This window comes from Quercus robur, chromosome 8 (assembly GCF_932294415.1).
Source record: "Quercus robur chromosome 8, dhQueRobu3.1, whole genome shotgun sequence".
In the NCBI taxonomy this organism is placed as follows: domain Eukaryota; kingdom Viridiplantae; phylum Streptophyta; class Magnoliopsida; order Fagales; family Fagaceae; genus Quercus; species Quercus robur.
Window position 1 is genome coordinate 33,567,317 of NC_065541.1, and position 72,089 is coordinate 33,639,405.

The 72,089-nt window shown below is 31.7% G+C and overlaps 2 protein-coding genes and 1 long non-coding RNA gene across 3 annotated transcripts; 1 reads left to right on the forward strand and 2 right to left on the reverse strand.

Moving 5' to 3' along the window:
- Positions 1–19,365: 19,365 nt before the first annotated feature.
- LOC126695268 (1-aminocyclopropane-1-carboxylate oxidase 1) lies at positions 19,366–21,361 on the reverse strand. The gene is made up of 4 exons (XM_050391948.1): positions 21,139–21,361; positions 20,804–21,030; positions 20,079–20,412; positions 19,366–19,915 (listed from the first exon to the last, which is right to left on the reverse strand). The coding sequence occupies exons 1-4, from the start codon at positions 21,241–21,243 to the stop codon at positions 19,622–19,624; spliced, it is 960 nt and encodes a 319-aa protein (XP_050247905.1). The 5' UTR covers positions 21,244–21,361; the 3' UTR covers positions 19,366–19,621.
- On the forward strand, positions 20,983–55,541 carry LOC126695272 (uncharacterized). The gene is made up of 2 exons (XR_007646006.1): positions 20,983–21,118; positions 55,381–55,541. It is a non-coding gene; the product is annotated as an uncharacterized LOC126695272 (long non-coding RNA).
- Positions 53,620–55,618, reverse strand: LOC126695269 (1-aminocyclopropane-1-carboxylate oxidase 1-like). Its single transcript, XM_050391949.1, has 4 exons — positions 55,401–55,618; positions 55,067–55,293; positions 54,347–54,680; positions 53,620–54,171 (listed from the first exon to the last, which is right to left on the reverse strand). Exons 1-4 carry the CDS (start codon positions 55,503–55,505, stop codon positions 53,878–53,880), a joined length of 960 nt encoding a protein of 319 aa, XP_050247906.1. The 5' UTR covers positions 55,506–55,618; the 3' UTR covers positions 53,620–53,877.
- Positions 55,619–72,089: the final 16,471 nt, after the last annotated feature.

Sequence of the window (72,089 nt, forward strand, 5' to 3'; positions counted from 1 at the left end):
ACACAATTGCTATTCAAGGTACCACCTCACCTCCTATGATACGGGGACTACTAAGAAAGGAAGTGTGAATGCCCCTACATCATTGTCAAAAAGAAGAGGAAGAAAGAAAAAGAAAAGTATTTGTTTATTTAAATTTCTTATTTGGTGGAATACTCTTTGCAACCCAAGAAAAGCGAGACATAAAGGGCAACTGCTGAGTAAATTCCAGCTAAAGGTTTACCATTCCCCTAAAATATTATTCATATTCATTCCCTTTCCATTTTGGATCAATTGATTTGACCTTAGCCTAAAATTTAATTAAAAATTTTAAAAAAATCATAACCATTCATATGCTCCTAATAATAATAATTAAAAAAAAGGAGGAAGCTGAAAGTGGAATGGGCCACTTAACCTTTTAGTTGGTGATATTCTGGCTTCAAAATTGACATTCACATTGAAGCTAACCTCTCATCCTCCTCCGCATGAATGTTTAATTTCCATTAGATCTTAGTGGGAGACAGTTTGATCCTTTTAACAATGATCCTTACTCACATCACAATCCATTCCACTATTATATGATAGCAATTTTATCCATTATCATAAAAAAAATATTTTTTATTTTTATTGGAAAATGAAAGCAGATCAACATGCAAGATCAGTGAATGAAAATATAGACAAACCAACTTCTTTTTTTTTTTTTTTTTTTTTTTTTTTCTCATTTTTCTAATAAATTTTTTTTTGGGGGGCAAACAACTTTTAGTTAGGTTAGGTAAGTATTGCGCACTCCTTGTATAATTGCTAGCAGGTTCCCATTAGTTGATGATTTAAATGTGGCTCCTACATTAATTCTCTCATTCTTTGAGAGTTTGATTGCAGGATATATCCACTGCAAAAAAACAGATCACATTGCGGATGGAATGTAGGTCCCTTGATGTTAAAGGTGGGCATATATGTTCAAGCCCAGCCTTTACGAAATTAGATTTCTTTTTATTTATTTATTTATTTTTAGCAAGAGGGCTAGCCCAGTCGCTACCCCTCTTGCTAGGAAATCCTCCCAGAGCAACACCAATAGACGCACTCCTAAATATAAGAAAATTCCATTCTTTGATGGAGAGATGTGTAAGTTGGATTTTATTGATTGACTTCTTAATTTGAAAGAGTATTTTGATTATCTAGAAATTTGTGATGAAGAAAGAGTATGGCTTACATTCAATAAATTGGATGGTGAAGCAAAGGAATGGTGGGAAGACATAAAAATTGATAGCAAGCATTTTTTCATCCTTGGCCATGAACGAATTTTGTCTTTACCTCGTCTAATTTTATCAAACTGTATTTGTTCCCACCAACTTAAGGCATACTCAATAAATTTATACAAAGCAAGTCTAACTTTTCTCTCATAATAAATATTCTCCAAAGTCAAATAAATCCTCAAGATCAAGTAACCAATCAAGAAAATCTTCTTTATAAAAATAACCATTAAGCCCTCATTTGGGAGGAGTGAATGAAATGAAAATGAATGAAAAGAATAATTTTAGAATATTTTTCCATTTCCTTATTTGGGAGTTTTAATGAAGGGAATAAAAAGTTCATTTATTTGTTTAAGAGGAGGGAATGGAATGGAAATGAATAATTTTAGAATATTCTTCCCTTCCCTTGTTTGGGAGTTTTAATGGAGGGAATGAAAAGTTCATTCCTTGTTTGGGAGTTTAAGTGGGAGAGAATGAAACGGGTAGGAGGGAACACTCATTCCTCTCTATTAACTTAAAATCTCAAATTTTCATTCCCCCCGAAATTGGGAGGGAATGAAATTAGATTTAATGTTTGTTTTTACTAAAATTGCCAAAATACTCGTATATATTCAACCCTTTATTTTAAAATATGAGTCTAATAGTAATATTGTCATAAAATAATTTCATTCTATTCCCTCCATATTGCTCTCAAACAAGATTACTTACATTCCATTCATTTTCATTCATTTCCATTTCTTTATTTTAAAACATCCAATTAAGGTTACTTAATTCCATTTCCTTCCATTCTTTTCCCTTCCTTAAATACAATTCATTCCATTCCATTCTTTTCCATTCTCTTATGATTATTCAATTCCATTCCCTTATGAACTCCCAAATGAAGTCTAAGTGGGAGAGAATGAAATGGATAGGAGGGAACATTCATTCTTCTCTATTTCCTTAAAACCTCAAATTTTCATTCCCCTTGAAATTGGATGGAATTGGAGAGAATGAAATTAGATTTAATGAATTTTTTTACTAAAACTCCTAAAATACACCTATATATACAACCATTTATTTTAAAATATGGGTCTAATAGTAATATTTTTATAAAATGATTCCATTCCTTTCCCTCTATGTTACTCCTAAATAAGGCTACTTACATTCCATTCGTTTCATTCCTTTCCATTCCTTTATTTTAAAATATCCAAACAAGATTACTTAATTCCATCTCATTTCTTTCTTTTCCATTCTTTTCCCTTACTTAAATATATATCATTTCATTCCATTACTTTATGATCATTCCATTCCATTCCCTTTCCTTATGAACTCCCAAACGAAGCCTAAAACTTGCAATTCTTTTATAAAGCCTATATGAAATTTGCTTACCAATAGGTTGCCCGTGAGTTATATCTCTGCAATACCCATCCCTATAGTTTTCATGCTCCAACGACAACATCCTAGTAAAGATATTTGTGAGTGCTAACTGTATGTCACGTAATACTCGCTAAGTTTTCTATCATCGGAATTGCTACCATCTCATACATTAGCCACCAAACCAGGATAAGTCAAGGCTCTGATACCAACTGATGCAGGATGCGGAAGCGTAAGCGTCAAAAAGCAGAACACGCCTACTTCTAGAAAACAAGAAACAAAACACATTTACTTCTGAAAATAAACTTGAATCCACAAGAGTTCCTTGAATCCATAAGAGTCCTTGAATCTATAAGAAGAAAGGGGTCTAGAATCCACCAGAAAATATGAAGACAAAAAGTCTTAATTTTATTGATTTCAATAATACTGAAAAGCGTTTACAGACTTTGGAGTCTATTTAAGGGCTCTGTAAAACTTGACAAACAATAAAATATATTCTAAAATAAGTCCTAATTAATACCTAATCATAACAGGAACCAATTTTGACATAAAAAACATTAAAAACACCTAAAAATAAGTAAATAAATGCCCTAAACCTAACATAAAAATATCAAAATTAATAAATTACAAAACTTAAAAGTAGATTCTATCTTACATTAAAAACACTTTTTTGTTGTTGTTGTTGTTGTTGTTGTAGAACATGAGGTAACAACTGGTTGAAGAGAAGAAGTGGTCATCTGTTTATTCTTAATTGAGGTAGTGTTTGTATTCTTACTCCCCTCCAAATCTCGGTAATCAGGGGGTAGTCCCTTAAAATATGTAAAAAAAATTATTGGTATCCTTACAAAAAGGTCAATCATATTTATTTAATATTTATTGTCAAACCAACTCTTTTATTTTATTTTATTTTTTTTGTTTTCATGTGGACGTGGACTCAGTAAAGTTAGGACTCAGTAAAGTTAGGGTATGTTTGAATATCACTTATTGCTAAAAATTAAAAATTGAAAACTAAAAACATTATAGTAAAATAATTTTTAAATGTGTGAATAATGCCGTAAGACCCAGTTTAGAAGTTATATTTGCTGAAAGAGGTATTTGTAGGTCTTGTGAACAGTGTATGGGACCCACCTACGGAAATGCAGACTTGGATAGCAACGTGTTTCCAAACCCAGCCTTACTGTATGTTTGGATAGGAATTTCCTGCGTCTGCGTTTTGAGTTTTCACGTTTCTTCTTCTTCTTCTTTTTTTTTACTAGAAGTTGGTTTCACGTGGGACACAGACCTACCAGTGGGTCCCGTACACTATGCACGAGACCCACTAGTACTTTGAATGTTCACAGATTGGTCGAAGATAGCATTGTCAGTGGGTCCTGTGTACTGTTCACGGGACCCACAAACATCATTTTTCACCAAACCTTTAATTAAAAATGGGTTTCACAGCACCATTCACACATTTAAAAATTATTTTGTTACAGTATTTTCAGTTTTTAGCTTTAAGCAAAATAAGCTGTATCCAAATGGACCCATAATCGGTGATAATCTTCCCAGGAGTTAGAACTTCTTTTGTTATTTTAGTAAAAAAAAAAAAAAAAAAAAAGAACTTCTTTTGTTACCATGTTATCATGGCCGGCTAGTCATAGAAAGGTGAGGACTCATGGGATTTTATTAATTTTCTAAAACTATTTTCAGCTATGTTATTTTAGGTATTAGCGATCCAAGTGAAGGGCAATTCATTAGGCCAAGTCTGTTTCACATTGTTCATTTTGAGATTAAGAAAATACAAACAATCCTCCTGATTGGGGTAGAAGAGTTTTGGCACAACTCTAAAGTCTATTTGGTTGGAGTAGTGGAAAAGTGAGAGAATAAAAAATAAGAAAGAGATAAAAAAGTAGGAGGATAAAAGAAATTTTGTTTTCTCTCATATGTGTTTAGTTGGGAGGATGTGGAAAAGTGAAGAGATAGAAAACTCATTTGTTTGGTTGCTAACAAAAATGAGAGGATAGAAAATAAATTTGGTATACATTTACAATTATGTCTTATTAAATAAAATAAAAGGTAACAAAATTTTTTATTAAAAATTGTGTATGGACACTTCAAAATTCTTTTAAGAGCACAAGTCAAAGGATATAAAACATATGAGCACAAAAAAGAAAAAAAAAAAAAAGAATGAATGAGAAGTACAGAAAAAGACAAAAAAAAAACCTAAAGAAGAAGAAGAAGAAAAAAAAAACATATGGTATAACAGAAAAAAAAAGAAAAAAAAAAAGTACTCAAAGAAGAAACTAAGAGGCTATTTAGTTAGTCGAAAAAAGTGCAATATTATGTATTTATTTTCAATTTTTTGTAGGACCCATCACTAATAAACTTGTTTGGTTTTAGCAGTTATACTCAGTTTTTATTTTTAATATCCTAAAAGTTGGATTTGAATACAAAAAATGAAAATAATTTTTTAGGGTTTTTGTTTTCTATGAATACGAATACAGTGGCATATTCATAAATATTATGAAAACACAAAATTACTTTTTTCTTAGTGATGTGATGTGTGTAAGTAAGAAAATTTACTGTTTTTTTTTAATAGAAAACAATGACCAGACCTGAGTATGATGTATTCTATACTCAAATTATATATCCAATACAACTTACCGAACACTACCAAATGTGAAAATGAGGTTTTTTTTTTCCTATATTCATATTCAAGGTTTGAATATAAAATAAAAAAATGAAAAGTGAATACACTACTTTTTGAAACCATACTGGCCTTAACAAATTCATGTGCACATTGCACATGGGTTTTTTGATCCATTTATTCCTATTGGTTTTCCTCTTCAGTTTTCTCCCCAATTTGGGGAGAAACCATTTTGGTTGGCCTGGGGAGAAAATATCCTGACCCCACTAGTTTTCCTTCCACAAATCCACCCAACTAAACATGTTAATAAATTTCTTTCTCTCCCCATTTTATCTCCATTTTTTTTTCCATCCTTCCTAAAATTCACTTAACCAAACATACCCTAAATGTTCTTCATAAGGGTTAGTGTTGGGAGCCTTCAATTTGAGTGATTAATATAACATATAAGGATACCACTTAATCTAAAAAACCTAATCCTAATGGGTATGAGTTCAACTATATTATATAAACCCCTCATTTTTCTTATTATTATTTAATGTAGAATTCCACTCACACGTGTATACCAAACAAGTAGAGGGACAAAAGGAAAAACTCCTGCAAGCACCAAACAAATCTTAATTAAATATAAATAATTTTTTAAAAATGTATACCTATTTATATATGAAGCTAAAGTAGTTAGGCTTATCACAACTTAATTCCTAATTAAAAAATATATTTTTATATTTGAAAATATAACGTATTTTAACCAATTAAAAATGAGTTATATTTTTATTAGTGATTTTGTACCTTTTTAGTATCTAAATAATTGTTGATTGAAGATAATTTTAAAAAATCATTTTTTTTTGGGTGAATAATAGAACTATTGGTCAAATTTAATAAATATACTTTTTGTAGTACACATATTGGGTTATAAATTATTTAATACTTTTTTTTTAGAAACCGCTAAATTAAATTATTTAATACAGTATTTGATTACAGTACTCTTTTAAACTATTACACATAATACAGTATATATAGGATTATAAAAAATAAAAAAAAAATAAAAAAACTTATTAATCATCCTATTTTATGTCCCCTCCCCCATCACAACAAAAAATTTCTTACTCTGCCACCGATGATAAAAGCAATACATGAGGACCTCATAAGCAATTTAGTATTACAAGTAAACATCAACCCTAATCATGTCATGAGGAAGGAATATGCTTCTTTGATTACATGTTTGACTTATAAATTTTTATGAAAAATAAATAGGATTTTCTCCCTTTCACAATTAAAATTTTATTTTCAAAATTTTACAGGGTATAAAGCGCAAGTCATTTAAGTAGTTTATTCATCTTTAAATTTGTAATGTTTAATTTTAACCATAAAACAGATCCATTTTTCAATAGAGATGATCTTTTTCCACGAATCTACGGCAGAACCGATTTGTCAATGATGATAGCATTTTTCATGGTTTTTCCGCATTGAAATTCCTAGAGGTCAAATTAGCTTAATTAGGAACTTGTCCGCCAGCTAGTTAATCAAATGATGACTACTACTCTCTGCTTTTACTTTTGAATTTTGATTCCTAGGATGCTAATTTTCCTCTTAACAGTCTTACTAATTTTTTTTCTTATTTCACCAAACACCCGTTAGGCGGAGAGAAATTAAAACGTGCGGAGAAAGAAAAAGAACGGTCGAAAATTAGTAGATTTGAAAAAGAAAAAAAAAAATTTATAAGTTCCATAAGGATGAAAATAGGAGAGAGGGACCCTAAAAAATTAATTAAAAAGTAGAGAGAGGACTGCCGGTTCTGGCTCACCAATTTTATTCTTCCAAAATAGAAAAAAGGGATCTTGTCAAATAAAATTAAAATAAGCAAAAGAAGATTGAAATTGTTAAGGTAAATTATCAACCGTAGGTTTTTTAATTTTTTTTAAGTGGCATTCTAGTATTAGTATATCGTTCCCAGAATTTATCATGATTTTTGAGCAATAACCTATTCATGAATCACCGATCATCACTATTGTTGACAAAACACATCCGGATAGTATATCGTTCCTAGGTTTTTAAATTTTTTTTTTTTTATGGCATTCTAGTATTAGTATATTGTTCCTAGAATTTATCATGATTTTTGAGCAATAACCTATTAATTTCTCAAGTTATTTATTTTTCCTCTATACGAGACTCTCAGTTTCACTCACAAATCATATATGATCTATTAAAGTGGAAGCTCAACTAAGAATCAAAATTAGATTCTAATTTTATTCCAATTATCTTTACATGAAAATTTATGCATCTAAATTTAGAAAATATAAATAAAAAATTTTAATTTTAATTTAGTATTTTTACTATATAATGAATGTGTACGATGTTAGATAAAAGATATATATATATATATATATATATGTGTGTGTGTGTGTGTGTGTGTGTATTTTAATAGGAAAAATTCAGAGAAAGTTCAATTAGAATTTGAAATTATAATCCAATTTTGTGTCATGTGTCTAAATTTATGTGGAGATCACACTATAATTATCCACTTAAATTTGTGTTATGGGTCTATTTAAGTTTTTTAATATTTGTGCCAAATGAGTTAATGAGTGCAAAATACTAACTACTAAGAATTCAATATTAATAAACTATAAAATAAAATATAAGAAATTAATCATATATACTCAATAAAAATCACCACACAACAAAGATCACCACACATTCTATCTTATTAAAAATTGAAAAAAAAATGATCATAGTATTAAATTTGGGTAAGAATTTTAATATGTGACTAATTACATTTACTTAAAAAAATATCATTTGACTAATTATTTATATTTTTATGATAAAAATTGTGTTTAATTTTAAATCCGTCCATACATATACATGTGTTACATGCTATTTTTTAAAATAATTTGACTAAATATTTATATTTTTATAATAAAAATTGTGTTTAATTTTATGTGCATCCATAAATTTGCATAGGTTACATGCTAATACTATTAATAAGAGGATTTCCTATTGGAGTTTCATCATTTTGTGTACTAAAATATCCTTACACAAATTCTTTAACTCTCTAATATACCCCTATCTTTTAGTTAGATAATTTTAAATCCAAAAACACAAACTAGTTAAAAGAGTAATTTACTTTTTTTTTTTTTTTTTTTTTTTTTTTTTTTTTTTTTTTAAGTTACTAAGTTTTATGCCTTCAAATTTTTATCAACTCTTACGTAAATAGAAATCCTAAAAATTAGGACACTATCTCTATCTCACTTTTAAACATTGTTTCACTAAGTGCTTGTAGGGTGTCGGGAGCTGATATGCTGAAATCGTCAATGAGTTGTTGTAAGCTCCAAATCACGCTAATGGGTACATGTGAAATAAGAACAGAAGGACCAAACAGAAGGCACCAGTGTGGTACCGGCAAAAAAAAAACCTCCTAAAGTCAAGTCAGTAAATGAAAAATCTCTAAAAACTCTATAGTGAGAGAGTTAGAGATTTTCAGTATACCTGAGAAAAGAGAAGGTTCGGTGCCTATATATTTATGTACTATCCTATGTGTGATATTAATGACCTCATATATCCTCAAGTTTGCTAATCTAATGGTAATTCTTCCAATTAACAGTACTCTTTTTTTGTTGGTATTGCATGGGATGGGACGGTGGTTTAGGGATTATAGGGGTAGGGACGCCAATGGAAGAGTCATTGCAGGTAAGACTTAAGACTCAAGATTTAAAGAGTATGAGATATTATGGAATTGAACCTGCAGGCTCAATTTGCTCGAATATTGACAACATTAATTCAAATGTGGTTTGGAGAATGTCCAGCAAATATCCAGCGACAAGTTAGTTGGTATCGATGCTGAGTATGTTTTGCCTGCTCCCTTATGTTCATCTTTATTGCGTTTTGTAATTGCCTTATGCTTCATTTGTGGTTATCCCTTTTTTTGGAGCGGATTTTTGGTTATCTAATTAAACTTTTTCTGATTTTAAATTAAAAAAAAAAAAAAAAAACCTGTAAGATACTTTAGAATTTCTCCAAACCCCTCCCCTCCTCCCTTAAAAGTTAAAATACATTCAAACAGTATTCATTAAACCTTTTTTATTCTTTCCCTCTACTCTCCCTCCATCCAATAATACTGTAAGGGATCAATATGAAGATAATGTCAATTTTTAAATGTCAAAAGTTTAATTTAATATATAAAAAAATTCCCAACTTTTATTGTCAAGACTCGACCGGCATATTAAGATTTAATTGAGGTAAATTTTCATGCATTGGTCACCTTTTTTTTTTTTTTTTTTGATCTAAAAAATGGGTAAGGGGTGACCTAAGTTGGGTTTTTTTCCACCTAGGCGTGACAATAGTGACACTCTACCCGCTAGGCCAGGGCCCGTTAAAACAGTGGATCTGAATGAGCCATAGCTGTATACCCAGCTCTGTCGAAGACGCTAATGAGCATGAACCAAAAGTATGAAGTTATTTCTTCAGACGTTTTTTATTGCGGGATTCAAACTTGGGATCTCCACCTCCCAAGCCCTTAGGAGTGAGCCCTTAACCAATAGGCTAACCACCCTTGATTATAAAATAATTGAGTTTGTTTAAAATTTCAATAAGTCTAGAATTACAAAAAAGTTTATTAAAATTTCATGGTAAAATAACTTAGTTGGTATAAAATTTCAACGAGTCTAGAATTACAAAAAAGTTCATAAAAAGATTCACAAATGACGACATAAAAAGTTATTATATATAGGTAAAAAAGAAAAAAAGTCAACTACGAATTCAAATAAAGCAGAAAAACTGATAAAAATTTACCAATTCAACAACTATGAAGACTTTAAAAAAAAAAACATGTTTTATTACATTTCTCATAAAATTTAGGCACGGATGGAGACAAGCAGGACAAAGAAGGCTGACCTATGTGATTAGGCAACTTTTGTCATGGCGGCTAGTGGAATCATTTTATAACGTGGTGACGTTAAAGAGGTCAGCTTACAAAGAGAGGAAAATCTTGGGCTTCAGGTGAACGACTTCTTTCTAATCACAAAGATGTGGTTGATATTTGTTTTGTTTGACCAGACCTGTCTACCTTATAAAAAGAAAAAAAGAAAAAAAAAAAGGCAATTAAATCTAGGCAGTTGCCTGGAAACTTCATTGTTATTAATTAACTTAACGATATTCTTTATTTCCATTGTTCTTGACCTATCACATTGTGCCATCTTGGAATGTTTAAATAATTAATGATCTTATGCAAAATACAAGTTTTAAACTAATACTAGTTCGGGTCAAATTTGACTATTTTAGTCTTTCGGTCAAGATTTTGAAATAAATTTTGACGGGCCCATAATAAATAGTTCATTATCAAGTTATAAATTTTGGAGTCAAATTAGGATTCAAAAATGGGGGCCATTCTTCTTTCGAGGAAAATTTTGAATGAAGATCATTTAAAAAATGATAATTTTGACGTTTTTTTTTTTTTTTTTTTTTCGCTGAATATGGTTATTTTGATGTTAGAGGCTTAGGTTAGAGCTTCCTCTAGATTACTATTTACTAGTGAAGGAATATCATCGAAGCTACTTGGTAGCTTTTGCTTTCCTTGTTAATGTTAGGGATGTACGTGGTGCGGTGCGGTGCGATTTTAGGCCATTTTTTACACCCTACTCTGCGGTGCGGTTTATCTAAAACAATAACTGCACCATATCTTATTTTTGCGGTCACATGTGCGGTGCGATGTGGTGTGGTTTAGAGTTTAACCAAAACCATAACCACACCGCACCTCATTTTTATGGTCACATGTGCAATACTATGTATAAGATGCAGTTTGAAGTCGGTATATTTTTCAAATTTTGGGCTTTTTCTACTCAGCCCAAAACTAATTATTCCTTTTTTTTGGCCAAATTTTTAATTATTGAGGTAGTTTTTCTTTATTTTGGATTGACTTTTCCAGTCAACACTTGCTAGGTTTATTAAACTTTTTTTTTTAAAAAAAAACTAGGGTTATTAAACTATTAATAATATATTTAATATTAAAAATAAATAAATATATTCATATAGAAAGAGGGTGTGGTGCGGTACGGTTTGTGCGGTTTTCTTATTTTAAAACCACAAATCGCATTGCACCATGCGGTGTGGTGCGGTGCGGTGCATTATTACTTGCGGTACGGTGCGGTTACGCCATTTTACGGGCGGTTTTGGTGCTGCTTGTGTGGTTTATGCGGTTCAGTGAACACCCCTAGTCAATGTTATAATCACTAATTAGTGGCATGCAAAACGGGCACCAACATGTTAAGTCTTTGCCTCCTCTATCTACCTAATCTTCGGGTGCACTTCATTTTACTCATAAAGACTAACGGTTTGTTTGTTTTTTTTTTTTTTTATTAAGCGAAATATGAAATTAGAATCCATATATATACATAATCTATTTCTTTTATATGATCGACCTAATTAGCATAATCGACGGCGATTCCAATCATATGCAGATTAGATAACTATATATGTTTGCATTTGTAAGTACTGTTATGTATAATTAAGAAGTAAGAACTTTACATTATTATACATTTTGCAATCACAAATAAACATTTTTTTGGTAAATGATTAAACGAAGATGATGATTGTTATAGGAAGCAAAAAAAAAAAAAAAGATGATGATTGTTATAACTTTTAAGTACTCATCTTAACAAGATAGATATATTGGAAGACAATACAATGGATAAAATCCTAAAACTTACCAATAGTCCTTAGGAGTTAGGTCAACTAACAGTTTCCCTCCAAATAAAAATAAAATAAAATAACCTAACACTAGCTACGTACTTTGCCATTATATTATATTACATATATAGGAGGGATATGTAGCAGTTTTATCTGCCGATACTGATGTATGGGTAGAATCTCTGCCTGAGGATGTGGAAGATGTTTTCCATTCGGATTTGGCTTGAACTTGTGGTGTATTTTTTAGTTTTGGTTTTTCTTAATAATATTTTGCTTACCTTTGTCTCAAAAAAAAAAAAAAAAAAAAGAAAAAAAGAAAAAAGAAAAAAGGAGGGATATGTTTATGGGGTTGGGTTCCCTTGACAGCTTTACTTAAACAAAATCGCAAAAGCTTTCCCGGAAAAGAATAATGCTTTTCGTATCTCCCATAAACTGTTAAAAAAAGGAAGAAGAAGAAGAAGAAGAAGAAGAAGACAACTTGTTGAGAAATGGAAAATGACCTAACCTAACCCTAAATTTAGTGTACCACATCCACATGCCAGCGCTATTTAGTATTTGATAGCAATCTTCATTGCGTCTAAGATTATTATCATTGTAAATGATTTCCTAGCCATACGATACAAGTTGTTCAAAGTAAACGTTCAACATCATCATAAATTCCTTTCCGTAAACCAAACATATGGCTTTCCACCTAAAAGAAAGAAAAACATATAACAAAGATATATGATAGAAGACAATGTTGTAATTAATGCTGGATGTGAAAACTTACAATAATAGTCTTATCGACGGAAATTCGGGTTAACATGATATCTTCAAAAGGAAAAGTCTTGTGTCACATAAAGTGGCACAAAAAAAGCCACAACTCGCCCATGTGATGAGTTGTGGTTGGTGGAAGGGTGGTGGTGGCTTTCCACCTAAAAGAAAGAAAAACATATAACAAAGATATATGATAGAAGACGATGTTGTAATTAATGCTGGATGTGAAAACGTACAATAATAGTCTTATCGATGGAGATTCGGGTTAACATAATATCTTCAAAAGGAAAAGTTTTGTGCCACATAAAGTCGCACAAAAAAAGCCACAAATCGCCCATGTGGTGAGTTGTGGTTGGTGGAAGGGTGTCCCACCACCACCTCTCCACCAACCACAACTCGCCACATGGGCGAGTTGTGGCTTTTTCTGTGCCACTTTATGTGGCACTAAAAGGACTCATCTTCAAAATTGCGTTTTGTGTTTTACTTGTTATATTATAAAATCCTCAATTTGTACTATTTTTTCCACCCAAAAAGAAAAACTGTTATTATTTGAGGATAGTCATTTGTTTTTCCATGACACAAAGTCAAAACACACGTTTAAAGGAGTTTGAATTTCAATAATACGTGAGTTCCAATTAGTTTAATTAGTAAAATTTCTTATTATTGAATAAAAGATTTAGGTTCGAATCTCGTTTACATCAAAAAATTAATTGGTATCTTAAGCCTAATAATTAAAAGTCATAAAACAAATGTCATAAATTAAAATTCAATCTTATCTATCAAAAAAAGAATTTAGTAGTTCAATTTCATCGTCAACAGTTGATACACTGAATTAATGGAGATTATGGCATGAATGATAATCTTTATTATTAAGAATAAAATGTGTTGTAATAGAATAACTAAACATATTCATACATTTAGTTGTAAGTTGTAATATTAGAATAAAACTTGAAATTCATATTTAGGAAATATCTTACTTATTATACAATTATATTTCTTAAAAAGTAATATTTTTCAAATTTGAGAAAGATGTTATTTTTGTATGATTTTTAATTTTTATTATTGTTATGTGCATATGGAAATTTTGTATATTTGAAAATATATAAATTTAAAAAATTACTACAACATTTTTAAAGAGGAATAATTATTTATCATTTTAAAGAATAGGAATAACTATCACTACATTACAGTGTCCATTACAGTCTACCAAATATACCCTTAGTAATATCAATTCCGTGCATCATCGAGCGACCTCAAAATTTATGAGCAACATGTGATCTCCATGTGGTGGGTTGGACATTTTGTTTCAAATCTCTTTTTAGGCCTTCTAACTGCTCTCTCTCTCTCTCTCTCTCTCTCTCTCTCTCTCTCTCCACTACTTATGATTCGTTTCATTGGAATTTATAATGCGGCGAACATGATATGTGAATTGCCTCACAACAATCATCATTAAATTGTTAATTCTATTGATATGTAAGTTTGTGACACATATTGTTGATTAGAAAACTGAGCTGATATTTATGTTCAATAGTTTCAAACACTTGACAGTAAAATGGCAAATCTTAAATTCAAAATCAAAACTTGAGCCAAAATCTTTGTAACTCAACTGATTGATACCTCTTAGTGTTTCCAATAAAGACATCAAAAGTTCAAATTCCTTCTCTCTCGTTGTAACCAAAAAAAAAAAAAAAAATCAAACATAACATAAACATATTTGTGTTAACAAGAGCAAAAATTTGTATGTCTACCGCATGCTTAGTGTTGTAATAGCAGAAGCTCTAATATTAATTTGATGTGAGAAAAAACTTTCAAAAAGTACTCCCACACAATTGATTATGAAACTATTATGGGTTTTAGGAAAATCTTCATAACAAATAATGAACAAAGAAAACTCACAACTAAAATAGACACAATTACACACACAAAATAACATCAAAGATTTACATGGTTTAGCCTTTAGCCTATGTCTACTAACAACAATGTGAAAAAAAATTCACTAACAAATATTTTTTTAAAAAAAATACAAAGGTGATGTAGAGACATTCCGCACTCCACTAAAACCCAAAATAGATGGTTAAGTCCGTGCATGTAGTTTATATATATATAACAAATAAGGTTATCCAAACCGAGGGACGGAGCCACTCATTGGCTTTGGGGCAATGCACCCCTCCCCCCGCCCGGCACCCCACAAAAAAACATTTCGTTAAAAAAATATTAGTATATTTGTAGTACTAATTTTTGCAATTTTTATTCTATAAAATTACACTTTACCTCCTTTAACAATACCATTGATTCCTTTAAGAATAATGCTATGGTCACATACTTTTCTAGAAAATTTTTACAAATTATTGAGATAATAAATTTTTATTGGTTCACATCTGGGCCCACCATTTATATAACTTTTTTACTTATCAATAACCACTTACTACATTAGCTATTTGTAAAAAAAATTGTAATTTTAGCATTTTCCTCATTTTAAAAGCCATAATTTTTTTTTTAGATCTAGAATCTAAAACAAAATATACAAGCCCCAAAAAATTAGGCCAACAACAAAAATTGTCAATAGCAAAGCTAAAAAAAATTAAGCCCAATAAATCAATTTCACCCAAAATAATTTTGTCATTACCTAGTAGCAGAAGCATGTATTAAAAAAAAAATAAAAAAATTAAAACACCTCGGCGACTAAGCAACAACATAGCTGCGACACAAAACCAGCATAGCCACCTCCCCTAACTCTAAGTCCTGGCTTCATCTCTGTCCAAACCTTTTCGAGTATCTAAATATTTCCTTAAACATGCGCAATCATACATACCAAGTTATTATAGAAAGGAATCCCTTGAAAGTGGTCCCAAAATGCTGGCAAGAGGTTTTAAACCCAAAATCTTATAGATGTCATGAGATGTTATTAAAAGAATTATTTAACTTAACTTTGTACCTTGAAAGGAAACTTACTGCAAATTTTGTTTAGAATCAATGATAGATTATTTTCATGATTTAAAATAACTTCAAATTCAATTATGATAAATGAATGATCTAAAATTTATTAAGAAACAAATATTTAGTGCATGTTATTGGGTAAAATATAGTAACTTATCCTGAGGTTTAGGCTGCGTTTGTTTCGGCAGTGAAAGGAATCCGGATAATATTTTACACCACGGGGCGTGTTTGGGAACGGTCATAAAATTTAGTTAAACAGAAAATGATTTCCGTTTACCGTAAAATATCAAGCCTTTCGGTGTAAAATCAATTCCACTTATATTTTACCTTCAAACTAATTACACCCATTTTCAACCTACCTGAGAGAGAGAGAGAGAGAGAGAGAGAGAGAGAGAGAGAGAGAGAGAGAGAGAGAGAGAGAGAGAGAGAGAGAGAGAGAGAGAGAGAGAGAGAGAGAGAGAGATGCAGCGTAGGTGTGTAGAAGCAGAATCTGTAATACACAATTACTACAACTCTTCCACGAAACCTAAGTTCCACAAAAACACTAGGCTAGTAGGCAAAATAATAGAGAAAACAGCTCTAACAAACTTTTATTAATCAACGCATAACATCAATAATCAACCCCTTTATAAAGAGTATTTATAAGAATAGAATTTCTTATACTCCTTTTAGGAAAAGAAATAATAAACCTACTTCTACTTGAGAAAGGAAAAACAATTTAACTAGGAAAAGAAAAATAATTAAAATCCTAATTCAACTAGAAAAAGGAAAACAACATAAAATATTAAAATATTTTATTATTCCTTAACCATTCTGCATCAGAGAGAGAGAGAGAGAAGAGATCGCACCAAAAGCTGAAGCGTTGATTGTGCTGCCTGAAGCACCGCCGAGATCGTGACCCAAAGCTCACTGTCATTCTTGTTCTTGACCCAAAGCTCATCGACACTGCCGAGATCGCGACCCAAAGCTCACCGCCATTCTCATTCTCAACCCAAAGCTCATCGGCGCCGCTGAGATCACGAACCAAAGCTCACTGCCGTTCTCATTCTCGACCCAAAGCACATCAGCGCCACCGTTCTCCTTCTTGTTCTTGACCGCCTAAAGCACCACCGTTCTCTTTCCCTCAATCTGTCACTCTTTCTCCCTCCGATCTCACTCTTTCTTCCTCTTGCTCAATATTATTATTTTGATTTTTGTTTGGATTAAGTGTATATTTTGAATTTTTCTGTAATAAAATTTGTTTGGATGTTGAGAAAATGACTGAGAAAATGTGAAAAATTTGTTGGAAAATAGCATTTTTAGAATGTTACCAAACACCGAAAATCGTTTTCCAGACTATTTTCCATTGCACAACCAAACACCCAGATTTCATTTTTCTTACATGAATTCACTTTCCCCTGCATTCATTTTACACTTGGAATTTGATTTACATTGAACCAAACGCAACCTTAGGGTATTGCCAAGAACATCTAAAACTTATTAAAAATAATCAATTTGGTCCTAAACACAAATGGTCACGTCATTTGCACTCTTCAGACAATTTAATTCATTTATTCTTTCCCCTTTCTTTTCATCAACATCACACCTCTCTCTCTTGTTTCTTTTCTTTTTCCTCTATTCTCAACCGATTCTCTCTCTATCTTTCTATTTTCTTTTCCTTTGTCTGGCCAAATCTTAGCCTTTAGGGATCTTCTTTCTCCCATTTCTTCTTCCCTCATCTCTCCATTTTGTCAATGGAAATCCTATGGCGGTGGGTTAGCAATTTTCGATGGGATAAGTGAATTTGGGTTAGATCGACGTGGCTATTAGATGTTTGATTTTTAACCTGGTGGCTTTAGGCCATTCAAGTTTTCTTGGGTTTCTTTGAGAAGGAGATGAGGTTTTTCCATTGGGTTTTCTCGGCAACCAAACACTAACTAAAGGAGCCTAAAAAGCAGATGACACTTTATATTGCTTGTCCTTTTGATTTATGTGGCTTTTACTTTTGATTTTCTTGGCTACTAAATACAAAATGAAGAAGACTTATGCAACTTTTTCTTTTGATTTTCTTGGCTACCAAACACAAAATTATTAATATTTAAAAAAAAAAAAATTTATTTTAAGAGAAAAAACTATGAAAATTGTTGGTGTGGTGTTGATGAAACAAGGAATGTTGTGGTATTAATGCAATTGACTTTGTAGTCTTCTTGCAGAAATCACAGTACATAGCTTTGCACTTTGGAAAAGAGTGCACAAACAGAGTATAATGCCGTTCATGTTTATGGACCAGATTGGTAACTTTTAAGAAGTTTTGGATGTGCTTGGTGTTATCCCAAAACTCAGAGTATTTTTTTTTTTTTTTTGAGACAAAAAACTCAAAGTATTTCATTGTATTTTACCGCATGTTCTTTCATTAACGCTATGTTTGGAAGTTTGGAGGGGAGGAGAGTAGTAGGGAAGAGAGTAGAGGAGAATGATTATCCTTCACTTTGTATTGATGTTTTTAAAATTAAGTAAAGGAGAGGGGAATAATTACTCTTTTAATAGTTTGTAATTTTGTTAATATGGTAAGGGTAAATTTGGTAATTCATTTGGTCAAGCATTTCTATGCTCTACTCTCCTTTCAAATCTCTCCAATTTAAGAGAATTAGAAATAAGGGGTTAGAAATAGTTAGAACCTTTCCAAATCCCTCAAAATTCCTCCCCCTCCTCCCTTATAAAGCATCCAAATAAGGTAATTTAACTTATTCTTCCTCCCTCTACTTTACTCCCCCACCATCTAAACAAGCTTTAAGATTTTGTTAACATTGAATGTATTCTAGTTTGAATAAAATTTAGTTACAAAATTAATTGTAACCTTAATCTACAACCTTACACAATATCTTTTTATTGGAGGTGAATTTTGACAAATCCACTATTAGATTACATCTCCTTCTTATATCATCCATACTTGCAAAATTTCTAAAAAATTAACGATCAATAGCTATACCATCAATGAATTGTTTAAATTGTAAGTTTTTGTAGTTTAAAATTATGCATAAAATATATAAGTTTACAATTTCACAAACACTAGCTACGTCAAGACTTTTTCGTTTTATTCTATCACTTTTGTCAAAAAAAGTATTTTTCGTTTTATATGACTTGTTCATTCGCTCTTAAAAGAACTCTATTTTTTTTTTCTTTTTTGTGTGGAAAGTATACCTCAATAGTTTTTAATTAAAAAGCAAAGTATCTTTCCACCTAGCTTGTATTTGGATGCATAGAGAGAAAACGGGAAAAAAAGTGTTTTTGCTTATTTGGTATGTTAAAGAAAGAGAAAGAGAAAGAGAAAGTAATAAATAAGTTATAAAAGGACACAATAGTAATTTGACTAATTTTGGAAAAAACAGGCAAGTAATGCATTTATACCTCCATTTTCCATCCAAATGTGTTACCAAACACTCTACATCTAATTATATCTCATATTTAATTGCAATTACGTCTCATACACCACCAGCAGTTAAGGGGCCATTTAGTAGCAGTGTTTAAATATTATTGATTAGTTTTTAGTGTTGTAGAAATACGTATTTGAATGTTATAAAAATACGTGTCAAAAGTATTATTGTTGTTTAAACAATAATGTCAAACAAACCCTAATTCTCTTGAGTAACACACTAAAAACAGTGAATTTGAAATACAAAACACCTAACATTGACTTCCCGAGAGAAGTGAACTACAATTTAGTTTGTTTCCGAAGGGAATCATCAAATTTTTTTCGTCGTGATCCATCCATCACCACATGAGAGAGAGAGAGAGAGAGAGAGAGAGAGAGAGTAACAAACAATAAAACATCATTCTCAATAAATAATATTAGAAGGGGGTAATTTCGGTTGCTTTCTACAAATAACAAATAGAGACCCTCCGAAGTAATTGGCTTTTTAAAGAGCTCATCACATGTATAAATTATATAGTATCTACTTAAAGCTTGTAGGAGTGTCACACGGCCTTAGCCTTAACAGACAACACAATTTATTATTCTAGTAATTTTATTTTTTTTTGGAGAATTTATTCTTGTAATTAAAATGTGGTATTAAGCTGCTGCAATTGGACCCACATTAACATTAGATTCTATGGCTTTCATGGCTTCAAATCTGGGCTCCTTGGCCTGGAACTTGAGGCCAGCATACAACTTCATGTAGTCTTCAAACACAAATTTTGGGTACAAATTGTTGTTCTCATCTGACTCTTTCTCCACCAGTGTTGGTGCTGGATATATAACAGCATCACCCCCAGGGTTGTAGAATGAAGCTATTGACATTCTGTTTCCATTTGTTTGGGCTATCACTCTGTGCATCACACTCTTGTACTTCCCATTGGTGATGACCTATATTTATATTTATATACATATAGCATCATATATAGTCGTTAGATATATCTCCAAAATTTTGTCGATAGATGATAAAGAATTTTAAACTGAATTCTCTCTTATTTTTATTTTTAGATGCAAGACATGTAATATATATATATATATATAGATTAGAGTATACCTCAATTTGGTCACCAAGGTTAATAACAATGGAGTGGCGCATAGGGGGCACGTCTATCCACTGATCATCTTTGAGTAGCTGGAGACCACTGACCTTGTCATCCTGGAAGAGTAGGATGATCCCACCAGCATCTGTGTGGGCACGAAGACCCTTTATAAGGTCTGGCTTTGGACATGGAGGGTAGTTGCTAACCTTGGTGCCAAAATTTGGACCCTTTGATCCATGGAATGCCTTTTTCAGGTAACCTTTCTCTAGTCCAAGATTCTCACATAACAGGTCTAGGAGTTCCTCTGCTAATTTTTCCAACTTTAATGCAAATTCCTTCATCACCTTCCTGTTGTAATTATAATTAATTATGAGATAGAGAGCCTTTTGTGTAAAAAAAAAAAAGAAAAAAAAAAGGATGCCTTTTATATAAACTGGGAGTTTGTTTTAAAAATACTTCTAGTATCATTCGGAATATTCTGAAGGAAATAATAAAAATTAATCATATAGTAGCATAAACCGTTGGGAGTACAAAATGTAGCTAGCAAGCTAGCTAGTACTTATATGGGACCATTACCTCAACAATATGTTTATTGGGGAACAAATGACACAGATTAAAATTTTGGTAGTAAAAATAGTAAATGAAGCCACTAGACTAGTCTATATAAATATATATGTGTGCTACAGTAAGTAATAAGTATATATGGTTGATGTACAAAAAGCATGCTTAAGTGAATTACCTGTATTCATCTTGGAGATCTGGGATCTCAGATATATTGGATTGAGGAAGATGGCGCAAAAAGAAGGTGCTCTCCCAATCCAAGTCATTGACCTCAGTCTGAACACCCTCTAGACCTTTGCTTGCCACAAGTTCCTTGAACCTTTGCTCCATACATTTCTGGTAGTGCTCCTTTGTCATCCTCTCCACGGTGTCCATTAGTTCATGGGATATGCCATGATTTATTAACTACAATTTTGAGACAAAGAAACGCACAAAATTGTTTGACCCATATATTGGAAACAATGTGAACAACATAAATAATGGTACAACTTAGGTTCAAGATATGGCATCTACCTCGAAGAAGCCCCAGTTTTCACAGGCATCTTTGATTATCTCCATGGTTGCTCCTCTCTCCTCACCATTTAGTTTCTCCAAGTTGATCACTGGGAAGTTCTCCATCTCTCTCTCTCTCTCTCTTTGTGAAGGAAGCAAAGAAGCAAAGCTAAAAGCTGTGTAGGAAGCAAAGAAGCAAAGCTAAAAGCTGTGTGTATTTGGAATTGGATGGTGTAGTGCCAGTTGGGTGGTCTGCTATTTATAGAGGTTAAAGGAACAACTGTGAAGTGGGGGGCTGGTTTGTTTGTGTTTTCATATTAAAAAGGTGACTAAAATAATAATAATAAAATGGGTTAAAAAAAACAAGAGTCAAAAGACAGATAGTTAGTGGAAATTAGAGCCTTGCCTTGTTGAATCTGTCTCTACTCTTTGGTCCTTTGCCTTTCCTATGCCAGAAATTACGATGTCATTGTGGTGTACAAGTGACACGATTTATTATTCCACTAAAAAAATCTCATCTATTTAAAAATGTTGAGTTAAAAATTTTTTTTAAATAAAAGTTGATTACTAATTCAATAATTTTAAACAAATGAGAGTCTTTTAGCAGAATAGTAGACAAATGACGTGGTCTACCAGAGGACTGTATAATTTTTTCTCTTATACTGTGGGGTTGGACTCAACTTGATGAAAAATTATACAGTTCTCATGATGAATCATGTCACTTGTTCACCATTCTACTAAAAGATTCTAACTTGTTTAAAATTGCTGAGTAGGTAATTAATTTTTATTTTAAATTTTTTTGACTCAACAATTTTAAACAGTTATAAATCTCTTAATAGAAAGAAAGGTGGATCACGTCACTTGTCCACCATGATTATCTTATCCTTTCTCCAACTTGGTGGCTGATTCCTTTGTAAATTTGACCAATGACTAGGAAAGTATGGCCAATGACCACAAGAACTTTCTAGTATTGTTTATTCAAATTTTTATGCGTTTGATTTTTGAGAGTGATATTTGGAAAGGTACCCAGCTCCTGCACCTCTAGGCCCTAGACACTAGAATATGCCATGTATTGAGGTTGTAGCTCCTCCACGTCAAGAATTATTGGGCGTTGTTTTAATTGGATACAATGACAAGTTATACATCCCCATGTGCCTTTGTACAGTGACCTTTTTCTTTTTTCTTTTTTTTGGTGAATACAGTGACCTTTTTCACACTTTTGTCTTTATTTCAAAAAATTAGAGGTCCACTGGTCCAGAACAGAACCAGACCATATATATATCTCCATGATTTCCCATACTACTAAATTGTACATGCATGTTAAGTTTTGATTAAACTTTACTGTGCGCTTTTATATATAAACCAACTTACAACCTTACCCAAAAATATATAATTAAAAAAAAAAAGAAAAGAAGCCACCTTACAGTTAATTTTGGGTGTGATTTTGATATTATATAATACTAGATGGATTTGATTGGTCTATTTTAAAGCTCACTAATCAAGCCGATAAAAGTTTTTATCTTTAATTTGCATTTTTGATGTCGGCAAAGTCTAGTTTGGTTCATAATCTAGGAGTAGGACTATAAATCCCATGTTTACATTGGAAATGGAAAATCTTCAACTCTGAATGCAAATTATAGTTGGTATTCTCCATTAGACTGTTACCTATAGTCTATAGGTGTTGTCACAGATACAAATTATAGTTGTTCTGTCAATTGATTAGCCAAAATATACGTGTGCGTAACACCGACATGGTTACTATGAGTTTATTTGGCATGAGGATGGGGGCGGCTTCCATGCATTTTGCATTTGAATTGTGTTTCTTTATTCTTAAGCCTAATCTTATACCAGAATGATCATATTTTTAGTCACTTCAATTAAGCTAAAGGGTCAAACTCGTGTGCTTTTATTTTTTATTTTTTATTTTTTTTTTAAATTGTAATAATTCTTGATCTAGTTGATTGGACACATTGTCTGTCGTTGTTTAAGTTGCAACTACGATATCACAAAATACTTCGTTAAGCTAAATTAATTTCAAGAGCTTTTGTGGTGGATGGGATGGCCTTGTTAATTGCGACGAAGTTTGCAATCAATCCGCCTTTGTATAATTGTATATAACTCCTTAGTTCTACTTTGATCTGTTCTTTCTTGCTTTTCTTTCACAGAATTGTGTCCTATATAAGTGCTCTTCGTTAATAATCCCTCATTTTTTATTAATGCAAAGGTTAAGATATGGATATTCCTGAAATGTCCTTACTTTATAATAGAATTTAGAGGTGATATGAGTCATATGCCTTTTAGTAAGAATTTTATTTGTTTTTATTTATATATATATATATATATATTTTAAAAAGTTGTATCTATTTTGTGACCTTTTTTTTTTGTTTTTGAGAAGATATTTTGGGACTTCAACCAAAAAAAAAAAAAAAAAAATCATATTATTATTATTATTTTTTTAATGAAATACTTGTAACTTTATTAAGAAAAAGACAAATTCATTACATCATGAGTAATAACTAACTCAATCAGTGGAAGATTTTCTTCTATCCACATTACATATTACTTTCATTTTGGACAGATCATATTTTTTACCAAAAAAAAGTTAAGAACTCTATATTCATTTTTCCTATTTTTACTGGTCATATATGATGTACAATATGTTATTTGCAAGAAAATTAAATGATTAAACTTGGGTATTCATGTTCAAATTGCTAGGATCAAATATTAGGGTGCGCATGAGTGTTGTTTAGGGGGGGAAGTGGGTCTATCGACAAGCCAATGAATACTATTATAAACACTATTTTTCACAAAAGTTGAGTTGGTCAATCTTTACTGGTTCTTATTTGAACTCACAATTGACCTCGTTTTTTCCCCCTACCAATAACAACTTGCCATATCCATATTTATAAATATTTTTGTGACTTTCGACTTATTGCAAGGAGATAAGTACTCTCATTAATTAAACCATTTAGTTCGTTAGCTATTATGATTAAATGGTTTGGGAAATGGTTTCTCATTATATCTTTTATTTTTATTTTTACAGGATTGCTTATTATAACTTGGTTAGTTACTTTGATTTTTAAACATAGAATGGAAATTTACTTGGTTGCATTTGAGTTTCTATATTGTGTGGAAGAAAAGTTTATTTCTTAGAGTAGAGGGAAAATATTTTTTCTTATTAAATAAGCAATAGGTTTTCCTTATTAAAAAAAAAAAAGTAATGTATTTCTTATCATCTAATGATAGAAACTGAAGTCTTATAAATAAGTAGTGCTACAGAAGATTTTATGGTTTGGATTTTCTCTACAAAGTTTTCTTTTTCTTTTTTTAAACGCACAAATCAAAGAGAATTTGCGAGACTTGAATTAATGTTGCAAAGCAAGAAAAAAACGCTTGGGTTTACATTAGGGAGGGGTTCAAGGTGCTATAACAACATATAGTTGTTTTCAGAGTGAGCGAAATCTAAGGTGAGTTCACATCCATTCTTAGATAAGAGATATTATTATATTTAGTACGGATCTCAAGTTAGGCATAAACTTGAGAAAATATTATAATTAATTTTCTAATAGTGAATATATTTGCAATTTGTCTCATGATTTTTCATTTTCACGTAAATCTTTTATATTATTGTGAATGATTGGTATATTGGCTTAGTCATTTTAGTGATAATATTTTGTTAGATATGGTTTGAAATTATTAGGCTTTTTAAAATTTTTATAGAAGAAAGATAGTTAGTCAAAATTCTAAATCAATTTTCATAATTTACATGAGACTAGATTGTAACCCAAAAAGAGAATTTGGGGGTGGTTTGGTTTAGGATTAGAATTCATAAAAACGTTAAGGAAATATATATATATATATATATATTTTTTTTTTATATATATATTTATATATTTGGGTGGGAGTCCCATCAAAGCCAACTCCAAAAACGCCAAAAAAATTAGGTTCTTTTTGGAGGGTGTTTTGTCAATGCACTATATTTTAGTAAAAATGTTTTACAGCAAGACATACAAAGCATTAAAAATACCTAATTTTAGTACAATCCTCTCTCTCTCTCATTATTTTTAGTAGCTTTAAATATATCTGGAAATTAATTGTTTGGGTAGAATCCAAAGAAAGATGATAACTTTGGCCTATGACACCATTATTATTATTTTTTTTGTAAAAATTGTATACATTATTTCTCTATTAGAATTTGAAATTAGAATCCAATTTTGTACTGTGTCTAAATTTATGTAAGGACCACTTCATAAGTATCTACTTAAGTTTGTGTCATGTGTCCATTTCAATTTTTGTGCCAAGTGAGTTAATAAGTGCAAAATACTAAGAATCTAATATTAATGAACTAAAAAATTAATAAATAAAAAATCAATCACATATACTCAATAAAAATCACATCACAACAAAGATTACCACACGCTCTGTGTTATTAAAAATTAGAAGAAAAAAATGATCATCAATAGTATTAAATTTAGGTAAGAATTTTAATATGTGACTAATTACATTTACTTTAAAAAAAATTAATTCGACTAATTATTTATATTTTTATGATAAAATTTGTGTTTAATTTTAAATGTATCCATATGTATACATGTGTTACATGTTTTTTTTTAATAACTTGACTAATTATTTTCTATTTTATAATAAAAATTATGTTTAATTTTAAATACATCTATACGTTTGCATGGATTGCAAGCTAGTATTATATAAAATAGTTGCACGTAACATCTCTAACATGAGAATAGATATCACAATTGCGGGATCACTCCATGTAAGAGAGATATTGTATGTAAACCCGTTATACATAATACCACCTCCCCTCATACAGAAATAGGTCCAACGTTTGCGTGAGAGAAATATTATACACAATTGCTATTCAAGGTACCACCTCACCTCCTATGATACGGGGACTACTAAGAAAGGAAGTGTGAATGCCCCTACATCATTGTCAAAAAGAAGAGGAAGAAAGAAAAAGAAAAGTATTTGTTTATTTAAATTTCTTATTTGGTGGAAAACTCTTTGCAACCCAAGAAAAGCGAGACATAAAGGGCAACTGCTGAGTAAATTCCAGCTAAAGGGTTACTAATCCCCTAAAATATTATTCATATTCATTCCCTTTCCATTTTGGATCAATTGATTTGACCTTAGCCTAAAATTTAATTAAAATTTTTTTAAAAATCATAACCATTCATATGCTCCTAATAATAATAATAATAATAATAATAAAGGAGGAAGCTGAAAGTGGAATGGGCCACTTAACCTTTTAGTTGGTGAGACTCTGGCTTCAAAATTGACATTCACATTGAAGCTAACCTCTCATCCTCCTCCGCATGAATGTTTAATTTCCATTAGATCTTAGTGGGAGACAGTTTCATCCTTACTCACATCACAATCCATTCCACTATTATATGATAGCAATTTTATCCACTATCATAAAAAAAATATTTATTTTTATTTTTATTGGAAAATGAAAGCAGTTCAACATGCAAGATCAGTGAATGAAAATATAGACAAACCAACTTCTTCTTTATTTTTTTTTTCTAATAATTTTTTTTTTTTTTTGGGGGGGGCAAACAACTTTTAGTTAGGTTAGGTAAGTATTGCGCACTCCTTGTATAATTGCTAGTAGGTTCCCATTAGTTGATGATTTAAATGTGGCTCCTACATTAATTCTCTCATTCTTTAAGAGTTTGATTGCAGTATATATCCACTGCAAAAAAACAGATCACATTGCGGATGGAATGTAGGTCCCTTGATGTTAAAGGTGGGCATATATGTTCAAGCCCAGCCTTTACGAAATTAGATTTTTTTTTTTTTTTTTTTTTTTAGCAAGAGGGCTAGCCCAGTCGCAACCCCTCTTGCTAGGAAATCCTCCCAGAGCAATACCAATAGACGCACTCCTAAATATAAGAAAATTCCATTCTTTGATGGAGAGATGTGTAAGTTGGATTTTATTGATTGGCTTCTTAATTTGAAAGAGTATTTTGATTATCTAGAAATTTGTGATGAAGAAAGAGTATGGCTTACATTCAATAAATTGGATGGTGAAGCAAAGGAATGGTGGGAAGACATAAAATTTGATAGCAAGCATTTTTTCATCCTTGGCCATGAACGAATTTTGTCTTTACCTTGTCTAATTTTATCAAACTGTATTTGTTCCCACCAACTTAAGGCATACTCACTAAGTTTATAAAAAGCAAGTCTAACTTTTCTCTCATAATAAATATTCTCCAAAGTCAAATAAATCCTCTAGATCAAGTAACCAATCAAGAAAATCTTCTTTATAAAAATAACCATTAAGCCCTTATTTGGGAGGAGGGAATGAAATGAAAAGGAATGAAAAGAATAATTTTAGAATATTCTTCCCTTTCCTTATTTGGGAGTAATGAAGGGAATAAAAAGTTCATTAATTTGTTTGAGACTTTAAGGCCTCATTTGAGAGGAGGGAATGGAATGGAAATGAATAATTTTAGAATATTCTTCCCTTCCCTTCCCTTCCCTTGTTTGGGAGTTTTAATGGAGGGAATGAAAAGTCAATTCCCTTATTTGGGAGTTTAAGTGGGAGGGAATGAAATGGGTAGGAGGAAACACTCATTCCTCTCTATTCCCTTAAAACCTCAAATTTTCATTTCCCCCGAAATTGGGAGGAATGGGAGGGAATGAAATTAGATTTAATGTTTTTTTTACTAAAACTACCAAAATACTCTTATATATTAAACCCTTTATTTTAAAATATGAGTCTAATAGTAATATTGTCATAAAATAATTTCATTCTATTCTCTCCATGTTACTCTCAAACAAGATTACTTACATTCCATTCATTTCCATTCTTTTATTTTAAAACATCCAATTAAGGTTACTTAATTCCATTTCCTTCCATTCTTATCCATTCCTTTCCCTTCCTTAAATACAATTCATTACATTCCATTCTTTTCCATTCTCTTATGATCATTCAATTCCATTCCCTTATGAACTCTCAAACGGAGTCTAAGTGGGAGAGAATGGAATGGATAGGAGGGAACATTCATTTTTCTCTATTTCCTTAAAATCTCAAATTTTCATTCCCCTTGAAATTGGATGGAATTGGAGAGAATGAAATTAGATTTAATGAATTTTTTTACTAAAACTCCTAAAATACACCTATATATTCAACCATTTGTTTTAAAATATGGGTCAAGTAGTAATATTTTTATAAAATGATTTCATTCCTTTCCCTCTATGTTACTCCTAAATAAGGCTACTTACATTCCATTCATTTCTATTTCTTTATTTTAAAATATCCAAACAAGATTACTTAATTCCATCTCATTCCTTTCTTTTCCATTCTTTTCCCTTGCTTAAATACATTCCATTTCATTCCATTACTTTATGATCATTCCATTCCATTTCATTCCATTCCATTCCCTTCCTTTATGAACTCCCAAACGAAGCCTAAAACTTGCAATTCTTTTATAAAGCCTATATGAAATTTGCTTACCAATAGGTTGCTCGTGAGTTATATCTCTGCAACACCTATCCCTATTGTTTTCATGCTCCAACAACAACATCCTAGTAAAGATATTTGTGAGTGCTAACTGTATGTCACGTAATACTTGCTAAGTTTTCTATCACCGGAATTGCTACCATCTCATACATTAACCACCAAACTAGGATAAGTCAAGGCTCTGATACCAACTGATGTAGGATGCAAAAGCGTAAGCATCAAAAAGTAGAACACGCCTACTTCTAGAAAACAAGAAACAAAACACATTTACTTCTGAAAATAAACTTGAATCCACAAGAGTTCCTTGAATCCACAAGAGTTCCTTGAATCTATAAGAAGAAAGGGGTCTAGAATCCACCAGAAAATATGAAGACAAAAAGTCATAATTTTATTGATTTCAATAATACTAAAAAGCGTTTACAGACTTTGGAGTCTATTTAAGGGCTCTGTAAAACTTGACAAACAATAAAATATGTTCTAAAATAAGTCCTAATTAATACCTAATCATAACAGGAACCAAATTTGACATAAAAACATTAAAAACACCTAAAAATAAGTAAATAAATGCCCTAAACCTAACATAAAAATTAATAAATTAATAAATTACAAAAATTAAAAGTAGATCCTGTCTTACATTAAAAATACTTTTTTTTTGTTGTTGTTGTTGTTGTTGTAGAACATGTGGTAACAACTGGTTGAAGAGAAGAAGTGGTCATTTGTTTATTCTTAATTGAGGAAGTGTTTGTATTCTTACTCCCTTCCAAATCTCGGTAATTAGGTGGTAGTCCCTTTAAATATGTAAAAATATTTTCTTGGTATCCTTACTAAAATGTCAATCATATTTATTTAATATTTATTGTCAAACCAACTCTTTTTTTTTTTTTTAGTTTCCATGTGGACGTGGACTCAGTAAAGTTAGGGTATGTTTAAATATCGCTTATTGCTAAAAATTAAAAATTGAAATCTAAAACTATAGTAAAATAACTTTTAAATGTGTGAATAATGCCGTAAGACCCAGTTTAGAGGTTATATTTGCTGAAAGAGGTATTTGTAGGTCTTGTGAATAGTGCACGGGACACACCTACGGAAATGCAGACTTGGATAGCAATGTGTTTCCAAACCCAGCCTTATTGTATGTTTGGATAGGAATTTCCTGCGTCTGCGTTTTGAGCGTTCACGTTTCGTTCTTCTTCTTTTTTTTACCAAAAGTTGGTTTCACGTGGGACACAGACCTACCAGGGGGTCCCGTGCACTGTGCACGAGAGTGCACGAGACCCATTAGTACTTTAAACGTCCACACATTGGTCTAAGATGGCATTGTCAGTGGGTCCTATGTACTGTTCATGGGACCCACAAACATCATTTTTCACCAAACCTTTAATTAAAAATGGGTCCCACAGTACTATTCACACATTTAAAAATTATTTTGCTATAGTGTTTTTAGTTTTCAGCAAAATAAGCTGTATCCAAACGGACCCATAATCGGTGATAATCTTCCCAAGAGTTAGAACTTCTTTTGTTATTTCAGTAGAAAAAAAAAAAAAAAAAAAAGAACTTTTGTTACCATGTTATCATGGCCGGCTAGTCATTGAAAGGTGAGGACTCATGGGATTTTATTAATTTTCTAAAACCATTTCCAGCTATGTTATTTTAGGTATTAGCGATCCAAGTAAGGGGCAATTCATTAGGCCAAGTCTGTTTCACATTGTTCATTTTGAGATTAAGAAAATACAAACAATCCTCCTGATTGGGGTAGAAGAGTTTTGGCACAACTTTAAAGTTTGTTTGGTTGGAGGAGTGGAAAAGTGAGAGAATTAAAAATAAGAAAGAGATAATTAAAAAAGTAGGAGGATAGAAGAAATTTTGTTTTCTCTCATGTGTTTAGTTGGGAGGATGTGGAAAAATGAAGAGATAGAAAACTCATTTGTTTGGTTGATAACAAAAATGAGAGGATAGAAAATAAATTTGGTATACATTTACAATTATGTCTTATTAAATAAAATAAAAGGTAACAAAATTTTTAAATTTGGTAGTTTATTCATATTTAAATTTGTAATGTTTAATTTTAACCGTAAAATAGATCCATTTTTCAATATAGATGATCTTTTTCCACGAATCTACGGCAGAACCGATTTGTCAATGATGATAGCATTTTTCATGGTTTTTCCGCATTGAAATTCCAAGAGGTCAAATTAGCTTAATTAGGAACTTGTCCGCCAGCTAGTTAATCAAATGATGACTACTACTCTCTGCTTTTACTTTTGAATTTTGATTCCTAGGATGCTAATTTTCCTCTTAACAGTCTTACTATTTTTTTTCTTATTTCACCAAACATCCGTTAGGCGGAGAGAAATTAAAACGTGCGGAGAAAGAAAAAGAACGGTCGAAAATTAGTAGATTTGAAAAAAAAAAAAAAAATTATAAGTTCCATAAGGATGAAAATAGGAGAGATGGACCCTAAAAAATTAATTAAAAAGTAGAGAGAGGACTGCCGGTTCTGGCTCACCAATTTTATTCTTCCAAAATAGAAAAAGGGATCTTGTCAAATAAAATTAAAATTAGAATAAGCAAAAGAAGATTGAAATTGTTAAGGTAAATTATCAACCGTAGGTTTTTTAATTTTTTTTAAGTGGCATTCTAGTATTAGTATATCGTTCCTAGAATTTATCATGATTTTTGAGCAATAACCTATTCATGAATCACCAATCATCACTATTGTTGACAAAACACATCCGGATAGTATATCGTTCCTAGGTTTTTTTTTGTTTTTTTTTTTTTTATGGCATTCTAGTATTAGTATATCGTTCCTAGAATTTATCATGATTTTTCAGCAATAACCTATTAATTTCTCAAGTTATTTATTTTTCCTCTATATGAGACTCTCAGTTTCACTCACAAATCATATATGATATATTAAAGTGGAAGCTCAACTAAGAATCAAAATTAGATTCTAATTTTATTCCAATTATCTTTACATGAAAATTTATGCATCTAAATTTAGAAAATATAAATAAAAAATTTTAATTTTATTTTAGTATTTTTACTATATAATGAATGTGTACGATGTTAGATAAGATATATATATATATATATATGTGTGTGTGTGTGTGTGTGTATTTTAATAGGAAAAGTTTAGAGAGAGTTCAATTAGAATTTGAAATTAGAATCCAATTTTGTGTCATGTGTCTAAATTTATGTGGGACGACATCATAATTATCCACTTAAGTTTGTGTCATGTGTCCATTTAAGTTTTTTAATCTTTGTGCCAAGTGAGTTAATGAGTGCAAAATACTAACTACTAAGAATTCAATATTAATAAACTATAAAATAAAATATAAGAAATTAATCACATATACTCAATAAAAATCACCACACAATAAAGATCACCACATATTCTAACTTATTAAAAATTGAAAAAAGAAATGATCATAAGGAGTATTAAATTTGGGTAAGAATTTTAATATGTGACTAATTACATTTACTTTAAAAAAATCATTTGACTAATTATTTATATTTTTATGATAAAAATTGTGTTTAATTTTAAATCCGTCCATACGTATGCATGTGTTACATGCTATTTTTTAAAATAATTTGACTAAATATTTATGTTTTTATAATAAAAATTGTGTTTAATTTTATGTGCATCCATAAGTTTGCATGAGTTACATGCTAGTACTATTAATAAGAGGATTTTCTGTTGGAGTTTCATCATTTTGTGTACTAAAATATCCTTACACAAATTCTTTAACTCTCTAATATACCCCTATCTTTTAGTTAGATAATTTTAAATCCAAAAACACAAACTGGTTAAAAGAGTAATTTACTTTTTTTTTTTTTTTTTAAGTTACTAAGTTTTATGCCTTCAAATTTTTATCAACTCTCACGTAAAGAAAAATTCTAAAAATTAGGACACTATCTCTATCTCACTTTTAAATATTGTTTCACTAAGTGCTTGTAGGGTGTAAGGGGCAAGAGTCAGGGTTTAAGTCTCCAGGAAGGAGTTTCACACATATATACACTTAGATTAAGCTAGAGTGGAATTTCTATCTTGTATAAAATTTTTTTTAAAAAAAGTCTCATTGCACGCATAAAGCGCAAGTAATAAGGTTAGTGTGTGTGTGTATATATATTGGGATTATAAGGTAGATTTTGAGATTGAAAGGGTAATTTGAGACATAGTAATCCATACTCTCTGTTAGGGGCTTAGGTTTGGCGACTTAGACTCTATCCACCAAACCAATATCAAATACTGTTGGGGACCTAGGCCCAAGGCCCCCGCGTTTTGTAGTGCTTGTAGCACCTCCAATCTCTTAAAGGCTATTCAAAATGAATATCTCTTTCTTTCTTCTCAGGTACAATTGCTTTCCTTGATTCGGGCACAATGTCTTCGACAAATCGTTATCTCAGTCTTTGCCTCATCTCTAGTCCTGTGGGTTAATCACCTTAGTCCAGTGTATCAGAAAGGACATTTGTCTTTCCGAGACATAAGGAGTTAGACTCAGCCTTGAACATGCAATGGGTTAGTATAATTTTATCAACAAAGGTAAAAGCGTTTAAATAATAAGGGTGAATTAAAGAAGGGTATATTAAAGAAGTGGTCACAAGTATATCTTGATGAAAAGAAAAAATAAAAAACTGTTATAACTTGCACGTCAATTTTTTTTTTTTTTTTTAATGAACTTGGACGTCATGTGTACATTATTCATCCACAAAAAACATATACATTTAAGTCATTATTTCTTTGTTATTTTCTTAAATTAAATTGTATGATGAGGCCACCTTCGTCGAGGCTAACAAATCTGGTATAGGTGTTGTAGTCCGTAATAACCATGGGTTGGTCATCGCTTCTCTAGCACAACAACTGCCTTTAGCATATCAAGCAGTGGAGATTGAAGCACTTTCATCCCGTCGGCCTGTAGACTTCCTTTGCCTGAGGATTTCCCGTCAGCTTAGAAAGGCGCCCATCGGGTTTTATTGTGGCATCGTCATTTTCACTGTTGTCATTCTAGGTCCTCCGTCCGTTTCTATGAAGCTGATGGACCCGTAGGCACTGTCAGCTTTCTTGCTTGGTGCTTCCAGGAGCATTAAATCGTTGTCAAAAATACACCTATCACTAGATAGTTTTCAAAATTATTCTACTCTCATACAAAGAGGAAAGGTGACAAAGTTGCTCACAGTTTGGTGAGATTAGCTGCCAATATTATTGATTGTTCAGTGTGGTTGGAGGATGTTCCACCATGCATCTACCATGTAATTTAGGCTGACATAGCCGTTATGCATTAATTAAGGTTCGATGTCTTTTCCCTCCAAAAAAAAAAAATTGTATGAGAATCGAAGCCCTAACTTCTATGGCAATGGATTATTAGCCTAACTAGCATTCCACTTTTACTAACGGTGAGACCACATGTTTGATCTTTTTTATTTATTTATTTATTTATTTATTTAAAAAAAAAGGGTGTTTGATCTCATTTAGGTCTGTGTATGAATTTCAATTACTTTCTTAGTGGGGGAAATGAAAAGATAATTATAATTTTATCCCTTAAACTTTGAGATGTTTTACATTTTAGTCTCTTAAATTTAAGATTTTTCATTTTGGTCCATCAAATTTTATTTGTCAATGTTGATGACTAATTAGGCCGTTGAGAGAGAGAGAGAGAGCAACATTATTTTGTTGATACTTAATTAAAAAATAGATTAGTCACAAGATTAAAAGATTTTGAAAATGAAATCAAAATTGGTGGATCAAAATGAAAAATCTCAAAATTAAGGTATCAATATGAAAATGATCTCAAATTTTAATGGTCAAAAGTATAATTTAACAAAAACATCTCATGGCATATTAATATTATCCACATGACATATTAATATATAATTGAAGTAACTTTTCATGTATTTGGTCACCTAGTTTTTAAAATCTCAAACTTAACAATATGTTTGGAAGTTGGAGAGAGTAGGGGAGAGTTTTTTTTTTTGGGGAGGGGGGGGAGGATAGAGTGGCAAAGAGGGGAGAGGAATGGTTATCCCTTTCCCTTGTTTGGATAGCTTTTACTCTTATTTGGATGTTCTAAAAGTTAGAATAAGAATGAGAAAAAATGATTAAATTTATTTAGATTAACAATTATACCCCTATTTGAATGTAGACTTACAGTATTGGTCTATTTACAATTTTCACAAGTTACTGGAGGTCCCACTCCCACACATGAAGGATGAGAAGGGTAAAAATTGGAAAATGTTTGATATTCAGGTTATCCTTTTCTTTTTCCCAAGAAAATGGCTAGAGTAATGGAACAAGAGAAGATAGATTTTTTGTTGATAAATTTTTTACAATGAATGGAAGGTGGATTTTGATTCAGGGTCATCAAATAGCCCATGACCCATGGGCTGGCCCAGCAGCCCGCTAGCCCACCAGGCTAATGGGCAGCCCAACCCGGTAATATTGAAACCCGTGGGCAGCCCAGTAGCCCAATGGGACAGGCTATGAGTTGGTTTCTTTACCCATGGGTGCCCGGTGGGCCGGCCCGTTAGCCCAGCCCAGTAGCCCGACCCGTTAGCCTGATTCATTGCCCAAAATTTATAACAAAATAATTTGGGGGTTGGGTGGATGAGGGATTGAACTTTAGACATTATAAAAACTTAAAGACCACATACCTAACCACTAAATACTTGGAATGATTGTGATACAATATGCATAATAAATATATATTTTGGTATTAGTCTAGTAGCTTTGATTTTTAAAACAAAGTTACTAAGATGATTGTTGCCCTACCTCTGTGCCTCTGGAAAGAAAGTCATTCTTTCCTTTGATAAATTCCAATTCTTTCCTTACAAGTTACAGTTATAGAAGAAATTCCTTAAAAAAAAAAAAAAAAAAAGGCTTACCGTTGGTTGGAAGAAATTCTTTCCTTAATGAGTTGATATTTGATTCTTCATAGATTTCCTTTAAGAATTGATATTTTATTCTTCAAATATTTCCTTTAAAAGTTGATATTTAATTCAATGTACTTATTTATTCTTATCAATAAAAGTTAATTAATCTTATTTTAGTACCTTTTTAAGAGGTATGTCTTAGTATTTTTTTTAATAGAATCTTTTTAGTAGATTTAATTGTTCAATTTGATAGTTTGTAATAATATATAATTATAATTTTTTTGGTTAAATTTTTATAACCCCATTGAAGACCTGTTAAAAATGCCCATGGGTAGCCCATTAAACCCACCTCACTGGCCCAGCCCGCTAAAGCCCAAATGGGCATTGCCCATGGGTAGGGCCATGGGCTAGGGATTTTCCATCCAGCCCGGCCCGACCCAGCCCATTGACTAGTCAACAGCCCGTTAAGCCCAGCCCATTAGACCCATGGGCCAAGTAAAAACGGGTCAGGCTGGCCCGGCCCGGCCCATTGACGAGGCCTGATTTTGATATATATATATATATATATATATTATTGTCATATATTATTATTATTATTTTTTTATTTCTGTAGCCTTGGATACATTAATTAAAATTTATGTACGTAGCATAAGTCCAGGAATTTTGTGTACTATCCTATGTGTGATATTAATGACCTCATATATCCTCAAGTTGGCTAATCTATTGGCAATTCTTCCAATTAACAGTACTCTTTTTTGGTTGGTATTGCATGGGATGGGACGGTGGTTTAGGGATTATAGGGGTAGGGACGCCAATGGAAGAGTCATTGCAGGTAAGACTTAAGACTCAAGATTTAAAGAGTATGAGATATTATGGAATTGAACCTGCAGGCTCAATTTGCTCGAATATTGACAACATTAATTCAAATGTGGTTTGGAGAATGTCCAGCAAATATCCAGCGACAAGTTAGTTGGTATCGATGCTGAGTATGTTTTGCCTGCTCCCTTATGTTCATCTTTATTGCGTTTTGTAATTGCCTTATGCTTCATTTTTGGTTATCCCTTTTTTTGGAGCGGATTTTTGGTTATCTAATTAAACTTTTTCTGATTTAAATTTAAAAAAAAAAAAAAAAAAAAACCTGTAAGATACTTTAGAATTTCTCCAAACCCCTCCCCTCCTCCCTTAAAAGTTAAAATACATTCAAACAGTATTCATTAAACCTTTCTTATTCTTTCCCTCTACCCTCCCTCCATCCAATAATACTGTAAGGGATCAATATGAAGATAATGTCAATTTTTAAATGCCAAAAGTTTAATTTAATATATAAAAAAATTCCCAACTTTTATTGTCAAGACTCGACCGGCATATTAAGATTTAATTGAGGTAAATTTTCATGTATTGGTCACCTTTTTTTTTTTTTTTTTTTTTGATCTAAAAAATGGGTAAGGGGTGACCTAAGTTGGGTTTTTTTCCACCTAGACGTGACCATAGTGACACTCTACCCACTAGGCCAGGGCCCGTTAAAACAGTGGATCTGAATGAGCCATAGCTGTATACCCAGCTCTATCGAAGACGCTAATGAGCATGAAGCAAAAGTATGAAGTTATTTCTTCAGACGCTTCTTATTGCAGGATTCAAACTTGGGATCTCCACTTCCCAAGCCCTTAGGAGTGAGCCCTTAACCACTAGGCTAACCACCCTTGGTTATAAAATAATTGAGTTTGTATAAAATTTCAACAAGTCTAGAATTACAAAAAAGTTTATTAAAATTTCATGGTAAAATAACTTAGTTGGTATAAAATTTCAACGTGTCTAGAATTACAAAAAAGTTCATAAAAAGATTCACAAATGACGACATGAAAAGTTATTATATATAGGTAAAAAAGAAAAAAAGTCAACTACGAATTCAAATAAAGCAGAAAAACTGATAAAAATTTACCAATTCAACAACTATGAAGACTTTAAAAAAAAAAAACATGTTTTATTACATTTCTCATAAAATTTAGGCACGGATGGAGACAAGCAGGACAAAGCAGGCTGACCTATGTGATTAGGCAACTTTTGTCATGGCGGCTAGTGGAATCATTTTATAACGTGGTGACGTTAAAGAGGTCAGCTTACAAAGAGAGGAAAATCTTGGGCTTCAGGTGAACGACTTCTTTCTAATCACAAATATGTGGTTGATATTTGTTTTGTTTGACCAGACCTGTCTACCTTATAAAAAGAAAAAAAGAAAAAAAAAGGCAATTAAATCTAGGCAGTTGCCTGGAAACTTCATTGTTATTAATTAACTTAACGATATTCTTTATTTCCATTGTTCTTGACCTATCACATTGTGCCATCTTGGAATGTTTAAATAATTAATGATCTTATGCAAAATACAAGTTTTAAACTAATACTAGTTCGGGTCAAATTTGACTATTTTAGTCTTTCGGTCAAGATTTTGAAATAAATTTTGACGGGCCCATAATAAATCGTTCATTATCAAGTTATAAATTTTGGAGTCAAATTAGGATTCAAAAATGGGGGCCATTCTTCTTTCGAGGAAAATTTTGAATGAAGATCATTTAAAAAATGATAATTTTGACGTTTTTTTTTTTTTTTTTTCTTCGCTGAATATGGTTATTTTGATGTTAGAGGCTTAGGTTAGGGCTTCCTCTAGATTACTATTTACTAGTGAAGGAATATCATCGAAGCTACTTGGTAGCTTTTGCTTTCCTTGTCAATGTTAGGGGTGTTCGTGGTGCGGTGCGGTGCGATTTTAGGCCATTTTTTACACCCTACTCTGCGGTGCGATTTATCTAAAACAATAACTGCATCACACCTTATTTTTGCGGTCATATGTGCGGTGCGGTGCGGTGTGGTGTGGTTTAGAGTTTAACCAAAACCATAACCGCACCGCACCTTATTTTTATGGTCACATGTGCAATACTATGTATAAGATGCAGTTTGAAGTCGGTATATTTTTTAAATTTTGGGCTTTTCCTACTCAGCCCAAAACTAATTATTCCTTTTTTTTGGGCCAAGTTTTTAATTATTGAGGTAGTTTTTCTTTATTTTGGGTTGATTTTTCCAGTCAACACTTGCTAGGTTTATTAAACTTTTTTTTTTTTTGAAAACTAGGGTTATTAAACTATTAATAATATATTTAATATTAAAAATAAATAAATATATTCATATAGAAAGAGGGTGTGGTGTGGTACGGTTTGTGCGGTTTTCTTATTTTAAAACCGCAAACCACATTACACCATGCGGTGTGGTGCGGTGCGGTGCACTATTACTTGCGGTACAGTGCGATTACGCCATTTTACGGGCGGTTTTGGTGCGGTTTGTGTGGTTTATGCGGTTCAGTGAACACCCCTAGTCAATGTTATAATCACTAATTAGTGGCATGCAAAACGGGCACCAACATGTTAAGTCTTTGCCTCCTCTATCTACCTAATCTTCGGGTGCACTTCATTTTACTCATAAAGACTAATGGTTTGTTTGTTTTTTTTTTTTTAAGCGAAATATGAAATTAGAATCCATATATATACATAATCTATTTCTTTTATATGATCGACCTAATTAGCATAATCGACGGCGATTCCAATCATATGTTATACATTTTGCAATCACAAATAAAATTTTTTTTGGTAAGTGATTAAACGAAGATGATGATTGTTATAGGAAGCAAAAAAAAAAAAAAAAAAAAAAAAAGATGATGATTGTTATAACTTTTAAGTACTCATCTTCTTATGCTTTTTTTTTTTTTTTTTAACAAAAAAAAATTGGTATATATAAGTATATTAGTCCCTATGCTACCTTAAATGTAGTATTTTTTTTTAATTAAAAAAAAAAAAAAAAACTCACACAAATCAGATATAAAATATAAACGCTAGCATGCCATTTTCCTCTTTCTTTTTTTTAATAAAAAGAAAAAAAAAATATTAACAAGATAGATATATTGGAAGACAATACAATGGATAAAATCCTAAAACTTACCAATAGTCCTTAGGAGTTAGGTCAACTAACAGTTTCCCTCCAAATAAAAATAAAATAAAATAACTTAACACTAGCTACGTACTTTGCCATTATATTATATTACATATATACGAGGGATATGTAGCAGTTTTATCTGCAGATACTGATGTGTGGGTAGAATCTCTGCCTGAGGATGTGGAAGATGTTTTTCATTCGGATTTGACTTGAACTTGTGTATTTTTTAGTTTTGGTTTTTCTTAATAATATTTTGCTTACCTTTGTCTCCAAAAAAAAAAAAAAAAAAAAAAAAAGAAACAAGAAGGGATATGTTTATGGGGTTGGGTTCCCTTAACAACTTTACTTAAACAAAATCGCGAAAGCTTTCCCGGAAAAGAATAATGCTTTTCGTATCTCCCATAAAGTGTTAAAAAGAAGAAGAAGAAGAAGAAGAAGACAACTTGTTAACAAATGACAAATGACCTAACCTAACCCTAATTTTAGTGTACCACATCCACATGCCAACGCTATTTAATATTTGATAGCAATCTTCATTGCGTCTAAGATTATTATCATTGTCAATGATTTCCTAGCCATACGATACAAGTTGTTCAAAGTAAACGTTCAACATCATCATAAATTCCTTTCCGTAAACCAAACATATGGCTTTCCACCTAAAAGAAAGAAAAACGTATAACAAAGATATATGATAGAAGACAATGTTGTAATTAATGCTGGATGTGAAAACTTACAATAATAGTCTTATCGATGGAAATTCGGGTTAACATGATATCTTCAAAAGGAAAAGTCTTGTGCCACATAAAGTGGCACAAAAAAAGCCACAACTCGCCCATGTGATGAGTTGTGGTTGGTGGAAGGGTGGTGGTGGCTTTCCACCTAAAAGAAAGAAAAACAAATAACAAAGATTTATGATAGAAGACGATGTTGTAATTAATGCTGGATGTGAAAACGTACAATAATAGTCATATCGATGGAGATTCGGGTTAACATAATATCTTCAAAAGGAAAAGTCTTGTGCCACATAAAGTCGCACAAAAAAAGCCACAAATCGCCCATGTGGTGAGTTGTGGTTGGTGGAAGGGTGTCCCACCACCACCTCTCCACCAACCACAACTCGCCACATGGGCGAGTTGTGGCTTTTTCTGTGCCACTTTATGTGGCACTAAAAGGACTCATCTTCAAAATTGCGTTTTGTGTTTTACTTGTTATATTATAAAATCCTCAATTTGTACTATTTTTTCCACCCAAAAAGAAAAACTGTTATTATTTGAGGATAGTCATTTGTTTTTCCATGACACAAAGTCAAAACACACGTTTAAAGGAGTTTGAATTTCAATAATACGTGAGTTCCAATTAGTTTAATTAGTAAAATTTCTTATTATTGAATAAAAGATTTAGGTTTGAATCTCGTTTACATCAAAAAATTAATTGGTATCTTAAGCCTAATAATTAAAAGTCATAAAACAAATGTTATAAATTAAAATTCAATCTTATCTATCAAAAAAAGAATTTAGTAGTTCAATTTCATCGTCAACAGTTGATACACTGAATTAATGGAGATTATGGCATGAATGATAATCTTTATTATTAAGAATAAAATGTGTTGTAATAGAATAACTAAACATATTCATACATTTAGTTGTAAGTTGTAATATTAGAATAAAACTTGAAATTCATATTTAGGAAATATCTTACTTATTATACAATTATATTTCTTAAAAAGTAATATTTTTCAAATTTGAGAAAGATGTTATTTTTGTATGATTTTTAATTTTTATTATTGTTATGTGCATATGGAAATTTTGTATATTTGAAAATATATAAATTAAAAAAATTACTACAACATTTTTAAAGAGGAATAATTATTTATCATTTTAAAGAATAGGAATAACTATCACTACATTACAGTGTCCATTACAGTCTACCAAATATGCCCTTAGTAATATCAATTCCGTGCATCATCGAGTGACCTCAAAATTTATGAGCAACATGTGATCTCCATGTGGTGGGTTGGACATTTCGTTTCAAATCTCTTTTTAGGCCTTGTAACTGCTCTCTCTCTCTCTCTCTCTCTCCACTACTTATGATTCGTTTCATTGGAAATTATAATGCGGAGAACATGATATGTGAATTGCCTCACAACAATCATCATTAAATTGTTAATTCTATTGATCTGTAAGTTTGTGACACATATTGTTGATTAGAAAACTGAGCTGATATATATGTTCAATAGTTTCAAACACTTGACAGTAAAATGGCAAATCTTAAATTCAAAATCAAAACTTGAGCCAAAATCTTTGTAACTCAACTGATTGATACCTCTTAATGTTTCCAATAAAGACATCAAAAGTTCAAATTCCTTCTCTCTCGTTGTAACCAAAAAAAAAAAAAAAAAAATTCAAACATAACATAAACATATTTGTGTTAACAAGAGCAAAAATTTGTATGTCTACCGCATGCTTAGTGTTGTAATAGCAGAAGCTCTAATATTAATTTGATGTGAGAAAAAACTTTCAAATAGTACTCCCACACAATTGATTATGAAACTATTATGGGTTTTAGGAAAATCTTCATAACAAATAATGAACAAAAAAAACTCACAACTAAAATAGACACAATTACACACACAAAATAACATCAAAGATTTACATGGTTTAGCCTTTAGCCTATGTCTACTAACAACAATGTGAAAAAAACATTCACTAACAAATATTTTTTTTAAAAAAATACAAAGGTGATGTAGAGACATTCCGCACTCCACTAAAACCCAAAAGCCCAATACGTATACAATTCTTTCTCACAAAGACCAAAGAACAAAAGGCTCTTCCACAAACTAATTGTGGCACACAATGTTAGAGATCCATTAATCAAACCAACTGCGATTGCTGCAACACCACACATAAGGATCTCTCCATTTACTAAAATGCTAGCTATTGCACTCACACTCAAACCCAAACAAAGCCGGCTAGGTCAAAACAAAAGCTGTAATTCGTTCGCTTCAATCTCAGCAAAGCAAAAGAAATAGAACCGACCTATAGTGATGCTAGATAACGACCATGTTTGTCATGAAATTTGATGGAATGACTATATAGATAATGGCATCATACATTAAGGATAATATTGAAAAAAATTCAAACTTCAAAAACCAAATTAACAGTAACCTAAAACACTGATAGACAAAATGTAATTTATTTTTCCTCATATTATATATAAAAACAAAAATAAAATAAAATAAAATTCAACTACAAACTTAGTTGCAACAATAGGAACAATGGCGAAGCCACTTGAGGACTAAGGGGTTCCTTGGCCCCCCCAAAATTTTTGAAAAAAAACAATTGGAAATATCCTAAATAATTTGAAAATTTTAAATAACCTTACCATTTTGGCCCCCATTCTTGCTAATATACATATATATTTAAGAAAGTCTAAAAATGAACATAATTTTCATTTAAATAAAATACAATCTATAAATACATATGTCAACAAATTACAATAATCAAACATTTAGCATCTTTAAAATGAACACATAGGTATTTTAACAATTACCTCAATAAATAAAAGGGAAAAAATTCTAATTTTCATTCCAACACATTTAGAGCTTAGTTGTACATAGCAATAGAAAAATTGAATAGTCAAAAACATTGTTGATGTACCACACCACCAAGTCCCCCACGTAATTGAACTTATATAATTTTTTTATTTTTATATATAATATAATATATAAAAAAGTGAAACAATATTTTACAATTAATGTGATCCTAAAAATTGGGGAAAACTCGTATATGATTGAGTCCTCATTAGTTTAAGATGTAATGTGTTTTTCTTCTTCTTAATGAAAGTTGTTATTTTCTTATAAAATATATATATATATATATATATTTTTTTTAAAAAAAAAAGTGATCCTAAAGATATATTACAGATCATTGCATGTGCACGTTTATGGTGCTCTCCAAAAACTAAAAGTAAATCTTCAATCCAATGCACTAAACATTTGAAACGAAATAGGCAATGTGACAGTATCAACTTGTAATGTCTCAAATCTCACCTAGAAAATGAGGCAATGTGATTGTTGTTGTTGTTGTTGCTGCCTCGTTCTTTGTTGTTGACATGTTGTCCCAACTAGAGAATAAGGCAAAGTGACTTTTTTGTCACTAGCGATAATTCTACATGGAAAACCTTAAACATGTTTATATTGAATCCCGCTCCTCTCCTTTCGGCTTCTCCATCTTGTGTCGGGAACATTCCATTATAAGAAAAAGTATTTTATATCAAATGATACTATGTCATTTGTTTCAAAATTCAATAAACGAGAGATATGTATGCAAAAATAACTTCCTAGTAACATATGTCTTTCATTTGTTAGTGAATTAGTTATTTTTTACTGGCATGTCTTACACTTATTAGGTTTTGAATATCTTCTCCCATTATGGATCATATTTGGTCTACAACCCCCCACCCTTCTTTTTAATTCACTAGAGAATAAGGCAAAGTGACTTTTTTGTCACCAGCGATAATTCTATGTGGAAAACCTTAAACATGTTTATATTGAATCCCACTCCTCTCCTTTCGGCTTCTCCATCTTGGGTCGGGACCACTCCATTATAAGAAAAAGTATTTTATATCAAATCAATAAATAAGAGACATGTGTGCAAAAATAACTTTTTACTAACATATGTCTTTCATTTATTAGTGGATTAGTTATTTTTTACTGACATGTCTTACACTTATTGGATTTTGATACCGTTAACATGGTATCATTTGATATCAAATATCTTCTCCCATTATAGATCATATTTGGTTTGCAACCCCCCCCCCCTCCTTTTTAATTCAATTTTTGCAATAGGAGTGAAGATTTGAATTCTTGCTATTTCCAATTGAGTTAAGGGTCTTTATATGTTTTGAATGTCAACCTTAAATGTTCTTCGCAAAAGAGAGAAAAAAAAAAAAAAAAGGTAGTGCTAAAGATTACATTTAGCTGGAAGTTACGTTATCTTCTTTCCTTCTTATGACTATGTTACATTTGGAAAAGTTATGATTTCTTTACCCATGAAAAAAAAAATTATATATATATATATATATATAGAGAGAGAGAGAGAGAGAGAGAGAGAGAGAGAGAGAGAGAGAGAGATGGGTTCAAGTTACACTTGGTGTAACTTCACAAGAGTTACACCTTTTATGAACCATTAATTACTATTAGATCTAGGGTCAAAAAACACTCATAGTAATGTCATTATTACTCCCTAGAAATTAGTGATTTAGGCATTAACTCTTATTATTATTATTAAAGAAAAAAAAAATCATAGCATTAACTCTCTTTTTTTTTTTTTCTTCCATATCATCATCTTCTTCTTTCGTATTTCTTTTTCCAAATCAATACATATGTTACTTTGCCGTTTAAGCTCACTAACGGAGCTCATGTGAAACTAGATCGCCAAAGCTAGACGCCCAAACCAATGGAGAGAGAGAAAAATTTGGATTCAACGGTGATACAGAGAGAGGTTGAGCTCACCGGACTTTTGCTCCCACAACTGCTCGTTGTTCCTGCCGTTGATCTCACCATCCTTGGCTTCCACCGATGTTTCATGGTTTCCTACGATAACTAATAAATAAATAGGCACAATCTAGACCGTTGATTGGAATCAGTGATAAATTGTACTCCTCCATTTAGAATTGCTCTTGACCTCCATATATGTTCCTGTTGTTGTTGTTAAAGATTCTTCATGAAGCCTTGAAATTGAACCCCTCTCTATCTCTTGTAAAAGGTCACCAATCACACTAACAAGTAACCAAAATCTCTCTGTATATTTATATAATTTTTGTTGTTTGTTTTCACTTAGATTTGATCCATTCATCCCTTTAATTGATCGTGTTTACTGTTCAGTCACTTTAGTGTTTTCCAATTGGTTATACATAGATCAAAACATTAGAATTACAATTTCCATTTATTAGGCTTTTGTAGGTATGGTTTTTGTGTGTACACTACATATATCAGTTGCGATTAAAAAACCACAAATCGCAGCCAAGGACAGCAATATCGGCAGCGGGAAAGACCAGAGCAATTGGACAACGAAGTCCGGTGAGCCGTAGCCTTTCTCTCCTCTCAGCCTTTCTCTATCAGTTAATGCTGTGATTTTTTTTTCTTTAATAATAAGAGTTAATGCCTAAATCACTAATTTCTAGGGAGTAATAATGACATTACTATGAGTGTTTTTTGACTCTTTGATCTAATAGTAATCAATGGTTCATAAAAGGTGTAACTTGAACCCATCTCATATATATATACATATATATATAATAAAATAATACCCATAAAAATAAAATAAAATAAAAAGAGAGAGACTATGTTAATGTTAATCAATCCTTCTTTCTTTTGTTTTTGTTTTAGCAAAAACACCGTTTTAGTCTTTACATTTTGGGGTCACAGGCAATTTGATCTCTACATTTTAGTAGTGGTCAACTTAGTCTCTGTTATTTTCAAGTTACAATCAATTTGGTCCTTACCGTTAACTCACTAACAGAAAATGTCACGTGGCAAATAGTTGTATTGTTGGCACACACATGAAGAACATAATAATATAAAATTAAATATTTAAAAAGCCACCTAAGCATTTGAATGAAAACCAATAACAAAAATTTAAAAACACAAGAATTAAAAAAAAAAAAATTCATAGCTTTTCAAAAAAAATAAAAAAAATCATCAAGCTCATCAAACAAACTTCTTGTCACTTGTGTTCTTCTATTGTTCTTGGCTGGCAAAAATGGCCCACTACCACTGTGGGACCCAATAATTCGTGGGCCAATCCCATTTATTCATTGGGGCCCAAGGCCCGAGCCGAGAAGGGTTATAGCCCAGGATCGTTAATACAAGTACAAAATAGCCTTGGGACACAGCTGAGGACGATTCAGTCCTCGGCATGTCCGAGATCTCATAAGAAGAAAGGGCAAAAATGGTACAAAAACAACTTGGGAAAAAATCTAAAATATCTGCGCCAATAGAAAAGGGTATGCTGGAAAGTATGACGACCAGGGAAATCTGCCCTTACTGCAATTCAATACTCTGCACCTGACAGAGCCATACTCTCCAGCTTTTACAACCACCCCCAACCACTCTGGGTATGGGCTGATGGGACAAGTATCAGTCTTGGAATGTCGATCTTACATGTGGACGAAGGATAAAAAACACAGGCTAGTATAAAAGGAAAAGGGAACAATCCAGACAGGGGGCTGGGAAAAATGGCCAAAAACCAGAGCCTCCCAGCCCGCCTCCAGGAGAAAGACTCCTAGGGCGAAAATGGCTTAGCCATGTATAAACACCACGAAAAGACTCGCCGCCTGGTGACTAAGGCCTAGCATTTCAAACCCACGCTCTACAAATGATATTGTTTGGGCCTTTTTACGTGCGAGCCCAACACTGTTACGGGTCGTTACGAATCTTGTCCTTACAAGCAAAAATGGCCCACTACCACTATTTAGCAAAAAAATTAGCAATTTACCACTGTTTTGAAAATACGCAGGGATCTACCACTTTTTTGAAATTTGAGTTCCAAAAACTCAAGTTCTTTGAAAAATATACTCAGAAAAATTTTGAAAATTTTTCCATGATACTTGAGTTTCATAAACTCGCGTACCATAGAAAACTTGATTTCACCAAACTCGAGTATCCAAAAAGTGGTAGATTCTTATATATTTCCCAAATAGTGATAGATTGCAACATAATTTGCGAAAATGTGCTATTCGGCTATTTTTGCCGGCGAAAATGAGCTTCTAGTGCTCTTCTTGGATGGTAAAAATAGGTTCTTCCATATACATTAAAATCAAAACATGTATCTCCTTTGTTCCATGTTTTCTCACCAATCAAACAAATTTTTTTTTTTTTTTCCATACAACTAAGATCCATTGCAACCCAAATCTAACTCAATAGCCCATATGGCAAACCCAGAACCGTCGCAACCTAGATCCACTAGTAGGTCTATAGCAATGCTCATGGGTCTAGATTTGATTATGGTGGTGCTCGTGGCTCCACTGCCACTATTGCTTAAAGAGAGAAATTTGCACAGATGAGAGAAACCAAAAACGAGCAGTTTAACCATTTCTTGGTGCAAATAGGCATCAGCTATAGCAGATCGGTCAGTCTCAACAGTAAAAGCTTCACCTCAGCCACATTGAATCTGACACAAAGATGAATAGATTGACTACTTATTATTCTCAAAATCGATGCTAGTTTTGGTTAATGTTTTGTTCGATGGGGCTGAGGTTTTTCTTTTTATTCATTTTGGAGCTTGTCATTTGTCATTGATGGTTAAACTTACAATTAAATACAGGAGAAGGGTGCCCAAGAGCTTATAAACACATGGTTAAACTTATACTTAATTCATGTGAGACACTAGGATCATAACATTCTCTTCGCCATCGAGGTTCTCTGTTTGAATTTTGTTTGTTAATTTCTCGAACTTTTCAAATGAACAAGCAAATTGCTACTGGAGGTGTGTTTGGTACTTTGGTTGCTTACAAATTATTACAGATTTTCTCCACAAACATTGTTGATGTGTTTGGTTCCTAGAAAAAGTAAAGAAATTGTGATCTTGATATTAAAATTTTTTCTTTTCAAAATTCATATTTCAGATTTTTAAAAAAATATATAAATGCTAATGTTGGATTTTTTTAAATAGCCATTAAATTTTTTTTCCTTTTTTAGATCTTACGCAAGCTACTATGTGTCAAGCATACACACCGTTTACCATGTAAGCATTTTTCGTTAATGAGTTAACTGTAGGAACTGAATCGATTGCAAGTTAAAAATAACAAGAAGAAAATTAACTGCTATCAAAATATAGAAACCAAATTAACTATGATATCAAAATGTAAGGACTAAATTGACATATTTCACCTTTTGTTCTTTATATTTTGGACGAGGGAGAAGGTCAATAGGAGTTGAAGCTGGTGAATCAATAAGGACTCGTCCGAACTACCTTAAAATGAGCCCACAATCAGTAAAGTAGATTAGGACATTGATGGTATGAAGTTCAAAGGATTCTGGATCAAGCCCAAGTTCTGGTTATTTGTCGGTAGTTACTAATTACAAGCCCGTGTTGATCCAAATTCCCATATACACTTTTTAAACTTTTCTTTTTCCTTTAAAAATAATTTTGGGTTCAAGTAATACCATGGGCGGAGTTATGATTTTTTTTATGTTTTTTTTTTTTTTTGGGGGGGGGGGGGGTGGGGGGACGTATACATATATAAACTTTTATGTTTTGATACTAGAGTAAGTCATAATTTATAATTTATAAATATATTGTATATAAAACTATCAACTTTGACGTATGTATATTTACTAAATAATATTTTTTTAACTTCAATGAGTATGTAAAAGTTGTCTAATTTGATATTAAACATGTACAAAAAACACATTTGAGAAACAAAAACTACCTTGCCTATATAACTATTAGGCTAATTGTCAAATTCTATTATTTTTTAAGAGTATCATTGGACTAATTTAAATATTATTTGAGGTTTTTTTTTATTTTATTTATTTTTTTAACATATAAGGTTATCCAAACCGAGGGACGGAGCCACTCATTGGCTTTGGGGCAATGCACCCCTCCCCCCGCCCGGCACCCCACAAAAAAACATTTGGTTAAAAAAATATTAGTATATTTGTAGTACTAATTTTAGCAATTTTTATTCTATAAAATTACACTTTACCTCATTTAACAATACCATTGATTCCTTTAAGAATAATGCTATGGTCACATACTTTTCTAGAAAAAATTTACAAATTATTGAGGTAATAAATTTTTATTGGTTCACATCTGGGCCCACCATTTATATAGCTTTTTTACTTATCAATAACCACTTACTACATTAGCTATTTGTAAAAAAAATTGTAATTTTAGCATTTTCCTCATTTTAAAGCCATAATTTTTTTTTTAATTTTTTATAGATCTAGAATCTAAAACAAAATATACAAGCCCCAAAAAATTAGCCCAACAACAAAAATTGTCAATAGCAAAGCTAAAAAAAATTAAGCCCAAGAAATCAATTTCACCCAAAATAATTTTGTCATTACCTAGTAGCAGACGCATGTATTAAAAAAAATAAAAATAAAAACACCTCGGCGACTAAGCAACAACATAGCTGCGAGACACAACTAGCATAGCCACCTCCCTTGACTCTAAGTCCTGGCTTCATCTCTGTCCAGACCTCTTCGAGTATCTAAATATTCCCTTGAACATGCGCAATCATACATACCAAGTTATTATAGAAAGGAATCCCTTGAAAGTGGTCCCAAAATGCTGGCAAGAGGTTTTAAACCCAAAATCTTATAGATGTCATGAGATGTTATTAAAAGAATTATTTAACTTAACTTTGTACCTTGAAAGGAAACTTACTGCAAATTTAGTTTAGAATCAATAATAGATTATTTTCATGATTTAAAATAACTTCAAATTCAGTTATGATAAATGAATGATTTAAAATTTATTAAGAAACAAATATTTAGTGCATGTTATTAGGTAAAATACAATAACTTATTCTGAGATTTAGGCTGCGTTTGTTTCGGTAGTAAAAGGAATCCGGAAAATATTTTACACCACGGGGCGTGTTTGGGAACGGTCGGAAAATTCAGTTAAACAGAAAATGATTTCCGTTGACCGTAAAATATCAAGCCTTTCGGTGTAAAATCAATTCCACTTATATTTTACCTTCAAACTAATTACACCCATTTTCAACCTACTTGAACCGAGAGAGAGAGAGAGAGAGAGAGAGAGAGAGAGAGAGAGAGAGAGAGAGAGAGAGAGAGAGAGAGATGCAGCGTAGGCGTGTAGAAATAGAATCTGTAACACACAATTACTACAACTCTTCCACGAAACCTAAGTTCCACAAAAATACTAGGCTAGTAGGCAAAATAATAGAGAAAATATCTCTAACAAACTTTTATTAATCAACGCATAACATCAATAATCAACCCCTTTATAAAGAGTATTTATAAGAATAGAATTTCTTCTACTCCTTTTAGGAAAAAAATAATAATAAACCTACTTCTACTTGAGAAAGGAAAAACAATTTAACTAGGAAAAGAAAAATAATTAAAATCCTAATTCAACTAGAAAAAGGAAAACAACATAAAATATTAAAATATTTTATTATTCCTTAACCAATCTGCATCAGAGAGAGAGAGAGAGAGAGAGAAATAGCGAGAAGAGATCACACCAGAAGCTGAAGCGTTGATCGTGCCGCCTGAAGCACCGCCGAGATCGTGACCCAAAGCTCACCGTCGTTCTCGTTTTAGACCCAAAGGTCATCAACACTGCCGAGATTGCGACCCAAAGCTCACCGCCATTCTCATTCTCAGCCCAAAGCTCATCGGCACCGCCGAGATCGCAAACCAATGCTCACCGCCATTCTCGTTCTCGACCCAAAGCTCATTGGCGCCACCGTTCTCGTTCTTGTTCTTGACCGCCTAAAGCACCACCATTCTCTTTCCCTCAATTTGTCACTCTTTCTCCCTCCGATCTCACTCTTTCTTCCTCTTACTCAATGTTATTATTTTGATTTTTGGTTGGATTAAGTGTATATTTTGAAATTTTTTGTAATAAAATTTGTTTGGATGTTGAGAAAATGACTAAGAAAATGTGAAAAATTTGTAGGAAAATAGCATTTTTAGAATGTTACCAAACATCGAAAATCGTTTTCCGGACTATTTTCCATTGCACAACCAAACACCCGAATTTCATTTTCCTTACAGGAATTCGCTTTCCCCTGCATTCATTTTACACTTGGAATTCGATTTACATTGAACCAAATGCAACCTTAGGGTATTGCCAAGAACATCCAAAACTTATTAGAAATAATCAATTTGGTCCTAAACACAAATGGTCACATCGTTTGCACTCTTCAGACAATTTAATTCATTTATTTTTTTCCCTTTCTTTTCATCGACATCACACCTCTCTCTCTTGTTTCTTTTCTTTTTCGTCTATTCTCAACCGATTCTCTCTTTATCTTTCTATTTTCTTTTCCTTTGTCTGGCCAAATCTTAGCCTTCAGGGATCTTCTTTCTCCCATTTCTTCTTCCCTCATCTTTTCATTTTGTCAATGGAAATCCTATGGCGGTGGGTTAGCAATTTTCGATGGGATAAGTGAATTTGGGTTTGATCGACATGGCTATTAGATGTTTGATTTTTAACCTGGTGGCTTTAGGCCATTCGGGTTTTCTTGGGTTTCATTGAGAAGTCAATGAGGTTTTTCCATTGGGTTTTCTTGGCAACCAAACACTAACTAAAGGAGTCTAAAGAGCAAACGACACTTTATATTGCTTGTCCTTTTGATTTGTGTGGCTTTTACTTTTGATTTTCTTGGCTACTAAACACAAAATGGAGAAGACTTATGTAACTTTTTCTTTTGATTTTCTTGGCTACCAAACACAAAATTATTAATATTTAAAAAAAAAAATTATTTTAAGAGAAAAAACTATGAAAATTGTTAGTGTGGTGTTGATGAAACAAGGAATGTTGTGGTGTTAATGCAATTGACTTTGTAGTCTTCCTGCAGAAATCACAGTACATACCTTTGCACTTTGGAAAAGAGTGCACAAACAGAGTATAATGCCGTTCATGTTTATGGACCAGATTGGTAACTTTTAAGAAGTTTTGGATGTGCTTGGTGTTATCCCAAAACTCAGAGTATTTTTTTTTTTTTTGAGACAAAAAACTCAAAGTATTTCATTGAATTTTACCGTATGTTGTTTCATTAACGCTATGTTTGGAAGTTTGGAGGGGAGGAGAGTAGTAGGGAAGAGAGTAGAAGAGAATGATTATCCTTCACTTTGTTTTGATGTTTTTAAAATTAAGTAAAGGAGAAAGGAATAATTACTCTTTTCATAGTTTGTAATTTTGTTAATATAGTAAAGGTAAATTTGGTAATTCATTTGGTCAAGCATTTCTATGCTCTACTCTCCTTTCAAATCTCTCCAATTTAAGAGAATTAAAAATAAGGGGATAGAAATAGTTAGAACCTTTCCAAATCCCTCAAAATTCCTCCCCCTCCTCCCTTATAAAGCATCCAAATAAGTAATTTAACTTATTCTTCTTCCCTCTACTTTACTCCCCCTCCATCCAAACAAGCTATTAGATTTTGTTAACATTGAATGTATTCTAGTTTGAATAAAGTTTAGTTACAAAATTAATTGTAACCTTAAACTACAACCTTACACAATATCTTTTTATTGGAGGTGAATTTTGACAAATCCACTATTAGATTACATTTTCTTCTTATATCATCCATACTTGCAAAATTTCTAAAAAATTAATGATCAATAGCTATACCATTAATAAATTATTTAAATTGTAAGTTTTTATAGTTTAAAATTATGCATAAAATATATAAGTTTACAATCTCACAAACACTAGCTTCGTCAAGTCTTTTTCGTTTTATTCTATCACTTCTGTCAAAAAAAGTCTTTGTGGTTTTATATGACTTGTTCATTCGGTCTTAAAAGAACTCTATTTTTTTTTTTTCTTTTTGGTGTGGAAAGTATACCTCAATAGTTTTTAATTAAAAAGCAAAGTATCTTTCCACCTAGCATGTATTTGGATGCATAGAGAGAAAAAGGGAAAAAAAGTGTTTTTGCTTATTTGGTATGTTAAAGAAAAAGAAAGAGAAAGTAATAAATAAGTTATAAAAGGACACAATTGTAATTTGACTAATTTTGGAAAAACAGGCAAGTAATGCATTTATACCTCTATTTTCCATCCAACTATGTTACCAAACACTCTACATCTAATTATATCTCATATTTAATTGCAATTACGCCTCACACACCACCAACAGTTAAGGGGCCATTTAGCAGCAGTGTTTAAATATTATTGTTTAGTTTTCAGTATTGTAGAAATACGTATTTGAATGTTATAAAAATACATGTCAAAAGTATTATTGTTGTTTAAACATTGAAAACTATTATTTAAACAATAATGTCAAACAACTCCTAATTCTCTTGAGTAACACACTAAAAACAGTGAATTTGAAATACAAAACACCTAACATTGACTTCCCTAGAGAAGTGAACTACAATTTAGTTTGTTTCTGAAGGGAATCATCAAATTTTTTTCGTCGTGATCCATCCATCACCACATGAGAGAGAGAGAGAGAGAGAGAGAGAGAGAGAGAGAGAGTAACAAACAATAAAACATCATTCTCATTAAATAATATTAGGTGGTGGTAATTTCGGTTGCTTTCTACAAATAACAAATAGAGACCCTCCCAAGTAATTGGCTTTTTAAATAGCTCATCAAATGTATAAATTATATAGTATCTACTTAAAGCTTGTAGGAGTGTCACACGGCCTTAGCCTTAGCACTTAACAGACAACACACTTTATTATTCTAGTAATTTTTTTTTGGACAATTTAGTCTTGTAATTAAAATGTGGTATTAAGCTGTTGCAATTGGACCCACATTAACATTAGATTCTATGGCTTTCATGGCTTCAAATCTGGGCTCCTTGGCCTGGAACTTGAGGCCGGTATACAACTTCATGTAGTCTTCAAACACAAATTTTGGGTACAAATTGTTGTTCTCATCTGCCTCTTTCTCCACCAGTGTTGGTGCTGGATATATAACAGCATCACCCCCAGGGTTGTAGAATGAAGCTATTGACATTCTGTTTCCATTTGTTTGGGCTATCACTCTGTGCATCACACTCTTGTACTTCCCATTGGTGATGACCTATATTTATATTTATATACATATAGCATCATATATAGTCGTTAGATATATCTCCAAAATTTTGTCGATAGATGATAAAGAATTTTAAACTGAATTCTCTCTTATTTTTATTTTTAGATGCAAGACATGTAATATATATATATATATATATATACATATATAGATTAGAGTATACCTCAATTTGGTCACCAAGGTTAATAACAATGGAGTGGCGCATAGGGGGCACGTCTATCCACTGATCATCTTTGAGTAGCTGGAGACCACTGACCTTGTCATCCTGGAAGAGTAGGATGATCCCACCAGCATCTGTGTGGGCACGAAGACCCTTTATAAGGTCTGGCTTTGGACATGGAGGGTAGTTGCTAACCTTGGTGCCAAAATTTGGACCCTTTGATCCATGGAATGCCTTTTTCAGGTAACCTTTCTCTAGTCCAAGATTCTCACATAACAGGTCTAGGAGTTCCTCTGCTAATTTTTCCAACTTTAATGCAAATTCCTTCATCACCTTCCTGTTGTAATTATAATTAATTATGAGATAGAGAGCCTTTTGTGTAAAAAAAAAAAAAAAAAGGATGCCTTTTATTTAAATTGGGAGTTTGTTTTAAAAGTACTTCTAGTATCATTCGGAATATTCTGAAGGAAATAATAAAAATGAATCATATAGTAGCATAAACCGTTGGGAGTACAAAATGTAGCTAGCAGCTAGCTAGTACTTATATGGGACCATTATCTCAACAATATGTTTATTGGGGAACAAATGACACAGATTAAAATTTTGGTAGTAAAAATAGTAAATGAAGCCACTAGACTAGTCTATATAAATATATATGTGTGTGCTACAGTAAGTAATAAGTATATATGGTTGATGTACAAAAAGCATGCTTAAATGAATTACCTGTATTCATCTTGGAGATCTGGGATCTCAGATATATTGGATTGAGGAAGATGGCGCAAAAAGAAGGTGCTCTCCCAATCCAAGTCACTGACCTCAGTCTGAACACCCTCTAAACCTTTGGTTGCCACAAGTTCCTTGAACCTTTGCTCCATACACTTCTGGTAGTGCTCCTTTGTCAATCTCTCCACGGTGTCCATTAGTTCATGGGATATGCCATGATTTATTAACTACAATTTTGAGACAAAGAAACACACAAAATTGTTAGACCCATATATGGAAACAATGTGAACAACATAAATAATGGTACAACTTAGGTTCAAGATATGGTATCTACCTCGAAGAAGCCCCAGTTTTCACAGGCATCTTTGATTGTCTCCATGGTTGCTCCTCTCTCCTCACCATTTAGTTTCTCCAAGTTGATCACTGGGAAGTTCTCCATCTCTCTCTCTCTCTCTCTCTTTGTGACGGAAGGAAAGAAGCAAAGCTAAAAGCTGTGTAGGAAGCAAAGAAGCAAAGCTAAAAGCTGTGTGTTTGGAATTGGATGGTGTAGTGCCAGTTGGGTGGTCTGCTATTTATAGAGGTTAAAGGAACAACTGTGAAGTGGAGGGCTGGTTTGTTTGTGTTTTGATATTAAAAGGTGACTAAATTAATAATAATAAAATGGGTTAAAAAAGACAAGTCAAAGACAGATAGTTAGTGGAAATTAGAGCCTTGCCTTGTTGAATCCGTCTCTACTCTTTGGTCCTTTGTCTTACCTATGCCAGAAATTACAATGTCATTGCGGTGGACAGGTGAAACGGTTTATTATTCCGTTAAATTTCATCTATTTAAAATTATTGAGTTAAAAAAATTTTTTAAATAGAAATTGATTACTGGCTCAATAATTTTAAACAAGTGAGTCTTTTAGTAGAACAGTACACAAGTGACATGGTCCACCAAATGATTATATAATTTTTTCTGCTATACTGTGGGGTTGGATCTAACTTGGTGAAAAATTATATAGTCTTCATGATGAACCACGTCACTTGTTCACCATTCTACTAAAAGATTCTAACTTGTTTAAAATTGCTAAGTCGGTAATTAGTTTCTGTTTTAAATTTTTTTTACTCAACAATTTTAAACAGTTGTAAATCTTTTAATAGAAAGGTGGATCACGTCACTTGTCCACGAGTATCTTATCCTTTCTCCAACTGGCTGATTCCTATGTAAATTTGACCAATGACTAGGAAAGGATGACCAATGACCACGAGAACTTTCTAGTATTGTTTATTCAAATTTTTATGCGTTTGATTTTTGAGAGTGATATTTGGGAAGGTACCCAGCTCCTGCACCTCTAGAGACTAGAATATGCTATGTATTGAGGTTGTAGGCTTGTAGCTCCTCCACGCCAAGAATTATTGGGCGTTGTTTTAATTAGATACAATGACAAGCTATACATCCCCATGTCCCTTTGTACAGTGACCTTTTTCTTTTTTCTTCTTTTCGGTGAATACAGTGACCTTTTTCACACTTTTGTCTTTATTTCAAAAAATTAGAGGTCCACTGGTCCAGAACAGAACCAGACCATATATATATATATATATCTCCATGATTTCCCATACTACTAAATTGTACATGCATGTTAAGTTTTGATTAAACTTTACTGTGCGCTTTTATATATAAGCCACCTGACAACCTTACCCAAAAATATATAATTAAAAAAAAAAAAGCCACCTTACAGTTAATTTTGGGTGTGATTTTGATCTTATATGATACTAGATGGATTTGATTGGTCTATTTTAAAGCTCACTAATCAAGCCGATAAAAGTTTTTATCTTTAATTTGCATTTTTGATGTCGGCAAAGTCTAGTTTGGTTCATAATCTAGGAGTAGGACTATAAATCCCATGTTTATATTGGAAATGGAAAATCTTCAACTTCGAATACAAATTATAGTTGGTATTTTCCATTAGACTGTTACCTAAAGCTTATAGGTGTCGTCACAGATACAAATTATAGTTGTTCTGTCAATTGATTAGCCAAAATATACGTGTGCGTGACACCGACATGGTTACTATGAGTTCATTTGGCACGAGGATGGGGGGCAACTTCCACGCATTTTGCATTTGAATTGTGTTTCTTTATTCTTAAGCCTAATCTCATACCACAATTATCATATTTTTAGTCACTTCAATTAAGCTAAAGGGTCAAACACGTGTGCTTTTATTTTTTCCTTTTTTAAATTGTAATAATTCTTGATCTAGTTGATTGGACACATTGTCTGTCGTTGTTTAAGTTGCAACTATGATATCACAAATCCTTCGTTAAGCTAAATTAATTTCAAGAGCTTTTGTGGTGGATGGGATGGCCTTCTTAATTGCGACGAAGTTTGCAATCAATCCGCCTTTGTATAATTGTATATAACTCCTCAGTTGTACTTTGATCTGTTCTTTCTTGCTTTTCTTTCACAGAATTGTGTCCTATATAAGTGCTCTTTGTTAATAATCCCTCATTTTTTATTAATGCAAAGGTTAAGATATGGATATTCCTGAAATGTCCTTACTTTATAATAGAATTTAGAGGTGATATTAGTCATATGCCTTTTAGTAAGAATTTTATTTTGTTTTTTTTATATATATATATATATTTAAAATAAAGGGTAATATAAAAAAATATAACTTCCCGTTTTAAAAAGTTTTATTTATTTTGTGACTTTCTTTTTTAGAAGATATTTTGGGACTTCAAACAAAAAAAAAAAAAAAAAAAAAAACTTTTGATGAAAAACTTGTAACTTTATTAAGAAGAAGACAATTTCATTACATCATGAGTAATAACTAACTCAATCAATGGAGGATTTTCCTCTATCCACATTACATATTACTTTCATTTTGGGCAGATCATATCTTTTACCAAAAAAAAGTTAAGAACTCTATATTCATTTTTCCTATTTTTACTGGTCATATATGATGTACAATATGTTATTTGCAAGAAAACAAAATGATTAAACTTGGGTATTCATGTTCGAATTGCTAGGATCAAATATTAGGGTGCGCATGAGTGTTGTTTGGGGGGGAAGTGGGTCTAACGACAAGCCAATGAATACTGTTATAAACACTATTTTTCACAAAAGTTGACTTGGTCAATCTTTACTGGTTCTTAGTTGAACTCACAATTGACCTTGTTTTTCCCCCCTACTAATAACAACTTGCCATATCCATATTTATAAATATTTTTGTGACTTTCGACTTATTGCAAGGAGATAAGTACTCTCATTAATTAAACCATTTAGTTCGTTAGCTATTATGATTAAATGGTTTGGGAAACGGTTTCTTATTATATCTTTTATTTTTATTTTTACGGGATTACTTATTATAACTTGGTTAGTTACTTTGATTTTTAAACGTAGAATGGAAATTTACTTGGTTGCATTTGAGTTTCTATATTGTGTGGAAGAAAATTTTATTTCTTAGAGTAGAGGGAAAATATTTTTTCTTATTAAATAAGCAATAGGTTTTCCTTATTAATAATAATAAAAAAAAGAAGTAATGTATTTTGTGGGGGCTGATTAGTCACTAAAATTATTAAAGTCAAGTTAATTGGGCCTGTGGCCCATCCGAGGATGCAAACCTGTCCGAGGAGGCCCATATCAGATTGAAGGGGTAACCAAACGAAAGGAAGAGTGAATATCACAAAAGTTGAGTTTAGTATTCGTCCGAAGACAAAATCCTTCTCGGCAATATGGGTCCGAGGATGATCAGAACGCCATCTTGTTACAAACGTACTTCGGAGCTACGTCACCACTAAAGGTGGGATAAGGGACCAAGGGTAAGAGAGAGAAGGCAAACAAATATCTATGGCAACAGCTGCCTCTGCATTAATTGCCTCTCAGCCAGCTCTCTAGCCGCATTAATGTGGAAGTGATGCTTGAATAGTGATGAAGCAGTCTTACAGCTGCTAGTAGGAGGTTCCAGAAGGTGTTAGATGGGATAGAAAGAGATTCCCTGAACCCAACCTACACGTGTGTGGTGAAGATGGTATGAAGAGAGTAGTATATAACATGAAAGAAAAGCATGCAGAAAAGGATCGGAACATAAAAAAAGACACAAAGAACACTCATAAGAAAAAAGCTTAGAAACAGAAGAACGGTACTTGTTTTCAAAGTAAAACAAATTGTTATATCGGTTCTAATCCACCATAAACGTGAGATTGAATCGTTTTACTTTAAAAAGTTAATCTAGTTCTTGAACACCCACGCTTTACAAATTTTATTGTTTGGGCCTTAAATGTACGAACCCAATACCAGTTTGGGGTCGTTACATTCCATTCATTTCATTCCTTTCCATTCCTTTATTTTAAAATATCCAAACAAGAGTACTTAATTCCATCTCATTCCTTTCTTTTCCATTCTTTTCCCTTGCTTAAATACATTCCATTTCATTCCATTACTTTATGATCATTCCATTCCCTTCCCTTATGAACTCCCAAACGAAACCTAAAACTTGCAATTCTTTTATAAAGCCTATATGAAATTTGCTTACCAATAGGTTGCTCGTGAGTTATATCTTTGCAATACCTATCCCTATTGTTTTCATGCTCCAACAACAACATCCTAGTAAAGATATTTGTGAGTGCTAACTGTATGTCACATAATACTTGCTAAGTTTTCTATCACCGAAATTGCTATCATCTCATACATTAGCCACCAAACCAGGATAAGTCAAGGCTCTGATATCAACTGATGCAGGATGTAGAAGCATAAGCATAAAAAAGCAGAACACGCCTACTTCTAGAAAACAAGAAACAAAACACATTTACTTTTGAAAATAAACTTGAATCCACAAGAGTTCCTTGAATCCATAAGGGTCCTTGAATCTATAAGAAGAAAGGGGTCTAGAATCCACCAGAAAATATGAAGACAAAAATTCTTAATTTTATTGATTTCAATAATACTGAAAAGCGTTTACAGACTTTGGAGTCTATTTAAGGGCTCTGTAAAACTTGACAAACAATAAAATATGTTCTAAAATAAGTCCTAATTAATACCTAATCATAACAAGAACCAAATTTGACATAAAAAAGATTAAAAACACCTAAAAATAAGTAAATAAATGCCCTAAACCTAACATAAAAATATCAAAATTAATAAATTACAAAAATTAAAAGTAGATTCTGTCTTACATTAAAAACACTTTTTTTTTTACTTTTTTTTTTTTTTTTTTCTTTTTGTTGTTGTTGTTGTTGTTGTTGTAGAACATGAGGTAACAAATGGTTGAAGAGAAGAAGTGGTCATCTATTTATTCTTAATTGAGGTAGTGTTTGTATTCTGAAGAGAAGAAGTGGTCATCTGTTTATTCTTAATTGAGGTAGTGTTTGTATTCTTACTCCCTTCCAAATCTCGGTAATCAGGGGGTAGTCCCTTAAAATATGTAAAAATATTTTCTTGGTATCCTTACAAAAAGGTCAATCATATTTATTTAATATTTATTGTCAAACCAACTCTTTTTTTTTTTTTTAGTTTTCACGTGGACGTGGACTCAGTAAAGTTAGGACTCAGTAAAGTTAGGGTATATTTGAATATCGCTTATTACTAAAAATTAAAAATTGAAAACTAAAAATACTATATTAAAATAATTTTTAAATGTGTGAATAATACCGTAAGACCCAGTTTAGAAGTTATATTTGCTGAAAGAGGTATTTGTAGGTTTTGTGAACAGTGCACGGGACCCACCTACCGAAATGCAGACTTGGATAGCAACGTGTTTCCAAACCCAGCCTTACTGTATGTTTGGATAGGAATTTCCTACGTCTGCGTTTTGAGTTTTCACGTTTCCATCTTCTTCTTTTTTTTTTTTTTAACCAGAAGTTGGTTTCACGTGGGACACAGACCTACCAGTGGGTCCCGTGCACTGTGCACAAGACCCACTAGTACTTTGAACGTCCACACATTGGTCTAAGATGGCATTGTCAGTGGGTCCCATGTACTGTTCACGGGACCCACAAACATCATTTTCCACCAAACCTTTAATTAAAAATGGGTCTCACAACACTATTCACACATTTAAAAATTATTTTGCTATAGTGTTTTCAGTTTTCAGCAAAATTAGCTGTATCCAAACGGACTCATAATCGGTGATAATCTTCCTAGGAGTTAGAACTTTTTTGTTATTTCAGTAAAAAAAAAAAAAAAAAAAAAAAAAGAACTTCTTTTGTTACCATGTTATCATGGCCGGTTAGTCATAGAAAGGTGAGGACTCATGGGATTTTATTAATTTTCTAAAACCATTTCCAGCTATGTTATTTTAGGTATAGCGATCCAAGTAAAGGGCAATTCATTAGGCCAAGTCTGTTTCACATTGTTCATTTTGAGATTAAGAAAATACAAACAATCCTCCTGATTGGGGTAGAAGAGTTTTGGCACAACTCTAAAGTCTGTTTAGTTGGATGAGTGGAAAAGTGAGAGCATAAAAAATAAGAAAGAGACAAAAAAGTAGGAGGATAGAAGAAATTTTGTTTTCACTCATGTGTTTAGTTGGGAAGATGTGGAAAAATGAAGAGATAGAAAACTCATTTGTTTGGTTGATAACAAAAATGAGAGGATAGAAAATAAATTTGGTATACATTTACAATTATGTCTTATTAAATAAAATAAAAGGTAACAAAATTTTTAAATTTGGTAGTTTATTCATCTTTAAATTTGTAATGTTTAATTTTAACCGTAAAATAGATCCATTTTTCAATAGAGATGATCTTTTTCCACGAATCTACGGCAGAACCGATTTGTCAATGATGATAGCATTTTTCATGGTTTTTCCGCATTGAAATTCCAAGAGGTCAAATTAGCTTAATTAGGAACTTGTCCGCCAGCTAGTTAATCAAATGATGACTACTACTCTCTGCTTTTACTTTTGAATTTTGATTCCTAGGATGCTAATTTTCCTCTTAACAGTCTTACTATTTTTTTTCTTATTTCACCAAACATCCGTTAGGCGGAGAGAAATTAAAACGTGCGGAGAAAGAAAAAGAACGGTCGAAAATTAGTAGATTTGAAAAAAAAAAAAATTATAAGTTCCATAAGGATGAAAATAGGAGAGAGGGACCCTAAAAAATTAATTAAAAAGTAGAGAAAGGACTGCCGGTTCTGGCTCACCAATTTTATTCTTCCAAAATAGAAAAAGGGATCTTGTCAAATAAAATTAAAATTAGAATAAGCAAAAGAAGATTGAAATTGTTAAGGTAAATTATCAACCGTAGGTTTTTTAATTTTTTTTAAGTGGCATTCTAGTATTAGTATATCGTTCCTAGAATTTATCATGATTTTTGAGCAATAACCTATTCATGAATGACCAATCATCACTATTGTTGACAAAACACATCCGGATAGTATATTGTTCCTAGGTTTTTTTTTTTTAATTTTTTTTTATGGCATTCTAGTATTAGTATATCGTTCCTAGAATTTATCATGATTTTTGAGCAATAACCTATTAATTTCTCAAGTTATTTATTTTTCCTCTATATGAGACTCTCAGTTTCACTCACAAATCATATATGATCTATTAAAGTGGAAGCTCAACTAAGAATCAAAATTAGCTTCTAATTTTATTCCAATTATCTTTACATGAAAATTTATGCATCTAAATTTAGAAAATATAAATAAAAAAATTTTAATTTTAATTTAGTATTTTTACTCTATAATGAATGTGTACGATGTTAGATAAGATATATATATATATATATATATATGTGTGTGTGTGTGTGTGTGTGTGTGTATTTTAATAGGAAAAGTTTAGAGAGAGTTCAATTAGAATTTGAAATTAGAATCCAATTTTGTGTCATGTGTCTAAATTTATGTGGGACGATACCATAATTATCCACTTAAGTTTGTGTCATGTGTCCATTTAAGTTTTTTAATCTTTGTGCTAAGTGAGTTAATGAGTGCAAAATACTAACTACTAAGAATTCAATATTAATAAACTATAAAATAAAATATAAGAAATTAATCACATATACTCAATAAAAATCACCACACAATAAAGATCACCACATATTCTATCTTATTAAAAATTGAAAAAAGAAATGATCATAAGTACTATTAAATTTGGGTAAGAATTTTAATATGTGACTAATTACATTTACTTTAAAAAAATCATTTGACTAATTATTTATATTTTTATGATAAAAATTGTGTTTAATTTTAAATCCGTCCATACGTATGCATGTGTTACATGCTATTTTTTAAAATAATTTGACTAAATATTTATGTTTTTATAATAAAAATTGTGTTTAATTTTATGTGCATCCATAAGTTTGCATGAGTTACATGCTAGTACTATTAATAAGAGGATTTTCTGTTGGAGTTTCATCATTTTGTGTACTAAAATATCCTTATACAAATTCTTTAACTCTCTAATATACCCCTATCTTTTAGTTAGATAATTTTAAATCCAAAAACACAAACTGGTTAAAAGAGTAATTTACTTTTTATTTTTTATTTTTTTTATAAGTTACTAAGTTTTATGCCTTCAAATTTTTATCAACTCTCATGTAAAGAAAAATCCTAAAAATTAGGACACTATCTCTATCTCACTTTTAAACATTGTTTCACTAAGTGCTTGTAGGGTGTGGGGGGCAAGAGTCAGGGTTTAAGTCTCCAGAAGGGAGTTTCACACATATATACACTTAGATTAGGCTAGAGTAGAATTTCTATCTTGTATAAATTTTTTTTTTAAAAAAGTCTCATTGCACGCATAAAGTGCAAGTGATAAGGCTAGTGTGTGTGTGTGTGTGTGTGTGTGTGTGTGTGTGTGTGTGTGTGTATATATATATATATATAGGGATTATAAGGTAGATTTTGAGATTGAAAGGGTAATTTGAGACATAGTAATCCATACTCTCTGTCAGGGGCTTAGGTTTGGCGACCCAGACTCTATCCACCAAACCAATATCAAATACTATTGGGGACCTAGGCTTGCAGCACCCCCAATCTCTTAAAGGCTAATCAAAATGAATATCTCTTTCTTTCTTCTCAGGTACAATTGCTTTCCTTGATTCGGGCACATTGTCTTCGACAAATCGTTATCTTAGTCTTTGCCTCATCTCTAGTCCTGTGGGTTAATCACCTTAGTTCAGTGTATCAGAAAGGACATTTGTCTTTCCTGAGACATAAGGAGTTAGACTCAGCCTTGAACATGCAATGGGTTAGTATAATTTTATCAACAAAGGTAAAAGCGTTTAAATAATAAGGGTGAATTAAAGAAGGGTATATTAAAGAAGTGGTCACAAGTATATCTTGATGAAAAGAAAAAATAAAAAACTGTTATAACTTGCACAAATGACGACATGAAAAGTTATCATATAGGTAAAAAAAAAGTCAACTACGAATTCAAATAAATCAGAAAAACTAATAAAAATTTGCCAATTCAACAACTATTAAAAAAACATGTTTTATTACATTTCTCATAAAAAAAACATGTTTTATTACATTTCTCATAAAATTTAGGCACGGATGGAGACAAGCAGTACAAAGGAGGCTGACCAATGGGATTAGGCAACTTTTGTCATGGCGGCTAGTGGAATCATTTTATAACGTGGTGACGTTAAAGAGGTCAGCTTACAAAGAGAGGAAAATCTTGGGCTTCAGGTGAACGACTTCTTTCTAATCACAAAGATGTGGTTGATATTTGTTTTGTTTGACCAGACCTGTCTACTTTATAAAAAGAAAAAAAGAAAAAAAAAAAGGCAATTAAATCTAGGCAGTTGCCTGGAAACTTCATTGTTATTAATTAACTTAACGATATTCTTTATTTCTATTGTTCTTGACCTATCACATAGTGCCATCTTGGAATGTTTAAATAATTAATGATCTTATGCAAAATAAAAGTTTTAAACTAATACCAGTTCGGGTCAAATTTGACTATTTTAGTCTTTCGGTCAAGATTTTGAAATAAATTTTGACGGGCCCATAATAAATCGTTCATTAGAGCACCCGCAGCAGATGTGCTAAATGTGCCAAATGCCAAATTTTTGGCACATTTAGCACACCAAACACAAAAATAGAGCTTTATCAGATGTTCCAAATGGTAAAAATTATACCACATATGAACAGTACCGTTTTATATTTGCCACTGTACGGACAAAAATGGTATACTGAATAATATTTTTTTATTCTCTTCTCTCTCTCCTCTCTCTTCAGTTTATTATTTTCTCTCCTCTCTCACCTCTGTTCTCTCTCACCGATTCTCTTCTCTCTCACGTCTGTCATCGCCGATCGTCATCGCCGATCGTCATCGCCGATCCTTCATCGCCGATCGTCATCGCCGATCTCTCACCGGTTGCATTTTGCATCGTCATCGCCGATCTCTCCGGGCATCGTCATCGTCATCATCGATCGGAATCGACGTGGGCATCAACGTTGAGGTGAGATCGGTGTGTTCGTCACGATCGTGGGCATCGACGTTGAGGTGAGGTGAGATCTTGATCGTGGGTCGCCGGTGCTAGTGGGTTTGAGTTGATCGGAGTGTTTTCTGGGTTTGGTTTGAGTTGATCGGGGTGTTTTCTGGGTTTGAGTTGATCGGAGTGCTAGTGGTTTGAGTTGATCTGTTTTTTGTTTTGCAATGGATTGTGGCTGCGGCGGCGGTGGCGACGACGATGGCAGTAGTGTTGTGGTTGTTATTTATTGTGTTAGATATATTATTTTAATGTGTAGAAAATATTATTTTAATATATAAAATTGAAGGATAAAACATCTGATAAATGCGATGTTGTAAAATGATGTGGTAAAATAATAAAGTAGGTGTTTGGTGTGGCAAAATAGCATTTTTTTTACAACATCTGCTGTGGATGCTCTTATCAAGTTATAAATTTTGGAGTCAAATTAGGATTCAAAAATGGGGGCCATTCTTCTTTCGAGGAAAATTTTGAATGAAGATCATCTAAAAAATGATAATTTTGACGTTTTTTTTTTTCCGCTGAATATGGTTATTTTGATGTTAGAGGCTTAGGTTAGGGCTTCCTCTAGATTACTATTTACTAGTGAAGGAATATCATCGAAGCAACTTGATAGCTTTTGCTTTCCTTGTCAATGTTATAATCACTAATCTGTGGCATGCACAACGGGCACCAACATGTTAAGTCTTTTCCTCCTATATCTACCTAATCTATATCTACCTAATCTTCGGGTGCACTTCATTTTACTCATAAAGACTAACGGTTTTTTTTTTTAAGCGAAATATGAAATTAGAATCCATATATATACATAATCTATTTCTTTTATATGATCGACCTAATTAGCATAATCGATGGCAATTCCAATCATATGCAAATTAGATAACTATATATGTTTGCATTTGTAAGTACTGTTATGTATAATGTGTATAATTAAGAAGTAAGAATTTTACATTATTTTTTTTAGAGAGAGTTTCAACCTATGGCGTTCAATCCTGATGATAAGATACTAATCAATTTTTGGTGTAAACAGGGATTGAATCCCAGACTTTACATTATTATATATTTTGCAATCACAAATAAACATTTTTATGGTAAGTGATTAAGCGAAGATGATGATTGTTATAGGAAGCAAAAAAAAAAAAAAAAAAAGATAATGATTGTTATAACTTTTAAGTACTCATCTTCTTATGCTCTTTTTTTTTTTTTTTTTTACCAAAAAAAATTGGTATATATAAGTATATTAGTCCCTATGCTACCTTAAAAGTAGTATTTTTTTTTTTATAATTAATTAAAAAAAAACTCACACAAATCAGATATAAAATATAAACGCTAGCATGCCATTTTCCACTTTCTTTTTTTTAATAAAAAGAAAAAAAAATTATTAACAAGATAAATATATTGGAAGACATTACAATGGATAAAGTCCTAAAACTTACCAATTGTCCTTAGGTCAACTAACAGTTTCCCTCCAAATAAAAACAAAATAAAATAACCTAACACTAGCTACGTACTTTGCCATTATATTATATTATATATATAGGAGGGATATGTTCATGGGGTTGGGTTCCCTTAACAGCTTTACTTAAACAAAATCGCGAAAGCTTTCCCGGAAAAGAGTAATGCTTTTCGTATCTCCCATAAAGTGTTAAAAAAAAAAAAAGAAAAAAAAAAGAAAGAAAACAAGAGACAACTTGTTGACAAATGACAAATGACCTAACCCTAATTTTAGTGTACCACATCCACATGCCAGCGCTATTTAGTATTTGATAGCAATCTTCATTGCGTCTAAGATTATTATCATTGTAAATGATTTCCTAGCCATACGATACAAGTGGTTCAAAGTAAATGTTCAACATCATCATAAATTCCTTTCCGTAAACCAAACATATGGCTTTTCACCTAAAAGAAAGAAAAACATATAACAAAGATATATGATAGAGGAGGATGATGTAATTATTGTTGGATGTGAAAACGTACAATAATAGTCTTATCGATGGAAATTCGGGTTAACATGATATCTTTAAAAGGAAAAGTCTTGTGCCACACAAAGTGGAGGGATGATGGTGGCTTCCCACCTAAAAGAAAGAAAAACATATAACAAAGATATATGATAGAAGACGATGTTGATGTTGTAATTAATGCTGGATGTGAAAACGTACAATAATAGTCTTATTGATGAAAATTCGGGTTAACATGATATCTACAAAAGGAAAAGTCTTGTGCCACATAAAGTGGCACAAAAAAAGCCACAAATCGCCCATGTGGAGAGTTGTGGTTGGTGGAAGGGTATCCCACTACCACCCCTCCATCAACCACAACTTGCCACATGGGCGAGTTGTGGCTTTTTCTGTGCCACTTTATGTGGCACTAAAAGGACTCATCTTCAAAATTGTGTTTTGTATTTTACTTGTTATATTATAAAATCCTCAACTTGTACTATTTTTTCCACCCAAAAAGAAAACTATTATTATTTGAGGATAGTCATTTGTTTTTCCATGACACAAAGTCAAAACACATGTTTAAAGGAGTTTGAATTTCAATAATACGTGAGTTACAATTAGTTTAATTAGTAAAATTTCTTATTATTGAATAAAAGATTTAGGTTCAAATCTCGTTTACATCAAAAAATTAATTGGTATCTTGAGCCTAATAATTAAAAGTCATAAAACAAATGTCATAAATTAAAATTCAATCTTATCTATCAAAAAAAGAATTTAATAGTTCAATTTCATCGTCAACAGTTGATACACTGAATTAATGGAGATTATGGCATGAATAATAATCTTTATTATTAAGAATAAAATGTGTTGTAATAGAATAATTAAACATATTCATACGTTTAGTTGTAAGCTGTAATATTAGAATAAAACTTGAAATTCATATTTAGGAAATATCTTACTTATTATACAATTATATTTCTTAAAAAGTAATATTTTTCAAATTTGAGGAAGATGTTATTTTTGTATGATTTTTAATTTTTATTATTGTTATGTGCATATGGAAATTTTGTATATTTGAAAATATGTAAATTTAAAAAATTACTACAACATTTTTAAAGAGGAATAATTATTTATCATTTTAAAGAATGACTAAATTATAAGAATAACTATCACTATATTACAGTGTCCATTACAGTCTACCAAATATGTCCTTAGTAATATCAATTCCGTGCATCATCGAGTGACCTCAAAATTTATGAGCAACATGTGATCTCCATGTGGTGGGTTGGACATTTCGTTTCGAATCTCTTTTTTGGCCTTGTAATTGCTCTCTCTCTCTCTCTCTCTCTCTCTCTCTCTCTTAGTGTTCCAATAAAGACATCAAAAGTTCAAATTCCTTCTCTCTCATTGTAACCAAAAAAAAAAAAAAAAAAATCAAACATAACATAAACATATTTGTGTTAACAAGAGCAAAAATTTGTGTGTCTACCGCATGCTTAGTGTTGTAATAGCAGAAGCTCTAATATTAATTTGATGTGAGAAAAAACTTTCAAATAGTACTCCCACACAATTGATTATGAAACTATTATGGGTTTTAGGAAAATCTTCATAACAAATAATGAACAAAGAAAACTAACAACTAAAATAGACACAATTACACACACAAAATAACATCAAAGATTTACATGGTTTAGCCTTTAGCCTATGTCTACTAACAACAATGTGAAAAAAAATTCAATAACAAATATTTAAAAAAAAAAAAAAAAATACGAAGGTGATGTAGAGGCATTCCGCACTCCACTAAAACCCAAAAGCCCAATACGTATATAATTCTCTCTCACAAAGACCAAAGAACAATAGGCTCTTCCACAAACTAATTGTGGCACACAATGTTAGAGATCCATTAATCAAACCAAATGGAATTGCTGCAACACCACACATAAGGATCTCTCCTTTTACTAAAATGCTAGCTACTGCGTTCACACTCAAACCCAAACAAAGCCGGCTAGGTCAAAACAAAAGCTGTAATTCGTTCGCTTAAATCTCAGCAAAGCAAAAGAAATAGAACTGACCTATAGTGATGCTGGTTAACGACCATGTTTGTCATGGAATTTGATGGAATGACTATATAGATAATGGCATCAAACATTAAGGATAATATTGAAAAAAATTCAAACTTCAAAAACCAAATTAACAGTAACCTAAAACACTGATAGACAAAATGTAATTTATTTTTCCTCATATAATATATAAAAACAAAAATAAAATAAAATAAAATTCAGCTACAAACTTAGTTGCAACAATAGGAACAATGGCAAAGCCACTTGAGGACTGAGGGGGGCCTTGGCCCCCCCAAAATTTTTGAAAACAAAATTGGAAATATCCTAAATAATTTGAAAATTTTTAGATAACCTTACCATTTTGGCCCCCTATTCATGCTAATATACATATATATTTAAGAAAGTCTAAAAATGAACATAATTTTCATTTAAATAAAATACAATCTATAAATACATATGTCAACAAATTACAATAATTAAACATTTAGCATATTTAAAATGAACACATGGGTATTTTAACAATTACCTCAATAAATAAAAGGGAAAAAATTCTAATTTTCATCCCTACACATCTAGAGCTTACTTGTACACAGCAGTAGAAAAATTGAAAAGTCAAAAATATTGTTGATGTGCCACACCACCAAGTCCCCCACGTAATTGAACTTATATAATTTTTTTTTTTACTTTTATATATAATATAATATATAAAAAGTGAAACAATATTTTACAATTAATGTGATCCTAAAAATTGGGGAAAACTCGTATATGATTGAGTCCTCATTAGTTTAAGATGTAATGTGTTTTTCTTCTTCTTAATGAAAGTTGTTATTTTCTTATTAAAAAAAATATATATTCTTAAAAAAAATGATCCTAAAGATATATTACAGATCATTGCATGTGCACGTTTATGGTGCTCTCCAAAAACTAAAAGTAAATCTTCAATCCAATGCACTAAACATTTGAAACGAAATAGGCAATGTGACAGTATCAACTTGTAATGTCTCAAATCTCACCTAGAAAATGAGGCAATGTGATTGTTGTTGTTGTTGCTGCTGTTGTTGTTGCCGCCTCGTTCTTTGTAGTTGACATGTTGTCCCAACTAGAGAATAAGGCAAAGTGACTTTTTTTGTCACCAGTGATAATTCTACATGGAAAACCTTAAACATGTTTATATTGAATCCCGCTCCTCTCCTTTCAGCTTCTCCATCTTGGGTCAGGACCATTTCATTATAAGAAAAAGTTTTTTATATCAAATGATATTATGTCATTTGTATTAAAATTCAATAAACGAAAGACATGTATGCAAAAATAACTTTCCAGTAACATATGTCTTTCATTTGTTAGTGGATTAGTTATTTTTTACTGGCATGTCTTACACTTATTGGATTTTGAATATCTTCTCCCATTATGGATCATATTTGGTCTACAAACCCCCACTCTTCTTTTTTCATTCCCTAGAGAATAAGGCAAAGTGACTTTTTTGTCACCAGCGATAATTCTATGTGGAAAACCTTAAACATGTTTATATTGAATCCCGCTCCTCTCCTTTCGGCTTCTCCATCTTGGGTTGGGACCACTCCATTATAAGAAAAAGTATTTTATATCAAATTAATGAGAGACATGTGTGCAAAAATAACTTTTCACTAATATATTTTTTACTGACATGTCTTACACTTATTGGATTTTGATACTGTTAACATAGTATCATTTGATACCAAATATCTTCTCCCATTATAGATCATATTTGGTTTGCAACCCCCCCCCCTCCTTTTTAATTCAATTTTTGCAATGGGAGTGAAGATTTGAATTCTTGCTATTTCCAATTGAGTTAAGGATCTTTATATGTTTTGAATGTCAACCTTAAATGTTCTTCACAAAAGAGAAACAATAGAAAATAAAAACAAATACCAGAGAGAGAGAGAGAAAAAAAAGTGCTAAAGATTACATTTAGCTGGAAGTTATGTTATCTTCTTTCCTTCCTATGACTATGTTACATTTGGAAAAGTTATGATTTCTTTACCCATGAAAAAAAAAAAATATATATATATATATATATATATAAAATAAAATAATACCCATAAAAATAAAATAAAAAGAGAGAGACTATGTTAATGTTAGTCAATCCTTCTTTCTTTTGTTTTTGTTTTGGCAAAAACACCATTTTAGTCTTTACATTTTGGGGTCATAGTCAATTTGGTCTCTATTATTTTCAAGTTACAATCAATTTGGTCCTTACCGTTAACTCACTAACGGAAAATGTCATGTGGCAAATGGTTGTATTGTTGGCGCACACATGAAGAACGTAATAATATAAAATTAAATAATTAAATATTTAAAAAGCCACCTATGCATTTGAATGAAAACCAATAACAAAAAGTTATAAACACAAGAATTAAAAAAAAAAAAAAAATTCATAGCTTTTCAAAAAAAAAAAAAATCATCAAGCTCAACAAACGAGTTTCTTGTGTTCTTCTACTGTTCTTGGTTGGCAAAAATGGGCAAAAATGGCCCACCGCCACTATTTAGCAAAAAAAATAGCAATCTACCACTGTTTTAGAAATATGTAGAGATCTACCACTTTTTTGAAACTCGAGTTCCAAAA

Excerpts from the sequence above, each read along its gene's own strand:
- LOC126695268 (XM_050391948.1), bottom strand. The coding sequence starts at position 21,243 with ATGGAGAACTTCCCAGTGATCAACTTGGAGAAACTAAATGGTGAGGAG. Across the intron at positions 20,413-20,803 it reads GATCTCCAAGATGAATACAG|GAAGGTGATGAAGGAATTTG; the intron begins GTAATTCACTTA and ends TAATTACAACAG. Across the intron at positions 19,916-20,078 it reads ACCTTGGTGACCAAATTGAG|GTCATCACCAATGGGAAGTA; the intron begins GTATACTCTAAT and ends ATATAAATATAG.
- LOC126695269 (XM_050391949.1), bottom strand. The coding sequence starts at position 55,505 with ATGGAGAACTTCCCAGTGATCAACTTGGAGAAACTAAATGGTGAGGAG. Across the intron at positions 55,294-55,400 it reads AAAACTGGGGCTTCTTCGAG|TTAATAAATCATGGCATATC; the intron begins GTAGATACCATA and ends TCAAAATTGTAG. Across the intron at positions 54,172-54,346 it reads ACCTTGGTGACCAAATTGAG|GTCATCACCAATGGGAAGTA; the intron begins GTATACTCTAAT and ends ATATAAATATAG.